At 47.4% G+C, this 71,189-nt stretch overlaps 2 protein-coding genes across 8 annotated transcripts; one reads left to right on the top strand and one right to left on the bottom strand.

Annotated features, from left to right (window-relative positions):
- Positions 1–14,192: 14,192 nt before the first annotated feature.
- Positions 14,193–33,578, bottom strand: WNT1 (Wnt family member 1). Of its 2 annotated transcripts, XM_083599675.1 has the most exons (4): positions 32,769–33,578; positions 26,630–26,883; positions 22,309–22,574; positions 14,193–16,616 (listed from the first exon to the last, which is right to left on the bottom strand). In XM_083599675.1, exons 1-4 carry the CDS (start codon positions 32,867–32,869, stop codon positions 16,128–16,130), a joined length of 1,110 nt encoding a protein of 369 aa, XP_083455801.1. In that variant the 5' UTR covers positions 32,870–33,578; the 3' UTR covers positions 14,193–16,127. The 2 variants fall into 2 exon arrangements, with proteins under 2 accessions (XP_083455801.1, XP_083455800.1); XM_083599674.1 differs by lacking the exon at positions 32,769–33,578 and having other exon boundaries at positions 26,630–27,068.
- Positions 33,579–45,242: 11,664 nt separating this feature from the next.
- WNT10B (Wnt family member 10B) lies at positions 45,243–68,120 on the top strand. 6 transcript variants are annotated; one of them, XM_083599668.1, is made up of 5 exons: positions 45,243–49,717; positions 51,124–51,277; positions 56,338–56,600; positions 62,933–63,267; positions 65,451–68,120. In XM_083599668.1, exons 2-5 carry the CDS (start codon positions 51,213–51,215, stop codon positions 65,907–65,909), a joined length of 1,122 nt encoding a protein of 373 aa, XP_083455794.1. In that variant the 5' UTR covers positions 45,243–49,717; positions 51,124–51,212; the 3' UTR covers positions 65,910–68,120. The 6 variants fall into 6 exon arrangements, with proteins under 6 accessions (XP_083455794.1, XP_083455798.1, XP_083455799.1 ...); XM_083599672.1 differs by having other exon boundaries at positions 48,683–48,878; XM_083599673.1 differs by lacking the exon at positions 45,243–49,717 and adding an exon at positions 49,957–49,992.
- Positions 68,121–71,189: the final 3,069 nt, after the last annotated feature.

Genomic DNA, 71,189 nt, shown 5'->3' with positions numbered 1-71,189 from the left:
AGAATTTATTATTTATTTATTTATTTATTTTATTAGTGATAATTGTGTACTCTGCTTCATTCAGAAGTACATTCAATGTAGTTTACAGAGGCCTTGAACATTAACCTCTAAATTAAAACAGCATCAGCTACAGTTAAGTCAAAGTGGCAGCATGAAATCAGCATAAAACCACTAAATTGTTTTCCAGCAATTAAGTAGCCAACTGTCTAAAAATGCCAAATAAACTATGGACTACTTTCCTGAATGAATGCATATATAGGAGCCAGTTTGTTCTCTTTTTGTAGACGATTCTCCTAAACAGTGTGTGCTTGCACATGTGTACATGGCCCAAGGGAAACTGTTTTCTCAGCTACATTTGGTCCAGAGCATTTTAGGGCTTTATAAGTTATATAAAGTTACTCATGGCTGGTAATACACCGTCAGCCAATGCAGACGGGCAAAAAGGTGTTATGCATTCACCACATCAAACCTCTGAAAATAAACATGCAAGTCCATTCTGCGCCACCTGAAGCTTCCCTACAGTCTTCCAAAAGAGCCTAATGCACGTTCTTGTGTTGGGTGAAATACTTCCTTAATCATGTGATGAGGGAGCAGAATTCTTACCTGTGAGGGAATGTAAAATACAGGTAGGCTGCCCATTCGCGAATGAAGGATTACTGTTTCCCTGTCTGCATCTGTAAATTGAAATTTTGTGTTGGCTGATGTTTGACGAAGCAGCTTAATCTGTGGAGCTTCTTGATTTGATGGGTGGGGATCCCCTACCATTCCTGTTGCATCACCCCTCCCCTCCCCTCCCCTCCTCTCCCCTTCCTCCCAAACCCAGTCTCAATTATTTGTTTTTTAAATGAATAAATTTTGTCACAATTTGTTCTGATAACATAATTTCCACTTCTTCTAGGATTTGGAACTCTTTTCTTCTTCTTTACTGTAGGGAACATAACACCCCACAACAAATGATTGCTTATTGGGGGGGGGCAGTGCAACCTAATTATGAGTAGTAGCCTGGCATCAGCCCTCCATAGCATGTGTGAAACTTTGAAGGGACAGGGTGCCATTTGAGCTGATATGGAGCACAGGTTACATGCTGAAAAGGTTCCAGTTTGGATGTTCCTTCCACGGATGCTCCCACATCACTTGACTGTTATGGTGCCTTCTAGTCAAACTCAAGAATTTGTGAACAGAACACACCCGATAGAAGCAGGCAAATACCAGCATACTTTGAAGGAATGGTTATCTTTATGCCAGCACTTACTCAGACATCAGTCCATTCCACCATCACAGTTGAAAATGTCTACATCTAGGGCAGTTAAAAAAGAGAATTGGCATCCTATCTATCAATCTATCTATCCATGCATTCATCCAGTTATGAATACCATTGCACATTGGTTTCCTTTTTGGACGGACACACAGGTTTGTGGGAAGCTGACCGCTCTCCCATGATGCCATGGGATCTGTCTCCTCTTGCGGGGTTGAGGAAGCTGAGCTCTCCCGGCATGGCAGCTTTGGTGGAGTGAATGCCGCATTGTCACGCCGGGCTGGAGTCACAGATAATTACCTCAATTAGTTACAATGGAAGAGTAATAAATACAGGCTTAGTGTCTTCTACCCCACTGGGTCTTCTCAGATTAATCCAGCCCGGCCGAGCAGCACTGAAAGACATGATGGACAATTCATTAAACTCCCCAAATGCCACACAACCTACCCATGAAGGTTTGTGTTAGACCCCTGGGGCTCAGGGCTTTGTCCCTAATTGTCTCTCCCAGGCATGGGCCACCTAACAGCCAGTAGGTGACGGGCTGAAGCGCCCGGGGATTAGGGGGGATGCCTGCCACGTTGCCTTGGTGAGCTGGCCAGTGGGGAGAGGAATGCCCCCGAGGAGGGTGGGGGGAAGCAGAGGGGCGTTCCGACAAGGTGGGGTACTTGCCAAACACAAAACCAGAGGCGCAAGGAGTTAATTAGAAGCCAGGCAAGGGGCCGCAGGCGGCGGCGGCGAAATCACTTCCGAGGATTAATACGGGACAGGCTCAGCTAAAGCTGACGGTGAATAATCTAGGAAGAGGAGCCCAATTCTTTCCCACACATGCCCCCCTCACCAGCTTGTCCTCGGGAGCATGATCCTAAACACTTTTCTCCCACTAGTCCAAAAAAGATAAACGATCACTTAAGCAATTGGTGCCAGTAAGGATGGCCCTGTTCCTTTGGCCTCCATACCAAATTGACACTTATTAAAATGTGCATTCCACCTGAGGAACAGTTCTGTGAGGCTTGAAAGCTTGAATGCTCCTCAAGCAAACAAGTTGGCCCAGTTATACATATTACTTCATCTGCTTCGCATCTCATACACTCTGGGATGGCAGCCACCACCTTCCAAACTGCTGTGCAGCTGGGCATATGTAGCACAGACCCACCACATCCTTCCCAGGCCCAGGCATTGGGTTCATTCGCTTCCCGATCTCCACCACAGGTGAAGCCCAACTCAGTTTCATGGCACCAAAGTGTCTTCCACCGCAGAGTGCCTGGAAACACCTATAACTTGGCCAAACCACAGCAGAGGCACCTCAAAAGCTGGATTCCCATTACAGTACTATCATCTCCATATTTGATATGCTTCCTTCATTTAAATGAGTAACTGTTTCTTTTCGCAGGCGTTTGTGTTTGGTTCATCTTGAAAACGGTTGAATATAGAAATCATATTGAATACAGAAATCTTGTCTGTATTCAAAAATACACGGTGGTGCGCGATTTGTGTCTGCGAAGCAGCTGTTTCTGAGGAGGTTCTGTTGCTTATCAGGCTCACGTCATGACAAAAAGTGACATCCTCCCGAGGCAATAGTTGGCCTAAGGTCTACTGGCTATTAAAAGCAGATCAAGTGCCAACGATACATTTCATCGGGAAGAATGGGCACCAGGCTTTGGTTGTGAACATCACAACCACAAGACTGGGATTAATCCTTTGGCTCTCTTCCACTCAATTGTACCTCCCCTCCCAGTGGAGTACAATGACTTTACCAGAGTCCGTTCAGACTCCCCGAGCCCAGGAGATAAGTAACTATTCAACCTTTAGAAGACATCTGAAGGCAGCCCTGTATAGGGAAACTTTTAATGTTGAATGTTTTATTAAGTTTTTATATGTGTTGGAAGTTGCCTGAAGTGGCTGGGGCAACCCAGTCACATGGGTAGGGTATAAAAATGAAGATGGTGAGGGAAGAGGACATTCCTATTTTCACTGGGGAAATATGGGAGGATATGCTTTGTGTAATAAATATTTACTGTATTTACATGGGAGAGCAGACTAGCTTCCATGCTAAGTCTTTAGGACAACACCTAAACAAACAGCACTGCATTAAGAGCTTCCTGTACTTGCCAGCTCTGCCCCATTCAAGGCTGCTTCTGGCAAAACTCAAGACTTGAGTGTGAGTTTTTCTAAATCTATTCAAACTGATGGTCTCTCTTTCTCCTGGCTTCATCCTTAGCATGAGGTGCTCTAATTAGTAGCTGGCAGCTATCAAAACCAATGAGAACACGCCAGACACAAAACAACAGCATTCTCGTTATACTATACCATGTAACAAAGACTCCAAAGTGCAAAGCACAAGCTCATCATATGTGCCAGAACCCGAAAATAAATTTCTCCATATAAAAATACTTCATATAAGTCACACATTACATTTCATCATGTAAGATACATCAGTCCATAAAGGAAGGAGGATATATGGGTGAAATCATCATCATCATCATCCGCATCATACCATCTATCTGTGTTGTGTCATCAAATTCATTATATTATATCCAGTCATTCCCAATGAATTCTTTCAGACAGGGGCTTAATTTGCAGATAGGTTATATGGCCAGTGGGATGTTGGCACCAAGTTTTGGGAGATTTTTTACGTACAGAATTCTCCCTGGGTGGGGAAAACCAGGTTAAATGGGGGAGAAGCACAGGCTGGCATTTTGATGCCAATGACATTAGGAACATGGGGACCTGCCTTATACTGACCCTTGGTTCACCTAGCTCCGTAATGTCTGTCCTCACTGGCAGTGGCATCCAGGGTTTCAGGAATCCAGGGTTTCTCCCAGCCCAGAGGCTGCAAAAACCTGGCATGCTAGAGGAGTGCCCGTTCCACAATAAGCCCCCGTCTGGAAGATCTCCTATTCCAGTGGTGCTCATGCTGGGTTCAGGCTTGGACAACCCCATGTGTGCTATCATTCTCCATTCCCACATTCAGAAAATTCTACCAGCTTCTCTGACACTAAGTCCTTGGTTTAAGTCCTTGGTTTTTATTGTTATTTATTTTATTTTAAAAATATTTATAGGCCAACTTTCTGAGTTACACTTTCTCAAGGAAGCAGCATACATAATAAAAGCTAAAACTACAGCTTCATCTCTCTCTCTCTCAATGCAGTTTCTACAAAACATGCACATTATTTTACATGACCTTCCCTTCTAAGGTTTAAGGGCAGATTAGGTTTCTTCAAAGTTGGCTTGTTTTACTTCTAAAGGAAATTATGAAATTCTAGTCTAATTGTTATAAAGATTGAAAATTTGTGAGATCTGCTGAAGAGCACTAAGACTTGAGCAGGACTATTAGTAGGTCAGAGTTTCTCTGCTGTGACCTAATCTATATCTATGTCAGGAACCTGAGAAATATTACAGGATTACGAAAACAAGTTAAAGTGTGTGCATGCTGTTTAATGTTTTCTAAGGATATTATCTGGGTTCCAAAATGTTACGTGGTGTGAAGTACACTAAGCCTGGTCTTTCGCTTCCAGTTGCTGCTTCACTGAAATAGCAATGAAAAGTTAAATTCATGAACACAGACTGAATAAACTGAAAATGGGGAACTTTCTTCTTCTTCTTCTTCCGGAATCATCTTTCTTTCTCCACCTCCCCCCCAGCCCCTCCTCCCCTTAACCAATCTCCTCAACCAGAAAAGTGCAGTTTGTGGCTAAAGAATCCAGATGTTGCTCAGCTTCCCAGATGTGATGGGTCTTTCCATTCCAGGCGGGGCCAACTGTGCCTCTTATAATGAAGCAAAGGGGGTGGGGAACGAACAGGACTATTTTTAAAAGCCCTCTCGGCTTATTTATAATTTGCACCCACCGTGTCTGAGTCTCCCAGCGGGGTGACTGTGAAGAAGGAGGAAGAAGGGCCCATTTGCCAAAGATCTGAGATGATTTCAACCACCCCGCTGGAAAAGCTGCGTAGCAGAGTGACTGAGGAGAAAGTCATTATCTATATTCTTAACTCCCCACCACCACAGGAAAAAAAAGCTATTTATTTTCCCGTCCGGGATTTCGTGATAGCTCCTGGCAGACAAAGGTGATACACTGGTTATTTTCGAGCGTTTGTGATGCTTCTCTATTTCCAGGTTCTATTTTTCTTTGGCTTCTCTGGTTCTTATTTTACCTCACGGTGACTCGTTTGCACCTTGGCCTGGAGGGGCCAGGGAGGCTCAGTTTTTCCACGGTGATATTTCTGGAAGCACGTAGCAAGTGTTTGATACCCAAATACCACAAACACCCTAGATAAGGTCCATTGGCTTTTTCAACCTCTGAGTCACCAGAAAAGCAGAAACCTTTTGCATTTCCTACTTTCCATATCCCAGGATCACTATTATTATCTGGATTCCAGTTACCTGGTGGTTCTCTCCCAGCTCACCATCTTTACTATATTTATCCCCCACAACGGAGTGTCTGGACAGGTTTATTGAGCCTCTTGGACACAGACATATACACTTCATAGGTGAGAAGTTAGCTTCCCAGTTGACCAGAAAGGAAAGTGAGATGGCAAAAGAACTGCATGAGCTGTGCCTGTGGCTTTAACTGATGTTCAGAAATCAGCAGGTGAAGCTTTTCCTGGTGTGGAGAGAAGCATCACTATCACCTGCTAATGGAAGGGTAGGGAACCTGTGGCCTTCCAGAGGTTGTAGGACTCCAATCCCCAGCCAGCATGGTCCAAGGATCAGGGATGATAGGAGCCATAGTCCAACAACATTTGGAAGGCCAAAGGTTCCCAGCTCTGGGCACATGTCTGGAAAATGAGCAGTTGTTAAAAGCATGGAAACATCGTTTGGCAAAAAGAAAAAAAAGGTTAGCATGGGAAATATAACATGAACTGGAGTCCAGACAGTAGCTTAAAATAGATGCATGTTATTAATATGATTTGCTTTGTGATTATTGAAAATATGGCAGGAGAAGAGCATAACTGATAGTCATGTTTTTCCTGTCATTTTCTTATTCAGAAACAGCATGCTCCCAAGCAGTTCATAAATGAAATTAGGGGCATTCTTGTGTATCTATAACAGTCCTATTCCCACACCAAAGGCAATTGCCTCCCCCTCCCCCATTATTACACTTTGCTGAAACATCTCCTTTGCCTGCTACATTCTGTATTATGCAGTTGCCCTCCTTCATTGATTCACTGTTTACAGAGAATCCAGAGAAATATTATTGCTGATCTGTTGCACTCTTGTGTTTTCAATTTTCCTATCTTTTTCCACACTGGATGGTTACTTCCACAGTGTGATGGTTTGACTTTTAATTAGTCACTTTCTGTTTCAGGGGGAAAGGAGTGTTAGTTATAGTTCCATCTCATTTCTCTCCTTTCTGCTTGTTATTGCAAAATAGTGCTATTTCACTTTTTTTTTAATGCAGAAAAGAAAAAGCTGAATGGATGCCAGCAAGTAGGCTCTCTCCATCTATTATTATTATTATTATTATTATTATTATTATTATTATTATTATATTATACCCCACCCATCTGGCTGGGTTTCCCCAGCCACTCATGGGGAACAAGAGCTGACTAATTAAGGAACAATTTGGTTCTAATGCAACACTACAGTGGTACCTCTAGTTACGAACTTAATTCGTTCCAGAGGTCCGTTTTTAATCTGAAACTGTTCTTAACTAGAGGCGTGCTTTCGCTAATGGGGCCTCTTGCTGCCGCTGCGCCGCCAGCACATGATTTCCGTTCTCATCCTGGGGCAAAGTTCTCAACCCGAGGTAACTCTTCCAGGTTAGCGGAGTTTGTAACCTGAAACATTTGTAACCTGAGGCGTTTGTAACTCGAGATACCACTGTATATGGCATAGGAAGCAATTAGATGCTACAAAGAGGAACCTTCTAGTGAAAGAGACAGTAGCCCTGAAAAGCATCAGCTAGTGCTTTGCCTAAGTATTGCCAATACTTTGGCCACCTCATGAGAAGAGAAGACTCCCTGGAAAAGACCCTGATGTTGGGAAAGATGGAGGGCACAAGGAGAAGGGGATGACAGAGGACAAGATGGTTGGACAGTGTTCTCAAAGCTACCAACATGAGTTTGACCAGACTGCGGGAGGCAGTGGAAGACAGGAGTGCTTGGCGTGCTCTGGTCCAGGGGGTCACGAAGAGTCGGACACGACTAAACAACTGAACAACAACAACAGTGCTTTGCCTGCCCACTCTGGACAATTGCACTGCATTATAAGTGAAGACAATGGTCACAGTTTTTTGGGGGGAAATATGTGCAAACACCACAGAAAACACTGAATGCAACAGGGTGGCAATGACATTGTCTGGGCTCTCTGCTAAAAATGAACCCCCCCCCCCCAGATTGCTATTTCAGACTAAATAACCAATATAGATGAAACTGAGTTGAGATGCTATTTTTTCCACGTAAAATTCAGTTTTTAGGAAAGGGAGATTTTCCATTGCACCATGATATCATGGTTGAAGGAAGTTCCCCCTTAGCCCTGAAGACTTAATCAAAAGCACTATTTGTGAATTTAGATACTATTATTGAGGACACAGAATCAGGGCTCAAAAGTTGGCAACTCTGACTGGAAAATATAGCATGAGCTGGAGCTGGAGGCACAGCTAATTTGCATGTCTTGATGCTTATCATGAACATCATCTGGTAACTCCCACTTTCAAATCTTTCCCTCTCTTAACATGGCAGTGAGACATCACACTGTTGGTGCTGAATCAGGGCTAGCTTAATACTAGCAGCAAAGCTTGTGGTAGGTCTCCCCTAGGGATAGGAGATCATGTAGCTTCAGTTCACACTCAAAGGTGAACCTACCTAATTTGCACTTTCTGAAATAATACACAAATAAAATTTTGCAATTCACCTCTCCAGCCAAGTCATGTAAACAAAAGTGCATCAAGTGGGGTTAAGTGTCCAGAGAAATGCATATATTAGTAACAAAAAATGAACTACAGTGGTACCTCTGGTTACATACTTAATTCATCCTGGAGGTCCGTTCTTAACCTGAAACTGTTCTTAACCTGAAGCACCACTTTAGCTAATGGGGCCTCCTGCTGCCACCGCAGCGCGATTTCTGTTCTCATCCTGAAGCAAAGTTCTTAACCTGAGGTACTATTTCTGGGTTAGCGGAGTCTGTAGCCTGAAGCGTATGTAACCATAGGTACCACTGTATATGACTGAAGTTGTTTTGCAAAAATGTGTATATTAAGCAAATCAGATAAAATTATGTGTATATTTTGAAAAATTCACATTAAAATGCTGATGAATTTTCATGAAGGATTTTTAAAGGGGGAAAAACAAACGGATATAGAAATCTGTAGAACTGAACTTGAACATGGAAGAATGAGAAGCTGGGGGAAAACAAAAGTGACAGACTTGCCCATCCCTGGTCTCTCCCCCAACTCCACGTTGTCTAGAAAGGTCCCCAGATTGAATAGGACTTCTCATGTTTGAATTTTTGATCTGGCAACTTTATCTCTCATTGAGCTTGAATGTGGACAAAAGCTGGAAATCTGTGACCAGTTCTCTTGTCTATTTCAATTTGTTTTAAAGCTGGGATTGCTAATCAAAGGCCCACGGGTCATATTCAGCTGAGTTGGTGACCAGGGGAGGGGGTAATGTTCCTCTCCATCATAGTGCTGGGTTGCGCAGAGAGATTTCAGCTTCTCCATCTGATGACACCTGCTTCCCACTATCCAGACTGATCACCTGAAGGAAGAATCTTCATCCTCTGCACATGTATGTATATTGGGGAGGGGTGTCTGTGTCCCCTCAGGTGTTGCTGGACTACAACTCCCATCATTCCTGATCATTGACCATGCTGGCTAGGGTTGAGGGTAGTCCAACAACATCTGAAGGGCCATAGGTTCCTCACTCCGATGTATATCACTTGCTTTTGCAGCACATGATGATGCGTGGTAGCTGACTGAATGAAACGGTTCCATGGAAAAAGCACCTTTTGTTCAAGGTCATGTGAAGTGACATGAAAGTTCTGCCTGTGGTGTTAGGTCTTTGAAGGCCCATTCACATATGGGAGCCTCTGCTTAATGTTGCAGTTGCTGAATGAAGATGAGGCATGTGTGAACCAGTCAGTATGAAATGCCAGATGTGACTGGGGAATCTCTCCAGTCCTCCTCTGAGTAACCCTGCTTTGACACTTCCAAAAAATACTAGCTTTGTGAGGAAAGCAGAGAGGTCAAGTTGCCTGGGTTGAAGGCCAGCTCAAAACAGGAGTGAACCACCTGCATGAGTCCACCCGCTTGAATTCAAAGCCGCCTCTCCCATCCCATAATGAAACACTTGGAGATTTTTTAGCTCCCCGCTATTTTGGGGTTTGAGCTCTTGATGCACCTCAAAAACCACAGCTCATTTGGCTCAAGAAGGAACCAGCCCTGCAGGCATCCCTCTGTGCTTTGCTTAGGCTGTGTGGGGATTAGCAAGGCAAATAGCCTGATTGAAAGCAGGAAGGAAACAGCCGAACCAGAGAGCTTTGATTTTTGGGCGCAGCACCCTGGCTTTTGAGCGCCTACTGCTGAGGTTTATATAACAAGGCTGTGGCGCATGCAAAGCTCTTGAGCTCCTGCCCACAAAGGCAGTGGCAGTTGATAGCTGTGATGACCCATCTGCAGCAGAGACCACAAGGCCATGGGGCACGGTGGAAAGCTACAAGGGAGCAACTTCCCCCAGAGAAGGCTGGAGGTGGACTGAGGCCTGGTGAGTCCTCCCATCCAGTCTACCCATGTTACGCTCCACCACGTACCAACTCTACCATTAGGTAGCATGAGCAGCTGATTTTTGAGTGTCATAGAAGGGCAGCAAACTGCCTCATGCCAGTCCTGGCTCCATGCTTCAGCCTGCCTGAAGAATGTGAATCTTTAAAGAGCCAGCCCCCTGGCCTAAAGGCAAGCCGCTTCTCTTTCTGTAGTCTTCTAGCTCCCTGCAATGGTGCTGCAGGTATAGTGGTGCAGGCAGGTGAACTGAGCTCAGGGGGAAGCTGCCTGCAAGTGTTCAGGCTTGGGTTTTGCAGGCTCCTGACCCAACCACCATTCCCAATCCCAGCATCAGGAACCTGGTCTAGCCCCTCAGCTGGAGGTACAGCAGAGCCAGACTCAGGTTGACTACAGGTGACCTTTTTAACATTCATCCTGATTCATCTGCACAAAGTTTGCATGGAACTAAACGGCCTCGGTCCAGTATATCTGAAGGAGCATCTCCACCCCTATTGTCCTGCCCGGACACTGAGGTCCAGCACCGAGGGCCTTCTGGCGGTTCCCTCATTGCGAGTAGCAAAGCTACAGGGAACCAGGCAGAAGGCCTTCTCGGTAGTGGCGCCCGCCCTGTGGAACGCCCTCCCATCAGATGTCAAAGCGATAAACAACTACCTGACATTCAGAAGACATCTTAAGGCAGCCCTGTTCAGGGAAGTTTTTAATGTGTGACATTTTAGTGCATTTTTGGTCTTTGTGGAAGCCGCCCAGAGTGGCTGGGGAAACCCAGCCAGATGGGCGGGGTACAAATAAATAACAACAACAACAACAACAACAATAATAATAATAATAATAATAATAATAATAATAATAATAATTAGAAACCTGCTCTTTATGGAGCATTCATTCCAATTTATTTGCAGAGAGGTTATGCAACACTGCATCAAGCAACAGTCACCCCACACTTTCCAGGACTTTTCCTTACTACAAAAAGTTCATTTGTGTGTGCGGAAATGGGTCTGCTGTACAACAGTGCCAAATCCACTTTAATTATGCAATTTGGATTTGCCAGCTTGTGACGGAATCCCGCCCACAGAATAGCAAGTCTGGAAGTGGCTTGAGTTCCATGCCTGGACCATGGCAACAGTCTCCATCAATTACAGGGGGTGCTTTGAAGTTGGAGAACAATCCAGGTTCCATCTGAAAACAATGGACACCTACCTCCTTGTTTTTACAAACGATTTGGCTACTCCAGAAACTATAGGAGTAGATGAAAGTGTCCCAGTAAGCCCCCTTAGCTATCCTGTGCCCAAAGCATTTTGCTTTCAGCACCATTGACAAGTGGACAGGTCCCTGCCTCAAGACTCCACCTGCTAAGGTGCATAAGTCCACCAGCCTTAAAGGTGTATTTCTGCCCCATATGTTTTTCTCTGAGATATATTCCAGAATGCATCTGAATCAGCAGTTGCAGGCTAAACCTAGCCCCAGATGTTGCTTCAGATTAGAACTTCTGTTTTGGGTTTCGTCCCAAGGAAGCCAGTAACTTTATCAAAAGGCTACTGACTTCCTTGGACTGTTCTTGGAACATGTGTATATCAAAGACACAAAGATCAGCTCATGAAGCCAGAAAAACAAGCGGGAAAGGGAGAAAGAAACAGTAGCAACAACAAAACCCCATCAAATAATAAAATGAAACAGAAAGTGACAAGAGGGCAAGGGAAATATCTTTCCTCTAGGTGGGAAACTATCACAAAAATAATGAACAGGACCTCAAGAAGAACTGTAAAAGGGGAGAGCATATGAGGTCCTTGTTCGCTTGGGGGGGGGAATACTATTGAAACTTTTAATCAATGATTTGTATGGACATGGAAGTGTTGACATTTTGCAGCTCATTACTCAATGACAGCTGATGTGGTGCCAATCACATGTGGCTGAACTCTAGCTCCCATCAGCCCAGCAAAAATGGACAATGGTCAGTTGCAGTCCAGTAGGGAGGGCACTACAAACCCCCACACCATGAGGTCAAGTGGGCAACTTTATATTGGATAGATTTGCATGCCTAATTTTGGAACAGAGAAGCTCACTATGTAGCCAACAGTGTAGTAGTGTAAACTGATGCAAATGTGGTCTATTATAAACTGCACAACACATTATTCAGTGCTGATGATTCTCTACATATATCTGCTGGATACTTTGAGCAACACAGATTAAAATCTTGCTCCTGCTGCTTAGCTTAATGGTGTTGTTAAGCATGGGAATAAGGCCATAGATAATTGGTTCGGCACATGCTTTCAATGCAAAGGTGGCATATTCAGTGGAAAAGATCTCAGAAAGCAGGGATGGGAATCTGTGGCTCTCTAGATGTTACTGGACTCCCACTCCCGCCATTATTGACCATTAGTCATGCTGGTTAGGACTGGGGAACCTGTGGCTCTCTTGATGTTGCTGGACTCCAATTCTCTTCAGATCCAGCCAGTCCTACTTCCAGAGGGCGATGCTTAGGCTCTGTGGAGCCTTCCATGTGAGGTTCCTCAAGGTTCAATCTTATCCCCTATGCTGGTTAACATCTACATGAAACTGCTGAGTGGGGTTATCTGGAGTTTTAGAGTACACTGTCAGCAATATGCCTATGACACACAGCTCTGCTTCACCTTTACATCTGCAGGTGAGGCAGTGGATGTGCCAGACCATAGTCTTGCTTCAGTAATGGACCGGATGAGAGCCAACAAACTGAAACTCAATCCAGATAAGACTGAGGCACTGTTACAGGGTGGTTCCCTAGACCGGATGGATGGGAGGTTGCCTGCTCTTGATGGGGTTATATCTCTGAAAGAGCGGACCCACAGCTTGGGGCTTCTTCTGGACCCAGTGCTGTCGCTTGAGGCTCAGGGGCCCTTGGTGGCACAGAGTGCCTTCCATCAGTTTCTGCTGGTGGCCCAGCTGCACCTCTGTCTGAACAGGGATAGCCAAACTCCTGTCTTCTGTGCTCTGGTAACCTCTAGGTTAGATTACTGCAACATGTTATACGTGGGGCTACTTCTGAAGATGATTTGGAAACTTCAGCTTGTGCAGAATTCAGTGTCCAGGTCACCAGGCAAGATGGTGTGATCATGTAACGCCAATCCTGGCTTGACTGCACTGGCTGCCAATTAGTTTCTGAGCCAAATTCAAAGTGCTGGTTTTGACCTATAAAGCTTTAAATGGCTCAGGACTGCAATACCTCAAAGACTGCTTCTCTCCATATGAACCAACCCAGACACTACAGGCAACAGCCAAGGACCTTCTTCGTGTGCCTTCCCTGTGAGAGGTCTGGAGGTCTTTTCTGCTGTGGCCCCCCACTTGTTCAATGCTCTCCCCAAGGAGGTTCGCCTGGCACCTTCGTTGCATATCTTTTGGCACCAGGCAAAAATATTCCTCTTCTCCCAGGCCTTTGTCTAATTAAACAATTTATATCTTTTAAAACTATTGGTTTTTTTGCTACTGTGGTATGTATTTTGTGTTTTTATATTGTAAACTGCCCTGTTATCTTTGGATGAAGGGCGGTTTATTTAATAAATAAATTTAATGAATAATCAAAAATTATTATATGCAGTCAATAAATAAAAAGGCAAAGGCTTTGAACTCTGGACAAATGAATGGCTTGCAGGAAGGTCCATTAGCCTAGTCATCTATCCATCTCTCCATCCATAAATTGCAGATTTTCTTACCCCTTTAATTCAATATAAGTTGTGTGGAAGCTTTATCATAGATTATGCTCCCCCTAGTAACATGTCTTCGTTTTCTGCTTTCATATAACCCTGCAATGAGATGGCTTTTTAACCTAGCAGACCAAAGCCCAACAAATTCCAGCGTCTGGAAGCTTGCAGTTAGATGAATTCAATCTGGAAGTGAGATGCGGCTTCTTAATAGGGCGGGTAACATTGGAACAGATTAGCAAAGGATGTGGTAAATTATCCAACACTTGGAGACATTAAGTGACGATTGGCTGAGTTCCCAAAAGATACGTTGTCACTCAGCTGCAAATAATTCGGTTTAGTGTGAGGATTGCCAGGCAAGACGCCATGACCTGTGTGGAGAGGAGGTCAAGTCAGAAGTGAAGGTGATCTGCATCCATCTCCACAAGGATGCCAAGTAAGCTTGTGCTGCACAACTGAGCCCCAATGCAGAGGGTAGCTCAGATTCAGGCACTTCCATTCTTGGCCTTTCAGCAGAATGTAGCAAACCCATTAAACTCAGTTGAATTGATAAAAATATATACTTTATTCTTTTCTAGAGTGCCAGAAACAGGATTCAGGACACATAAATCTAGGAGCAGGAACCTTGGTCCAGGCCTACAAGAATATGAAACAGGCAACAATAAATATTTTATTTACACACATATGTAAAATTCTCGGCAATCCCAACCACTTCTTCAGTGCATATTACTTACAGGTTTATCCGGTGAGTGGGTGAGAGCAGAGTGAAACGAAGAGGAGAAAAAACACAACTTTTTTTAATAAAAAAAAGCCAGTACTTTCTCCAAACACATTTTCTTGGCAAAGTGATCAAAGGCCAGAAGGCACATGAATGTGTGTGCATGCATGTGTGTGTGTGTGTGTGCATGTGTGTGTGTGCGTGCATGCACACTGCATTTGGGAATAGTTGTAAACACATGTAACAACATGTAATTTGGGGAAACTGCCTGCCTGCCTGCCTTTGAACTTGACAAGCACTTGGCAAGTCAACACCAGGGGCCTTTGACAGATCAAGCCACTGTATCGCCACTTTGTTGTGCACAGATGTGACACTCGGAGATAGAACCAAGGGACTGGCGTGCGAAGCCCGTGATGTTCTCTTTTGCATGTCCCATCTAAAGAAATGAAAACTGCCCAGAGTAGGGCTCTTGCTCACTTCCCATTCATTTTGATGGGGCTTATATAGGCACACCAAATCTATATGCCCCCATAGGTTATAAAATTGTGGCTCCACAGATTGCTTAGAACAGACTTCCCCCAGCGGTGGAGCATATGCCCGAGCTGCCCAAGGGGCGTGGAGGGTGCCCTCCCAGAGGGCTGCTCTCTGCCACTGGGTCAGAAGAGCTGCTGCTGCTGGGCATAAGGTGTGCTGCCCGCTCGCCTGCCATTTTGTCACCCCCCTCAGTCATGACACTGGGGCGGCCCACACCTACTGCACCCCCCTTCCTACGCCTCTGACTTCCCCAGCCTGGTGCTCTCCAGCTGGTGGGGGACTACAATTCCCAGCATGCCTTCCCACTGACCATGCTGGGAGAAGCTGTAATCCAAAACATCTGGAAAGCACCCAGCTGGGGAAGGCTGGCCTGGGATTGGTGCTCCAGCGATGCTTCATGGAACTGGCACATTGGGTTGCATCCCTCATGGGACGGGGGATACGAAAAGGCAAAGTATTAAATAAAAGACATTCACTCCAACACCTAGTAATCTTATACAGTGTCTCATCAATGAGAAGGAAAGTCCACTGAGGCAATGCTTAATCTGTGAAATGAAAGATGCCAGGTTGCGTGTTGGTCAAACATGCCTGGAAGATGCTCCCTGTAGTCTGGACACTCCTAAACCTTTCTTCACAAGCTCAGAGGTATTTTTTTCCTATTCTGACCACTCTGCAAGAATAGGAACAACAGCAATGACAGCAACGACAGCAACAACAGCAACAGTTCCAGCAGCTAATGGGAATACAGCTAATACACTGGGAGATACAAGGCCAAGTGTTGAAGTCTTCCAGGATTCTGCCCTGATGAAGAGATCTGGTTCAAATTAAAGCCTGTGATGAGAATCTTGACAAGCACGCAGGACCTGAGGGGCTGCCTAACAAGCAGAGAGACACAATCTGAACTCGTGGGGACCTGGGTCTGGCAAGCATATATACACACAAATGTCCCCTTTCCTCCCAGGCTTCTTTCATCCATCCAGCTTGTGCTGAGTCTCTCTCTCCATGTAGTCTGTGGACAGCAGAACCTTGTTTGGGGCAGGGGTGGCTGGGTGCGGGTAACAGCTACCTGCTGGCTAGACCAATAAAGGGTGCGGAGACAGATGGGGAGGGGAGGTGGCGGCGGCAGGCAGGGCTGTTTTCCTTGGTGGGGTGTGCATTTTTTGGATCCCCTCTATTAAGAAGTGTTTTGTTTCCTGGATGCGGAATGTTCTTCGCTTTCCTTTCTTTGCTCACAAGCACTCATGCAACACTTGCATGTTGGTGCAGTTCAAGCAGCTGACATGGCAGCACCAGTGGAACGTGCAGTTGCAGCGCTCCGTCACCCGCTGCGTCCGGGTCCGGTACCCCCTCCCACAGCACAGCAGCTCGCAGCCGTCCAGGGCAGGGGAGGAGCTGTTGCAGGAGCGGCCTGCTGTCCCCGCTGTCCCTGTCTTGCCACTGTAGGTGCAGAAGTTGGGTGACTTCTCAAAGTAGACCAGGTCGTGGGGCGAAGGGGGCTTGTGGGCAGGGTTCTCGGGCTCCAGGTGGTGCAGCTCCACCCGGGAGGCCCGGTTGCTGCCTTTGTTGCCGTAGATGACCCGTGAGGCACCATCAAAGCGGTCCTTGAGAAAGTCCCCCACGGTCCGGAAAGTGGGCAGCCGCATCCAGCAGGTCTTGACCGTGCAGGAGCCAGACATCCCATGGCACTTGCACTCCTGGCGCATCTCGGTGAAGACCGTCTGAATGGTAACAAAGGAAGGAAATGCCTGTTAGAAGACACCAGAGCAGCAGGGTTCTGAGCCAGCCACAGTATGGCCCACACCATAGAACAGGCATAGGCAAACTCTGGCCCTCCAGATGTTTTGAGACTACAATTCCCATCATCCCTGACCACTGGTCCTGTTAGCTAGGGATGATGGGAATTGTAGTTCCAAAACATCTGGAAGGCCAGAGTTGGCCTATGCCTGCCATAGAATCATAGAATTGTGTGGTTGGAAGGAACCCCAAGGGCCATCGAGTCCAATGCCGTGCAAAGCAGTAATCTCAACTAAAACATCCCTGACAGATGCCCCCCAACCTCTGCTTAACAACCTCCAGGAAAAGAGGGTCCACCTCCTTCCAAGGGAGTCCATTCCACTGTTGAACAGCTCTTAATGGCCAGAGTTCTTTTCTGTTTAGTCAGAATCTCCTTTCTTGTAACTTGAAGCCACTGGCTCAAGTCCTAGCTTGCAGAACAGGAGAAAACAAGCTTGTTCTCTCTTCCATGTGACAGCCCTTGAGATATTTGAAGATGGCTCTCATATCTCCTCTCCATCTCCTCTTTTCCAGGCTAAACATACCCAGCTCCCTCAACCGTTCCTCATAAGGCTTGGTTTGCAAGACCCTTGGTCATCTTGGTTGCCCTCCTCTGCACACGTACCAGCTTGTCCAGATCTAAATTCATGCCTAAACGCTTGGCTCCTAGGGCTGCATACTTTTCATAGCATAGTGGAACAGCTAAGTCATAGTGAAACAGTAGTCAGGAAGTTTATGGTTCAAATATTGCCCTGGCCACAAACTCACTTCGTGACAATATCTCTTACCCTCAGTCTTCCCCCACCTCATCTGCAATAGGGGGATAACAGTTTTGAGTAGCAATGGCCACAACCTTAAGTGACTTAAAAGAGGATTAAACAAATTCATGGAGGATAAACTATCAACAGCTTCTAGCTACGAGGGCTATGTCCAACATCCACCACCAGAGTATGCCTCTGGATGCCTCTGAAAGCCAGCTGCTGGGAATCACAAGGGACGGGGAGCACTGACGTTCTCAGGACCTGCTTTTGAGCTTCCCATAAGGATCTGGTGAGATGCTGGACTACCTGGGCCTTTGGCCTCATCAAGCAGGACTTGTCTTATAACCTACCTTATAGGCAATTGTGGGGATTATGTGGACCATGTACTGTACATAAAGTGCTATGAAGTGCCACCTTATTATTATTATTATTATTATTATTATTATTATTATTATTAATCAAGATCATTATTGTTGTTCTTAATTCCAACAGAGGAGCTTGCCCAAGTTTTCTCAGTGCCCGCGAGGTGAGGGCTGCTTGGGTCTGTGCTTCTCACTTGCTCTGCTATGCTGGGAACCCCTCCTCCCACCAGACCCATCTCTCCCCCCCCCCTTTGCCTGCAAGAGGGAGCTGCTCCCTTGGCGCACTGTGGGCCCCCCTCCCACCCACGGAATGTGGATGCGTCTTTCCAAGCCCAGAGCTTTCCCTTCCAAACGGGTTTTACTGCAATTAGAAGAATTGGAACCATTTCCTTCCAGATGTGTAGGAGCCCACATGGCAGCCGGGCTTGTGGTTCTGGGCTTGGCTAGCATGCAGAAGGTTTGCCTGCTTAAGGGCTGCCTTCTCCCCCTGCTCCCCCCTCCTTTTTTGGCCATCACACCACCACAGCCCACCCCTCCCATGCTGCCTGCTGCCACCCTCGTCGCCCATCCTATAACCTACTTCTGAGAAGTCAGCAGGGACACACACGTCCCAATGCACATGTTCACACACATACATGGATGCAGAGAGCACAGAGATACACAAATAGCTCTTGCACAATTCTGTTCATGAGTGTAGAGGCCCCGCCATGAGGTCAGGGAGCAGATTTTATGATACCATAAGTGGCAGACAGGCAGATTTGATGCACTGGGCACATAATCCACCAGGAAGTTCTCCTGTGCAAGCCCTACTGTGCAGAGTAGCTGCTGCAGAAGAGCAATTTGGTGGCTGTGTACACACCATACATTAAGAGCACATTGCTTCCCTAAATAATACCAGGAACAGTCCTTTATGGCTTACAAAACTGCAGTTCTCAGCACCCTTAATAAGCTACAGTTCCCAAGGTCCTTTCAGGGAAGCAATGTGCTTTAAACGTATGGTGTGCACATACAGCCTAAGACCTTGCACAGCTCATGTTCAATTAGGGTCATGCAGGGGGAATTGTGCCCTGTGATAAATTGTGGAAGGCAAAATGAGACCCATTTCGGTCTCCTGCCAAGCAGAACTTTAAAAAGTTAACAGAGCAGCTTTTACTCTGATTTCTGGGACTTTTTAGGATGATCAATTTCTTAGAGTTGATGGTGTAAATATTTCAGGTCCTCAAACTGGGGATTGGGTAGAACTTGACAATGAGCACCCAGACGGCCGTTCGAAAGAGAAAAAAATTATTATGGGAATAAAAACTGCAAACAAAACAGAGGCCCTTTGGAGAAGGAACAATGCCTAGATGTGTACAGGCTAATAACTGAAGCCTCAAAGCCAAGACGGGAGAGCTGGAATGCCATATATAGTGGCCATATCAGAAACCTGGTGGAACAGTGAAAGCCAGTAGAATATGGTTATAGTTGGATATAAAACCTCTAGAAAGGGCAGGGAAGGCTGTGTTGGAGAACCAGAATAGTGGACCAGGACTTGCACTGTCCAAGGCCCACTGCCCAGCTCAGCCAGCGGACTGAGGGGCTTGGCCCTTCGGAGAAAGGAGTGGGCAGGAAACAGAGGAGCATGGGAAGCTGCCCTACACTGAGTCACACTCATTGGTCCATCTTTTCTACACTGACTCCTGGGATCCCTCCCAGCCCTACCTGGAGATGCTGGGAATTGCATGAACAGCAGATGCTCTGCCCATGAGCTACGAGCCTGCCAATTATCTTAGAGGTGAAAGGTGGAGGAGGGTTCATTTTCTTTAATAAATAAACAAAATTAAGAAGGGGCTCATGTCACTTGCAGCACTCTGTCCCCCTAGACTTCCTAGAAGGGCTTCAGAGTGTTGCAACGCAATGGGATGCCATTGCTCTGGAGCCACTCCAAGTTCTGAGTGGCAAGAGGGAGGCAGCCGACCCACGCTTCCTGGAGTGGTGCAACATCATATAGGCGGAGGGATCTGGCAAAGAGGGGACTGTGCTACTGGGAGTAGCAGGAGCCCCATCTCTTAAGAGTTTAAAAACCTCCTGCATCTAAAGCAAGAGTGGAGAGGCCAGAGCTGGCGGTGGCAGAAGGTACCTGATCTCTCCCACCCCTGACAATCCTAGCAGTGCCTCTGGCAGCAGGGGGCGTTCCTCTATGTCCAAAAGGGTGCAGGGCAGAGCGGGGAAACTTGTGGCCTTGCAGATGTTGTTGGACTCCAAGTCCCATCAGCTCCGGACAGACTGGCCCAATGGCCAGGGAGCATGGGAGCTGGGGCTCCAGCTATAGAGAGCCACAGAGCGTGAAGGCTATTAAACCAGGCAGCTAAAGAGAAAGAAACTTCTTCATAGAATTGCTGGGGGTGGAAATAATGATTGCACAGCCAAAGATCTTTGCTTCATTTTTCTGGGACTGTTTGTCACACATCAAGCGGGGTGGGATTCTCTGCTTCCAGGGATGTAGGGGGAATGAATTTCTATGAAATGTTCAAGGTGGGAGTTAACCTTAGTTAACTATGAGGAGGCTAAACCCCACCCCCTTTTTCTGTTTGTTTGGGTTTTTTTAAGAAAAAGGAAGAAAGCATACTTGAGACCAATAATGATAGCAGGCAGCCTCTCCTGGCGATATTTCAGAATGCCCATGGGATTGACACTAGATGGTGACATACCGTCACTCCCAGGGGCGTGGGAACCATGGCTGGCAGGCTGCTGAAGGCTGTGCTGCTGCTCAGAGTGGCTGGGAGGCCTTTTCTCCTTCCAATTGCAGAAAGAGAGAAATGCAGCTAAAGCCAGTATCATATTGCCTTTATTAAAGTCCATGGGGAGGATGGATTAGGAATACTAGATATGGTTTTGGGTGGGATCTGGTCCCTTGGGACACGGGAAAGGGCTTTCTTGGTGACTGCTCCCGGACTCCGGAACTCCCTCTTTGGAGAATCCAGACTGGCTCCCTCCTCGTTGTCCTTTGGCTGGCAGGTAAAGACCTTCTTCTCTCAACAGGCTTTTGGAAACTGACTGCTTTTAATGAAAGGGCAGGTGCCCTGCTGTTTACAGTACAATTATTTGTATGTTTTAAACAGATCTTATGTGTGTACAGTGGGCGCTCAGGTTGCGAACATGATCCGTGCGGGATGCACGTTTGCAACCCGCAGCATTTGCAATCAGCACGCGCGGGTTGCGACTCGGTGCTTCTGCACATGCGCAAAGTGCAATTTAGCACTTCTGCACATGCGTGACCCCCAAAACCCAGAAGTAACCTGTTCCGGTACTTCCGGGTTTTGGCAAATCTGTAACCCGAAAAAATGCAACCTGAAGGGTCTGTAACCCGAGGTATGACTTTATATAGTTTTCATTCTATTATTATTTTTTATTATATATTTTTAGCAATTTAGCTGCCTTGAGTTCCACTGAGGAAAATAGGAAGAAGAAGAATGCAAGGAGGACCCCGCTGGGTGAGGCCAAAGGCACATCTAGTTCAGCATCCAGCCAACCAGATTCTGCCTCTGGGAAGCCCACAAGCAAGTCATGAGTGCAACAGTGCTCTGCCAACTTGTGATTCCCCATTCAGAGCACATACCCCACCCCGAAGAATCCTGGGAATTGTAGTTTTAAGTGTGCTGGGAAGTGCAGCTATATGGTGGATAAACTACAGTTCCCAGGATTCTTTGGGGCAAAAATCTGCTTTAAATGTATGATGTGTACGCAGCCAGAGTTAACTGTTTTGGTGGAGTTTAGTATAGTGAGCCAATCTTGTGAGTACTTGGACACTATTCAAATCATTACACATCCGCTCTTGATTGAAAGCCATTTTTCCACGTTTTTTTGGTCGGGTCAGGACAGAGTGAATTATGGTCTAGAGTCTAGACACATGTTGAAACACTCACAAGAACAGTTTGATAGTTCAGATAACAGCAAAAGTCAGCTGTTGCTGACTTCACCATGTGAAAAATGGTTGTGTGAATGGCATCCCCTAGTCTACACACAATAGGTTGTCATTCTCTCTAACTGTGGTCTTATTCGTATTTTTGTTTGCTTTTCAACATGTTTTTAAAAATCCTGCCAATGTCACTGTCATCCATTATCCCCATTGTGGAAAGAAAATAGCTTACAACAGCCCAGCCCAGTGTTAATATTGCAGCTGAGATGTGGGTTTCTGCACGTGCTGTAGTGCAGATGAGGCTCACCCACCTGGGAAGGTAGCCCATCTAGAAGAAGGAAAACTCTGATCCTAAACCTCTGCTGCCTTGCAGGATATCTTTGGGGAAGAAAAGGCTAAGGAGTGGAGTCCCTAAGACGGTTGGATGGCACCTTGTACACCTCCTTCTGGCAACTCAGGACCTCCATACACACCACCCAGGCTTGCACCCTGCGGTAGTTGGTTTGGTGCTGCAAACACAGCAATCTACACACACACACACACACACACACACACCTGCAAGCACATATACAGCTTTGTCTACACTTCCTCGCCCACACGCTCTCTCACTTCCTACCAGACGTCCTGCTTCATTGTTGTGCAAATTCATCAGGAAACGCAGGTCCCGCCCCTTCTCATTGGAGTCCACGAACTCTCGTCCAAAGACCCTGCCAAAGTCCACATTGTCGCTACAGCCACCCCAGTGCCAGTCAGGACCCCCTGGGCCCCGCCGGCGGTAGTCGCAGGTGCAGGATTCGATGGAGCCCTCGGAGCAGGAGCGGGCCACAGAGTGGGTGACGCCAGCGCTGGTGATGGCGAAGATGAAAGCTGTTTCGCGGCAACCTGGAGGTGGGAGATGGGAGGGGGAGATATGGCATGTCAGCATGCGGCATCAGAGTCCACAGTTCATTTCTCCCCGTTCAGAATAAAGGCCACCCCAGCACACGCCTGGAGATCAACATCACTGCTGGCACAAATAACAGCTGCTGCCTCATTCATCAAGTATCCCCTGGGATAGCTCAGTTGGTAGAGAATGAGGCTGTTCATCTCAGGGTTGTGGGTTCAAGACCCAGGTTGGGCAAAAGATTCCTGCATTGCAGGGGGTTGGACTAGATGACCCTCGTGGCCCCTTCCAACTCTACAATTCTTTGAGTCTAAGTATTTTCTCTCCCTCTTCACATTTAGGAAGATGGAGGCACCTTGCAAAGTGAACTTTTATTGAGGCAGCCAGAAGAATACCCATAAAAATCAGAAAACCAAAAAGAAACGGTTCGTAGAATCATAGAATCGCAACATCCTGCCGTCCATCCCTGTCCCACAAACCGGAAGGATCCCAAGACGCTGTTTTTGCCCTGCCCTGTTCACAAGACAATTACCGGCAGGGACCAAACAGCCATGAGAGTCTCCTTGCCATCACCATACTTGGGAGGTAGTAATATCCAACTGCCAAACTCCATCCACCGTTCACCTTGCATAATCCAACCAAAACTGTTATAATAAACTGATAGTGGGTAGCCTGCACAACTACGTTGAGATAGGTTATTCATACAAGCAAACTAAGCCAGATGTTGCAAGGAGCATGGGGAAAGCTCGGGGTTACAATCCAGTGTGCCTACAGCAGGGGTGGGGAATGTGTGGTATTCCAGATGTTGTTGGACTCCAGCACCTGTCAGTCCAGCCAGCATGGCCCAGTGGTCAGGGATGATGGGAGTTGTAGTTTAGCAACATCTGGAGTGCATCAGGTCCCCCAATTCTTGCTGTACAATCTCGATTTTGTGCTTACAAGATGTGTGTGATGGTACTATCTTAGAGAAGTCTCCCCTCTTTCTTATACAAAAGGAGGACAGTCACTTTTAAAAACCTGCTTCCTGATGAATTGGGAGCATCTTTTCGAATCAAAGAATTGAAAAGATTGATTGGCTAAATACTGCAAACCATTAAAAAAATTCTTTAGCTGGGAAAGAAGAGCAAGAAGAGGCATGCTAAAGAGTCTGAGAGTTTGTGGGAAAGGAATGTCTTTCCTCTTCATATGGAGAGGAAAATAATAACAATTACTGACTATTAAAAACCAAAATAATACATGATGCCTGGTGTACAAATCCCAGCTGTGTGCTGTGTTTATGCGCTGATAATAGAAGGAAACTTTTTGCACACAGGAGCTGTGCACTTAAACTGCCTCCTCTGGGCAACACAAGCACATTTTGCCTTTTCCAAGGGGTCTCTCTCTCTCTCTCTCTCTCTCTCTCACCAGCATAGAGCACCACTGTGGCACCACAAGCCATCCTAACCAGGATGAGGCAGAGATGATAGCCAAGGTGAAATAATGGTTAGTGTGTCAGATTAGGATGGGGAAAACTCAGGTTCAAATCCCCAGCTGGGAAGGAAGTTCACAAAGGCCAGCTGCCCTCTCTTAGAGCAACCTACCACAAGGGTTGTTGCAAAGACAAAATAAGGGGTCTTGCATGCTACCCTATGCTCCTTGAAGAAATGGTGGGGCAACTGCTATATATTTTGGAAAGTAGTGTAGTTTCTCTGTTCACTATGCATTTGGACTCCTCTTAAGAAACTGAACCTTTCAAAAGTGTACTGATTTTAATTCCAAAACTGATTTTTGGTTTCTTAGAATTCCCAAGCAACTGTGAGTACAAGGCTGTTGGTTAATAATAATGACAGGTAACCAGAAGACATTTTCAATACATGAATTGGGAACCCATGGTAGGTTTCCAGTGCTTCATGGCACTTCCCCGCACACTGAATAAATTCAAGGCGACTGTGGTGCCTTCGGACAGGTTGTAGTGCTTCATTTGTGTGCAAATTCTCCCAGTTTCCCAAGGACCAGGAAGTTCTGGGGCAGCTGTTCAAGTTCCTCCTTATGAGGGGAGAGAACTAGAGACTACTGGAATATTTTTCAGTTTACAATATCTATTTAAATCATGATAGCTAATCTGACTCTGGCCCTCCAGATGTTGCTGTACTACAGCTGCCATCATCCTTGGCCTTTGAGATCTGGAGCCCAGCTCCAGATGTTATCAATCTGGAGAGCCATCAGTTAGTCATGAGGCAGCTGCCTTGGGTGGCAGAATCCCAAGGGGCGGCGTCACCATGGGTGCCCCATCTGCCCCTGCCGCCACAGCTGGAGAAGCAAGGAAAAGCAGTGGCAGCAGCTTCTGGCGAGATCTTGTGGTCGTGGTGGACGCCCTGCCCACTCCCTGCTGCTAGAGATGCAAGAAGAAGCAACTGCAGCTTCCAGGTGCCTTAAAAATCTTGTGAACCCCTTCCTGAAACCTGCAAGCTCTGCATGCCTGGGAAGTGAGGCCTCAGAGTGGGTGGGTGGGGTGGGGGTGGCCTGAGGCAAGATGGGACAGGCCTTCCCCGTGTTAATCACCCCCTGATATACATGGAGCATGGGGGAGCAGGCAAGCTCCAAGACAGACAACGTTAAGTTTATAAAATGGCACCAATTCAACCTAAAGCAAACAGCACTTATCTGGACCCCCTTCAAACAAACACCTATCCCGCCACAGGCTGCTTCTTCCATGCTTGAACTGGTGTCTCTGGGTGGTCACACTGCAATGCTTATGGAAGAGACATATTCTAGCCACCAAAACCCACGGAGCAAGCCAGCTTACAGAACGTCAGCCGAACTGACCATCAAGACCTATAAGCAAACAGGTGTTCAACAAAAGATGCTAATCCTTCCACTGGATATTTTGACAACATGCGTAATGTTTGTAATGCATCATAGAATCACAGAACTCTAGAGCTGGAAGGGACTCCAAGGGTCATCTAGTGCAACTCAGGAATTTCAACACATGGTTCCTCATTCAATCTGAAACCAAAGCAGACTCTACTTAGCTATGCAAATGTGCTAGCAGTTTTGTTGCTGCACCACTATGAACATAATATCCTCATGACACATATTTTAACACTGTCAATAACAATGCTTCTATTCTCATGCCTATTTTGCATTCCAAATAAGGATGCACCTGGGGCAGGTGAGGCTATCTTGCTCTTCTAGTTAACACTAGACAGCAATAGCCCAGGCTTGACTTGGGTAACTTTATGACTTGTTCCACCTAATTCCTGCTTTTGATTACACATTTCCCACTCTCATTTCAGGAAGTTTAGGTAAAGTAAAGGTAAAGGTTAGAGTGGCCTGTCTTGGTCTCAGGCAGTCTGGGAAACTGGTGTGCATGCTAAGACTTGCATCGCGCGCCCTTGGAGTACTTCTTGTGATCATCACTAACTGGGCCAGGGGTCTATGGCAAATGCAAATATCTGTGCTGCCGTGTGGATTTATAATGTTTTTAAGCAAAAATGAAAAGAAGCTCTGATTGTGAAAGAGGAGGGAAGAACAGACAATAGGGCAGCAGTGGTGCAAAAGCTTATCCATTGTTAATGAGTCACACAAGCTTGCATCACACATACAAAACACTGGGAAGCAGAACACAAATATCATGAAATGCAAAGTAGTCTGTACACTTCCTTGCATTACTTCCTGTAGCAGATTCATAAGAAATCCGCTCATTTGGTTGTAACAGACTTCCATTTATACCAGGGGTAGGGAATCCGTGGCCCCCCAGGTCTCCTTAATCCCAGTCACTATGGCCAACGGTCAGAGATTATGGGAGTTAGGAGTCCAGCATCTGGACAGCCCTGGTCTAGACTGGGGAAGACAGATGTGAAAGAGCACATGGTTATTGATTCAACCAAGCAGAAGAAGAGAAATAGAGCTTTTCAGATTGTGGTGAACCAATCATCTGGGATTCTTTATTCTCTTGTTCCAATGGGTAGGCAAGAACACAATCTCGGCTGCACCAGGCTCATTCTATATAAGTGAATGGATCCCCACCCCAGGACTCCTATGGCCCAGTCTCCGTCTCCTGTCACCTCCTTACCTCTGTTGACAATCTTGCCAAAAATGTTTGGCCCTGGTGTGGTGGGGCAATTCCAGCGGCGGTTGCGGAACTGCCACTTGCACTCCTTGATGGCGCTCTGCAGGCCGCTGCTGATGCTGTGCAGGATGCCTGGGTTCTGGCGGATGAGCTTGCGCTGCTTGCGGCTCAGCAGCTGCAGAGAAGGGTCCAGCACCAGCTGCACGTTCTTGGAGTCCGTCAGCAGGTTGGTAGATGAGGCCACATTGATGATTCCCCTGCAGTCACAGAACGGCAAGGGTTTAAGCAGAAAGTTCAAATTCTGACACACAAATTTTGGTGTGTGAAACGGCACATTCAAATTTCTTGCAGCATTGAACATGGATATTTACATCAGCTGAGGGACTTATTGGCATCTTCTGACTGTTTTCATAGGCATCAAATGTAAAATCTCATTCACTGCCACCTGTCAAATGCTAAATATCATTGCTTGTGAACTGCTGAATGCTGTGAAATGCTACAAACCACTGCATGCTTATTTAGAACCATTGGGGGGTTGAGGTATCTGACAATGATTAAAACCAATAATAATAATAATAATAATAATAATAATAATAATAATAATAACAACAACAACAAACAGCAACATGAAAGGAGCACCAGTAATATTCACTATCAAGCAGCATAAAAGTGGTGGTACAAAATAATTTTTAAAATTTGGAATTAAAACTTCCTACAGATTAACCTCACTGCCGAAAGTATCAGGACAATCAACCATAACATACCAGAGGGAGACCATAACCAGCTTCCTATCCGTCAGATGCTTTTCTTAAAAGAACCAACTTTGCAATTTGGCGGAAGGTCATCAAAGAGGAAGTCAGATGGAGTTGCCTGCACAGGGAGTTCCAGAGCCTGCGCACACCTACAAAGAAGCCTCTTACCGTAGTCCCAACTAAATACGCTTCAGACGCTGGCAAGTCCCATAAGGCGGCCTCTGTTGATGACCTTAATGAGCAACCGCCTTGAGTCCCGTCAGGGCAGTGGTGGACTTAGGGGAGTGCAACCGGTTCAGTCGCACTGGGCGCAGAGCCTCAGGGGAACTGCAGGGGATGCGCAACTATGATTTAGAACAGAGCATGAGAGGCAGGGGTGCCAAATTCTGGTGTTGCACAGGGGGCCACTGAAATTTGAGACCCCAAGGTCTGCCACTTGGCAGGGGAAAAGATGAGGTATGTATAAATGAATGAATGAATGAATGAATGAATGAATGAAATATTAAAAATGGAAACAGCTCCTGAAGTCTACAGATGATTTATTTATTTTTTTAAGAAAGAATTGGATGTGGTACAGAGCCATTGATACTGAGTCATGTAGTTGGGAACTTAGTCTAGCTCTCCATCAGCCTCAGACAAAGTGTTCAATAGTGTCAGGGATTCTGTAAGTCGGGGTCTCAAGACCACAGGGCCACAGGTTCCCCAGTCCTGGTCTAGTTATTAAACACAAGGGAGGCAGAGTGTTCCCATTTCTAGCCAGGGACGCCCTATACATCTAAAGAGCAACCAAAAGGAAATGCCATACATGTTTGCCATTAGGGGCACTTTACATGCTGGAAATGTGATAAATATTGAGCAAGAATTTCCTTCCTTTCTATTTCATTCAAGGAGAAAGAAGACTACAGAATTACCTAGCAAATCCCACAAAAAACACATTAGCAACATATAACTCACTAGCCCAAGTGGCAGTCAAGGGTCTACATAGCAGAATCAGTGCAGAGTTGTCCAAAGTCTCTGCACCTTTCTTGCAAGTACTCTACCTCCTCCTTCAGCCCCAAGCAGTGGATTAGTTCTACAACTATTAGTGATTCCATTTTGCTGCCATGGCTAATACACACTGATATAACAATCCTCCATTAACTTGCTCTCACACTTTAAAATAAAATTTAAAGCCAAATAATCTAGTTGCTATAGGGACACAGGTGGCGCTGTGGTCTAAGCCACAGAGTCTAGGGCTTGCTGATCAGAAGGTCAGCAGTTCGAATCCCCGCGACGGGGTGAGCTCCCATTGCTCAGTCCCTGCTCCTGCCAACCTAGCAGTTCGAAAGCACGACAAAGTGCAAGTAGATAAATAGGTACCACTCCGGCGGGAAGGTAAATAGCATTTCCGTGCGCTGCTCTGGTTCACCAGAAGAGGCTTAGTCATGCTGGCCACCTGACCCAGAAGCTGTATGCCGGCTCCCTCGGCCAGTAAAGCGAGATGAGAGCCACAACCCCAGAGTCGTCCGCAACTGGACCTAATGGCCAGGGCATAGCTGTCAACTTTTCCCTTTTCTTGTGAGGAATCCTATTTGGAATAAGGGAATTTCCCTTAAAAAGGGGGAAAGTTGACAGCAACCTTTAATCTAGTTGCTATCACTACGTCTGTTGGTGGTGAGTTCCCTCACAGTAGTGATACACTGTGTGAAGCAATTCCTTTTCATAGAGTTGGAAGGGACCCTAAGGATCATCTAGTCCAACCCGCAGCAATGCAGGAATATGCAGCCTTGTTGGCTGTGAACCTCCCACTGCCAATTAACTTTCCTGGGTAACGCCAAGAATCAATCAATTTCTCTCTCTCTCTCCTCCCTCCATACCATTCATGATTTCATAATTCTTTATCATGCAACACTAATATGTGAAGCTGAATAGAATATATGTTTGTTTGTTTGTTGTTAATCAGAAATAACAATAGCAACATAATTACAGATCTATGCTGCATATTCTAAGGGTCAAGCTGTACCTCATGCCCCATCCAGTGGAGGAGACTGCAAACAGCACCTGTGTGGTGACTTCTCCCCACAGTGGCCGCAATTTGTAGTGCTACTGGGCACCTGGATCTTGTGCCTCATGCGCAGAGCACCACATACCACACATTCCTGGCAGCAGCTTGGACTGGCGCTGCTACTGACCACAGGATGAAGAGCATCTACATGGTAAGAAGCACCACACACATTGTACACATGCCATGTGCAGCAGCCTCCTCTCAGTGTGTTGAGTCTGAAAAGAAGGGAAGCTGTAATAGGTCACGGCAGCTGCTCTGTGGATTAAGCTTCCACAAGAGGCGATGTTCTGTGAGACCTTATGCAGGTTTCTTCAAGGACCGTCCAATTACAGAAAGCATTTGGCTGAATGGCTGATCTGGTGCAAATTGTTGGTGTGTATTGCTGCTACTGATTGTACTTTTTCTTGTTTAAGCTATTTTATATTATTTTAAAATGCTGAGGGGGTTGCTTTTGTATCTGAAATGCAGGATAAAAACAAAACAAAATTAATGGAGCTGGCTGTGAACATTCCTAAGTATTGCGTAAAAGTAAACAGCAAGCAGTCCTATGTGCCTCCTGCTTTCAGTCTATAGATTATTCCTGATATCCATAAACATTAAATCAGATTTGTTGCTCTGTTGATTCTGCTTTGCGGTTTATTACTAATGAGTGTCTCACACAGATAGATAGACGGATTCAGTGAATGACTCACAGATGTATTAAAACTGTTAGGATACTTCCTGATGAGTTACAGTCCTAAAAATTTGATACACCTGGTGAAAGAGACCTTGATTGCCAGAAAAATTCCCAAAGTAGAACATTTATACAACTCTATCACAAAACGGTGTCTCAAATAGACCCATACAATAATGAAGATTCTTCCAGGAAACCTAAATTTGGCATTCACACAGCCCAAGACATTGGAATTACTAGAAAAGCATCTGAGGAACATATATTTTAAAAATATTTTCCAAGATATGTGAGGTGGGGGGGGGGGGAGAAGGGAGACTTTTTTTGCACCTTCTGGTCAAAGCTTGGAGCACAGAGTTTCCTTTTCAGAAAAGACCAGAATTCTAACTTAGATCAAGCCAAGTCACATGCTCTATAAGACAGCCTATTGGTCTGTAGGACTTCCATGGCATCCTCAGATTTGGATGTGGGGCTTGCAGAGGACTTATTAACAAGGGACATATAGCTATGCTTGGAGAATGCAGGCTTCATTTACTAGTAGTATTAAAGACATTTGGGCCTCACTGACTCACACACTGCGAGTTGGAGCAGCAGATTCTTAAGGTACTTTCCGATGAGTTAGAACTCTGAAATTGGGTACACATGTCATCCAAGACACTCCAGTTCCAGAAATAATTTGAAACGTGGGACATTGTACTTCTCTCCTTCAAAACAGGGAGCTGATGGTGCATCCCCAAATAATTACGGTGCTTCAAATCGACCGAGAAAATGAATCTGTCAACACACACAACCCATCATATGCTGATTACTGTGAAAGTTGTAAGGGCATTTATACGTCTTTCCCTAATGATGGGAGGCATGAAATCTGTGCCCACAGTTTTAGGTACCAGTAAGCAACCCAGAAATTTGAAAGTTGGTACTTGTGCAGCCCAAGACACACAGATTGCTAGGGAAATCTGAAAACTGGGCATTTCCCAACTGCATCATCAACTTCTGATGCTTACCTCCTAGTAGGGATCAGTATTTCAGGACACAGCAAGCTATGTGTGTGGAGTATTGGGAGCTGGGCATTCTGTTAACTGTTCAGGTTTGCATTTAGAAGAGGCGGCAGGCAGAGACCTAGAGCTATCCCAGCAGAATACACACTTTATTTTCATATCCTTAGCTATAGATACGCACCAAGCAGCTGCCCTTGTAACCTAATCTAATTCTGTGTACATGTTACAAACTTAAAATCAGGATAGATATGGATTGTGACTAAAGCTGTGTGTCTACTGCTTCGCAAACCAGTGGTGGGAGTGCACTGGATGCCAAGTAAATGGGCATGTGCGCTCAGCCTCAGATTCCATGCACCTGATACCTGCAACATGCCAAAGATCCTAGAGTGCTCCATGGTCTGAGACCATGCAATGCTTTTTAATGCCTCTGAAAATGCTGGTGCTCCAAGCAACTAGCTTGGCAAGCTGTACAACAGAGTGAGCCAGTGATAATTAATACACTGAACAAATTATACAGATTAGAGCTAGACTGCGGGATTCACACATAAGTCTTAACACAACAGAGTTTTTAAGATGAGTGTAAAGGCCAGAATGCCCATTCACATTGCAAATGCCTATACTCACATGTAAAATGGTCAGAAGCACATGTGGACCATGCTAAAGAAGTGCAGGCTTGTTATTTAATTCTGATTTAATTGGGAATTCATTTAATTCTTGCAGATTTGAGATTTAATTCTCAAGGACACCCTTATGCAGCCCCCCTGAGAATGGTAGAGGTAATGGGAATGATCTTTCTCCCAGGGCTACGATTAAGGATTAATGGGTTGCAGTACCTGCCCCTAAATATTGTTAGGGGAGACTAAGCATCTAAAAGTAAAAATGAAAGTGGTAGTATAGGAAGAAATATTAATATAACTCATAGCAATTATGCAACAATAAAGGAATAAATAAATGAATAAACAATAAATGAAATATAGCTGTGCCACAGCAGCAGTGCAAACTGTACAGTAGATTATTATTAATATATATGTATTTGATACCCCACCTTTTGCCCCTCACTCAAGGCAGCTTGCAAATGATAAGACACACTTTCCTGCCCTTAATTAACCATCACTGTAGCTGTAACAGCAGCAGCAGCAATAGCATCATCATCATCATCACCACCGTCGTCACTTTTCTAAAAGAAACTACTACAGCACACCTGTACGCTATCACACTTCCAAATTAGACCCACCGGCTGACCTCAGTTGCCAAAGGCGCCTTGGAGTGTCAGTGAAGGCTAGTTTAAGCCCTATGTCTTTTTTCTGCCCTATATGTCTTGTACCACGAGGATGCCTCTCTCAGGCGTATGCAGATGCCCTGGTCCTTAGCTAGATCAGGATTCCACAGCAAAGGGCCAGGCGATACAACGTGCCTGCGGTCGGGAATCTTACAGGGCAAACCGGGTCCGGGCGGCTCGCCGAGCGTGCGCCCCCTTTGAGCGCGCCTTGGGTTCTTGCTCTGCTCTTCCACCTGGGCACTTGGCGCAGCTTCCCGAAGCTCTGCCAGCAACACTAGGAGTGGGGAGGCGCAGGTCACCTCCGTGGAAGCCGGGCCGAGGCGGATTTGATTCCCCTCCCCAGGCTCTTCGAATTTGGAAAGGCTCCCCAAAGGCGCACAGCGCGTAAAGCGCACTTACCACCATCGGCCGCTGTTATTCACCGCCAGCGTGTTGGAAAGAGAGGAAAAAGCCAAAACCCACAAGGTCTTCAAGCCTAGCATTAATGCCACGGGGCTCATCGCTTCGCCTGCCCTGCTTGCCTGCTCGGCTGAACCGCCAAAAAAAAAAAAAAAAAAAGCAGCGGAGAAGAGATGGGTGGGTGGAGAGGTGGGGTAGAGAATCCGTCTCCAAAGACCTTGCTGGAGAGGCGTGCACTGTGCGCCCGGGGAAAGGTCCTCACTTGTGGAGAGTAGTTTGAGCCCAAATCGAAGTTTTTTTGGTTTTTTAAAATAGTAGTAGTAGTAGTAGTAGTAGTAATAATAATAATAATAATAATAATAATAATAATAATAATAATAATAGAAAGAGAGGAGCAGCCGGCGAAAAGTCCCGCGAGGAGCTGCTCTCCGCTACCGGCCCTCCTGGATGGCGACGCTTCTCTCTGGAGAGCAACTAAGGCGCAAGAGGGGGAGACTTCGCGCGTCCTGCTAGCTGGGGGCCCCTCGAAGCACGTCTGACATCCCCTCGCCAGGGCCGGCTTCTTATAGAGGCTGTGAGGAGGGTCGCCCTGGAGTGAGCCATCGAGCCAGAAGGACCCGGCGCGGTGCGCTACCGCGAACAATGCGCCTTTGCGCAAAGGAGACGCATCACAGCCCGACGGGGAGGGAAGGGAGGGGGGAAGCCAAGCGCCTTTCGACGGGCCGCTCCCCTTCCCGTCACATTAAATTCCAGGAGACCCGAGATACAGAAAACCCTCTTTCTGCAGGAGGGGAGGCTGCTTCTTGCTTGTCACTCAACTCCCCCAGCCCTTCACCCCACCCCAGCCCAGGACGGGGCCGCGGCCAGTCATTCCCTCCGAGGGACCTCTAGCCAGGCGCTGGTCTCCGACGTTCATGATCCAAGTGAAGAAGGAGCAGGAGCCAGAGGGGACGCGAAGGCACTTAAAGAAGGCCCGCTCGGTCACAGGAGTGGGAAGGCTTGCAGTGAGGACGCGGCCGAAGATCGCCTGGTCCTGCTCAGTAGCAGGAGCAGGAGCCCCATCCCGCAGGATCGCCTCTCTCCGCGGGACTCCAGTCGCCACATTTGGCCGCCGAGGCTTTGCGGTGGCCTCGTTCCTCCTCTCCGGAGTCTTTTGGCTGCCGCTGGCCAGACGTCATCCCCCCGCTTGGGCTTGGCCTGGAGAGTCCTCAGCGCCTCCTTTCATCCCGCGGTGGCGGAGAGAGAGAGAGAGACAGCAGCAGATGGAGCGAATTAAGCTGCTGCCACTCGCGCGCTCGGCTCCGCTGGTTCCAGCTTGGGACGCAGCCGCTGGGAAGCTGCAGAGAAGGGGAAGCATTGGGAGGGCAAGGCTGGCGCATGGGGGGCAGAAGTCCCCACGCAACTGAAGGTGGTCCTCAGGAGCTACGCATACAAGACGATCCCGGTCCTGTAGAGAATTGATACTTTCAATCGTCCCAAATGGCTGATTATGGAGCGGGCGCGCGCGCACAACTTTCGTATAGGATAGTGCAGCGAACTTTTCTACATTGACCAAAACTCTGCTCTGCCTGCCTGGGATTATACGTTAACAATCGGGGTCCAAAATCACATTAGTTTATTCCTGCCTGAAAAGTTCTTTGTCCCTGGAAAGGTTGCAGCCATTGGCAAGCCCCACCAAGAGCATTCCTCCCTTAAGATCTGTCTTTATACAATCCATCTTGTCTTTATGCAATATATTCATAAAAAGAAGTTTTACATTACATAGCCATCTTGGCCATCCTCTGCATCCATCCAGGCATTATGCATATACACTGTTGCTCATCTTTCCCTGTATGTGGACTGTTCATCACTTGATTGCTGCTGTGATGTATGAACGACACATCACAGATCAAAGACCGCAAATCAAGCACATATTATTGCTTTACATTTCCCAGACATGATGTTTCAAAGGAGTCAGTGAATGCAGTCAGCTATCCCTCATCAGGCCTCCATAATTCAAGTGTGGAAAAAGGAAATGATGTCCTGAGTGGCAGTTGAATGCTATAAACTCCAGTGTTCTAGATTGTATTTGAAAACCTGTAGTGTTACCTTGTTGATAGCCCTTTCACACATACAAATCATCCATCGATTTTACAACCATCAAATGACTGCATGTGTGAACAAGACCCGTACCATGCAAGTACACAGCTCACGACTCATTCCTGCCTGTCTGTTCCACCCTTCCCCCTTCCCCACATGCACACCTCTTCTAAGCTTTAATCTATAAATCTAGTCAGCCAGTCTTATAAATGTACTACTGCAGTATTCTCCAGATCAAACAAATTAAAAACAAACAAGTAAACAACAAACCATTTTTCAAATAAGAAAAAAAATTACAATAATTTGGCTGTTCAAAAAAAACAGCACATAGAAATCCTAAGCCTAAGCCTAGGGCTTGCCGATCAGAAGGTCTGCAGTTTGAATCCCCGCAAAAGGGTGAGCTCCTATTGCTCAGTCCCAGCTCCTGCCAACCTAGCAGTTCGAAAGCATGAAGTGCAAGTACATGAATAGGTACCACTCCGGCGGGAAGGCGTTTCTGTGCTGCTCTGGTTTGCCAGAAGCAGCTTCGTCATGCTGGCCACATGACCTGGAAGCTGTACGCTGGCTCCCTTGGCCAATAAAGCGAGATGAGCGCCACAACCCCAGAGTCGGTCACAACTGGACTGGGGGTCCCTTTACCTTTAAGCCTAATCACAGGAAAAACTCAAATATCAACTTACCTATATAAACATTTAACATAGTCCCAATAACATTTAAATGCAGCTGATGGGTCCTCCCTCCAGTCCACATGTGCCAGTTTAGCATGTGCTAAGCTTAGCTGCATGCATACAGATTAGCAGTCATGATGAACACATTGATACGTGACAAGGACTGCTTACACAAGCCTTTTTCCTATGATCTGCATCATATTTGAATCCAGCCATGGACTGTCATGCATCCTAAACACTGTGACCATTTACCATTTGGACCAGAAATAGGCCAGGTGTTGTACAGTTCAGCTGTTTAAAACCTTCGAAGTCAATTAAAGTTAAACAGTGTAACTTATCACCTACAGTCGTTGGAGAAGCCAGGGAGGGATAGAGAAGTCAGGGACTGCGCATGAGAAAGGAGGTCTCAGAGTAATAGGTGGAGTAAAGCATGGAGGGAGCAAGCTTTTTTTTAATCCTTTGGTGGAAGAATATACACGAGGTCTGTATCCCCCCCCCCCACACTTCCCCAGTCTATAGGCCTACTCCAGACTGCAATACAAAGAAAATCTACAAGTCTGTGTTGAATGGATTGACTTATCTCCTTCTTAGAGCCCAACCCATCCCAAGGGCTCAGAAATAGGCTTCAGAAGCATTTATATCAGGATGACCCTCAGAGTCCCTTCCAGCTCTACAATTCTATGATTCTATGACTCTTTGCATGACTGTGATTTATTCCACAAAGCTCTACACCCTACCACAGCTGGTCCTATGATGAGACAGAGTGAGGCAGCTGCCTCAGGTGGCAGACGCTGAGGTGCGGGGAGTGGACAGAGCTGTGTCATGTGGCCTGCCCTGTTCCCACTGTGCTCGCCTGCTGCCCTCAAGTGCAGTTGAAGAGCCTGTCCTTTCACCCTTATTGGAGTAGGATCTACCTGCCAATTCAATTGGCTTCTGTATGGGCCTGTCAGTCCCAGAGAATGGACTGAAAGCCCATGGGACAGTTCCACTGTGAAACGCTTGGACGAGAGATCAGCTGTGAATTACAGTGGTACCTCTGGTTATGAACTTAATTCATTCTGGAGGTCCGTTCTTAACCTGAAACTGTTCTTAACCTGAGGTACCACTTTAGCTAATGGGGCCTCCTGTGGCTGCCATGCCACCGGTGCGCAATTTCTGTTATCATCCTGAGGTACTACTTCTGGGTTAGCGGAGTCTGTAACCTGAAGTGTTTGTAACCCAAGGTGTTTGTAACCCGAGGTATATGTAGGGTTGCCATATTTTGAAGAGCAAAAAAGAGGACACATTTGCCAACTTCTAACTATGGATCTCTATGGCTATTCTCATCATGAATAATAATAATAATAATAATAATAATAATAATAATAATAATAATATCTTTATTGTCATTGCCCCCTCTCAGGGACAACGAAATTACTTGACTGCTCCATAAAAACACTAATTAAAACAATACAGTATAGTACAGCAAGGAAGATTAGATGACTTTCAAAGTCCAGGCTTCCCATTCAGGGCCGAGATCGCTCTGGAGAAGAAGCTGTTCTTAAGACGGCTCGTTCTTGTCTTCATTGTCCTGTATCTCCGTCCCGACGGCAGGAGCTCGAAGAGACAGTGACCAGGATGCGATGGATCTTTTACTATGTCCAGTGCCTTCCTATGGCACCTTGTGGCATAAATCTGCTCTAAGGTGGAGAGTGGGCAGCCAACAATGCTCTCTGCTGCCTTAACAACTCTGCACAACCCCATCCTGTCCTGGGTAGTACAGCTTCCGTACCACACACATAAGCCATAAGTGAGCACGCTCTCAATGGCACAGTGATAGAAGGCAAGCAGGACATGTCCTGGAAAAAGAGGACATATGGCAATGCTGCTCTAAGCTCCTCATAGGCAGTCAAAGTAATAATAAGCAGGAAACTTTATGAAGATCAAGAACAGGGGTCAGCAAACTTTTTCAGCAGGGGGCCGGTCCACTGTCCCTCAGACCTTGTGGGGGGCTGTACTATATTTTGGGGGGGGGAATGAACGAATTCCTATGCCCCACAAATAACCAAGAGATGCATTTTAAATAAAAGCACACATTCTACTCATGTAAAAACACGCCGATTCCTGGACCGTCTGCAGGCCGGATTTAGAAGGTGATTGGGCTGGATCCGGCCCCTACCCATGATCAAGAATAATGGCACTGAGGTGTCCTCCATTTGGGCCATCTTCTAAAGCAGCATGGCCAACAGCATCTGTGTTACCCATTCCTGCTTGAAATGTCAACTGGTTCAAGCATGACTCCATCGTGTCTTTCTTGCCAGTCCCATCTATGTGTGAATCTCCCTTTCTGTAAATCGAGGGTGGCAAATAAGACCCTTCAGTCTCCTCTATATGATCCTTGGGGCTCTCTGCAAGTGATGTCCTCGTTGAGTGCTTTTACTTGGCAGGAATGTGTCTGTAGCTAAACTTAAGGATGTATAATTCTACTCCCACCTGTCCTTTGCTACCCTTGTCTCTCCTTTCCCCTCCTGTTGTTTATTAAGCTTCTTGGGAGCAAGCACCAATATTTTTCTTGTGTAAATGCAATACACAATTGATGCTAATGGTACTGTATAAACAAAAGTAAATGAAATTATTACTGCTAAAGGTAAAGGTAAAGGTACCCCTGCCCGTACGGGCCAGTCATGTCCGACACTAGGGTTGTGCGCTCATCTCACTTAAGAGGCCGGGAGCCAGCGCTGTCCGGAGACACTTCCGGGTCACGTGGCCAGCGTGACGAAGCTGCTCTGGTGAGCCAGCACCAGCGCAGCACACAGAAACGCCGTTTACCTTCCCACTATAAAGCAGTATCTATTTATCTACTTGCACTTAGGGGTGCTTTCGAACTGCTAGGTGGGCAGGAGCTGGGACTGAAAGACGGGAGCTCACCCCGCCGCAGGGATTCGAACCGCCGACCATGCGATCGGCAAGTCCTAGGCACTGAGGTTTTACCCACAGCGTTCCAGGTGGAGAGGTCAAAATTAGAAACAGAGCTCTTGGAACCCAATACTAAGAATTTGTCAAGAATGTATAACTTGCTGTTGAAATGGAATACACAGGATGAGATGGTTAAATCAGCTATGATTAAATGGGCACAAGACATTGGTTATGACATTATGTTTGCTGACTGGGAACAGTTATGGACTACCGGTATAAAGTTTACGGCATGTAATGCCTTAAGAGAGAACATTATGAAAATGATTTATAGGTGGTACATGACCCCAGTCAAGCTTGCAAAAATCTATCACACACCCAATAATAAATGCTGGAAATGTAAGGAAACTGAAGGTACTTTCTACCACCTTTGGTGGACGTGCCCAAGGATCAAGGCCTTTTGGGAAATGATCTATAATGAAATTAAGAAGGTGCTTAAGTGTACTTTTCATAAGAAACCAGAGGCCTTCCTCCTGGGCATGGTAGGCCAATTGGTGTCAAGGAAAGATAGGACGTTCTTTATGTATGCTACAACAGCAGCAAGAGTTCTTTTAGCAAAGTATTGGAAGACACAAGAACTACCCACGCTGGAAGAGTGGCAGACGAAGGTGATTGACTATATGGGACTGGCTGAGATGACTGGCAGAATCCGCGACCAAGGAAAAGAGACGGTGGAAGAAGATTGGAAGAAATTTAAAGTTTATCTTATGAACTGTTGTAAAATTATTGAGTGCTAAAATGTTATGGGTAATGTAAAATAGAATTGCAGTGATAAGTAATTGGATAAGAGAAAAAAGATCAGAAATTGTACTACAAGTATTGAAATTAGGGGTTGCTGGGAAAATTTAAAACAGGGATGCAGAAAAGGGAGGTATGGGGAAGTCGTTGAAACAGGGTTTAAGAAAGAGAGGTTAAGAAATTATATGTGTTTATATGTTTGTTTGTTAATGTGTTATGTTGTGAATTGTTAGTTGTCTTGTGTGTTAATATACGTTGTAAAACCAATAAAAATTTATTATAAAAAAAAAGGGTTTACCCACAGCGCCACCCGCAATCCCATATTATTACTGCTACCACCATGCAAATTAAAAGATCACTTGGAATGCACTATTTTTAATTTTTCTATTAAATCTCTAAGACTAAAGTGAATCCTTAGTCCTGAGGTTGTAATAAGCCACCAGACTTTTCCTTCTTTCTTTTTTGGAGAGGAGGGATGGAAAGGGCTAAAGCACTGGGTGGTGGAACCCTGGGCCTTTCTGTCCCTGGGGAACTCTCCTAAGCCACACCTGCTCCTCAAGCACACCCCTCACCCGACCTACTTCATGTTCCCCTGAGTGCTTTTTGCCAGGCTGAAATGTGCCCTTGGACCTTGGTGATGCACCTTGGCATGTAAGAAGTTCTTCACCTCCGAACTGAAGTTCCCCAGACACTGAAATTGGTTTCGTAGTTCAGTGCCAGGCCTGGCCAGCAGGGGCTGTTGCAGGATCGACTATTATGACATATGTCTATGATATAGAGGTGTTTGCATGTGTACACACACACCCCTCTGGCCTGAGAAATGTGCACAGTGCTCCTTACGAAGTATAAAAACCAGTTGCATAAATAAACCTTAAAATATAAACAGTCACCCACAATTAAAATATACCATAAAACACTACAATGAAAATACAATAGGGTGCAAGGCTTTAAATGGCAATACAAAAGACTGAGCGACATACAAAAGATTTTTGAAAACTTACGACTGCTGCCTTATACCCACTTACCTGGCTATACGGTAAGTGCCATTCAAATGAGCAGGGCTTGCTTCTGAGTAGACATGTATAAGACTGCTTTGTAAGAGTCCATATGGAAGATACTGTGGCAATTGCAACCATTGTTTCACAGGTGTTTTCTTTAACCGCTGACACAAACTCCCTAGAATTAGTGTAGTCAATTCATGTGCACAGCAGTACTACTGCTTGTTTCAAAGTTGTCGTAGAATATGAAATAGATCTGGAGATGCAATATAACCAGCACATCATATCACCTAGTCACCAGGTAGGTAGGTCCATAGCAGCATCTATGTGCATGGTACTTTACAAATAACAGGCTTGATGGGGACCTACATGTGGGGCGAGTGGGTGGCTGCAAATTTGTTGCCTTTGTAGTTATGAATGTGTTTTTACTGAAATCAAATGTGAGCCAGTATACTATGGAAAAATCAGGTGCTTCCTCTGATGCCACCTTCTTATGCTCAGAAAAAAGGGATTACTTTGCCTGACCATAATGCTAAATGCAGCAAACACCACCTCAGTATGCAATTTGAAGCCACGTAAAACAGGAGCACAGAACAGCAGTGGCAGAGGAGCAAGGACATCAGCTCAGCCAAAGGTAGAAAGGTGCATTGTATATTTTTTGACGGTTGGTCAAGAAGGCATACCTTTTTGCCCTGAACTTTGGATGAGTTGTTTATACCTCCCCTCCTCCTGCATCGCTCTTCTGTTCCATTAATTTTGTCATTGGTCTTGTGCTTTTATTCTATGACTTAAATATAATTGATGCTTGTTCTATTTGTGATACTTTAGTAACCTGCTGTGGGATAATCCAGGGAAAGGCAGCCTGGAAGTACAAATAATATATAAATCTGTTGTTGTTGTTCAGTCGTTTAGTCGTGTCCGACTCTTCGTGACCCCCTAGACCAGAGCACGCCAGGCACTCCTGTCTTTCACTGCCTCCCGCAGTTTGGTCAAACTCATGCTGGTAGCTTCGAGAACACTGTCCAGCCATCTCGTCCTCTGCCGTCTCCTTCTCCTTGTGCCCTCCATCTTTCCCAGCATCAGGGTCTTTTCCAGGGAGTCTTCTCTTCTCATGAGGTGGCCAAAGTCTTGGAGCCTCAGCTTCATGATCTGTCCTTCCAGTGAGCACTCAGGGCTGATTTCCTTCAGAATGGATAGGTTTGATCTTCTTGCAGTCCATGGGACTCTCAAGAGTCTCCTCCAGCACCATAATTCAAAAGCATCAATTCTTCGGCAATCAGCCTTCTTTATGGTTCAGCTCTCACTTCCATACATCACTACTGGGAAAACCATAGCTTTAACTATACGGTAAATCTAAGCAGAAGTAAAACACACGGCTCCACTTTTCAGAACAGCAAAAGTGGGATGTTTCTAACTTCTCGTGGGATTTTCTTTTCTATAATGTGCACGCAGGTACTTCAAAGTAGTGGCTGTGAACACACCGTGCATCCAATGTGCATTTAAAGAACACATCCCCCCGCCCAAAAAAAAATCCTGGGACTTGTAGCTTACCTCACAGAGAGCTACAATTCCCAGCACCCTTAACAAACTAGAGTTCCCAGGACTCTTATGTGTGTGTGCATGAAATGTATGGTTTGCATGCAGCCAGTGAGCACTTCCCGATATTGCAGAATTTGCAATCAAAGCACTGGCAACCGGTTTATTTATTAGATTTCCCTTGGAAAGGATAGATCAGGATTAAATGGGGGTGGGAATACAGGCTGGCATTTTGACACCAACAATATAATGTGGATGTGGGGGGGGGGGCGGGCCTTGCTTGCATGCAAAGTGTGTATCCTATAAAAAACACCATTCTGAACCTTTGAGAGTATTTGACACCGTGACCTTGAGATACTCGCTGGAGGTGGGCTTCTGACTGCCTGCTTCCCTGCTGTCCCCCATTTAGTCTTTATTTATTCAAACATATCTTTGCAAACTTGAGGGGACAAGGTTTTTCAGAATTCTAATAAGCCCCAGGGTGAACCATATTTTATCCCCCCGACATGTTTTATTGCATGAATAACTTAATGTGACGAGGAGAATGTGTCTGTTAATGTGCACTGGAGGACAACCGACAGGTAGCTTAGGCAGACTGCACCTGCCTGGAGCAGCATGTCCAGGTTGATTTTCTTACATGTATATCCTACTGTTTTTCCACCCTGGACTCCAATGTGGCATACATGCATTTTCCAAGAGGTCTTCCACTCACCCACTCACCAGACCCAGGCTTGAAAGGTGCTGGTCTCATATACTTTCAGGCCACAACCCTGGACCACCAGAGAACATCTGGTGAATGAATGAATGAATAAGTTTATTACGGTCATAGACCAGAAGGAAAAAACATAAAGACAACAGTAGTTTACGAGGGAATGATGGTGTCAGTTAAAAGTTGTAAAATTATACATAAAAACAATACACATATGCATATACTTTCAGGCCACAACCCTGGACCACCAGAGAACATCTGGTGTACTCACAGTGAAAACCTCTGCCATATGAGTGATTAGAGGGTCCCAAAGTTCAGTTTCCTGAACCTCCTTGCTTCAGATACTGCAAAAATATGTAAAACGCAACACATTTAAAAATACAAAAGCAGCAGCTATAAAAGTGTAATAGCAGCTCGGCACAAGAGAATGCCACCTCAGCACAAACAAACTATATTATTATTATTATTATTATTATTATTATTATTATTATTACTGTAGCTGGCTGTAGCGTGTCTCCTTATAGAATCATTATTGCACAGCAAGGATAGACTTGCCTGGGTAAAAACTGCCTTTTGATTTTGGGATGCACAAGGGCAAAGTGAGCCAAAAAGTGTGTTTTGATTCTAGCCAATGCCCATAAATGGGTCCTTTTACCTGGGAGGGATGTCAGGGGGGTTAGGCAGTCATTACCACCACTTTCCCTTCAAAGGCAAAGCGATCACGGCTTGACTCATAGCCGTTCCATGGCTCTAATGGTTTTAATGATATCAAGAGGCTTGCATGAAACATTCAGGAATCCTAACGCCCACTCAGGTTGCAGAGCACCTCCTACAGCCTGGGGTGGCAAATATTCTGATTCAGTACCAGAGGCAATTGTCTTTTGCCTCCTGAAACGTGAAGATCCCCCATCTTCTCTCTGCCCCCTCCAGCTCCAGCAGCTGCTCTCAGAAGAGGCTGCCTCCTTCCAAGGTGAGTAAATATTAACTCCTCCCGAGGGGAGTTCTGCACCTTTGCAGCATGTCTTGGCACATCTGTTCTAGCTGCGGAGCCACATGGAATTTAGGAGAGAGGGGGGCAGGGTGCCTTACTCAACCCATCACCTGGGAGGGTGTCTGAATGTATCCAACCTGCCATCTGGCCGTTTAAGGAGCATGTTGTTGGACAAGCCCTATTAAGGGCATCTTGGTAGCAACAGCCCTTTCCAGAAGTAGCTCTATTACGATGTAAGGAGAGGCGCCTGCCTCAAGTGGTGGCTTTTGGTTCAGATGTGATTAGGGCAATGGAGTGGGCGACAGACAGATCCATGGGGCAAAATGCATCATGCAGGTCCTGCGTCAAGTCCTGAAGAGAGCTGCACAGGAGGTTTCAAATGCATTGTGCCATTGGCCCTGTGCAATTAGAATCCGTACAAAGACTGCACACAAGCTATAACTTTAAAGTACATTGGAAGCATCTATTGCCTCAAAGAATTCTGGGCGCAGCAGTTTACCTCTCTGAGTTGCAGTCCTCAGCAGCCCTTAACAAACTACAGTGCCCAGAATTCTTTGAGGGGGGAAATGTGCTTTCAAATGTGCTTGAAACACAGAGTGTGCACAGAACCAGAGCTAATGTACTCAGCTCAGAGCAAACATAAATACCTCTGCAATTGAGCCTCAGGTGTCATAAATAGGTATAGCCCATCTTAAAACTTGCTTCATTGCATTATAACAGGAATTGTCATCAGCTAATGGTCCATTTCGCTTGGGCTAACCCTTCTTTACAATGTCTGGGTAGGGGTTAGGCTTCAAAGAAAAGTGGTTTCTGCAATGCCAGAGCTCCACAGAGATCCTGAGCAGCCTGTGAGAAAAGCCAAAATGGTTTGTTTGTGCTGAGGTGGCATTCTCTTGTGCCGAGCTGCTATTATACTTTTATAGCTGCTGCTATTGTATTTTTAGATGTGTTGTGTTTTACATGATGATTTTCAGCTTGTAGTGTTTTGAGTTTTTTAATCTGTTGTGAGCTGGCATGAAAGGCAGCCAATAAACAAACAAACAAATAAATAAATAAATAGGTGGTGGGATTTCAGCAGAAGAGTTCTATTTTTGGCATAGAAGCGCACAACATTTGCCCTTCGAGGCATCTGTTGTGTGTGCCTCTGCACACGCACATTCTTTTCTGAAGAACAATTAACGTCCCAGGTTCCAGGTGACCAGCATGGTGGGGGTCCCTGCATAGCCTATTTGCCATTAAGCCTCATTCCTGCCCCCGCGGTATGGCGCTTGGTTCCCAATGCATGTTTAGCCACAGCAGTAGCAGTGATGCCACTGGGCCACAGGCAACAACATCCCTCCAGCCTCTCTCCTCAGCACTTCTCCCCACTTATCCTTTGCTCTGGGAACCGCAAGTCAACTCAAGTCATCCCTTCTCTAAGAACCTAAGAAGAGCCTTCCTGGATCAGGCCAACGTCTCATCTAGTCCAGTGGCCAACCAGATACTTATGAGACGCAGGCAGGCAGGATGTGAACGCAACTGCCCTCTCCCTGTGGGAATGTTCAGGGAGGCAGGAGAGGATATATTGTTCAATTATATCCTTCCCAATTTGTGTTAACAAGTTCTACAATTTAGCAGAGTAACATTCCCCTTTTAAACTTACACAGCGGATAGGTTTGCCAGGCTTGTTTAAGCCTCTAAAATAAGTTTCCTGGTAATTCCCCTTTTATTTCCTCCTAAAAAGAAATAGACAAAACTCAATCTTGTATAAAAGTGTAACATAGTTTACTTACTCATTCTGTTCACAGATGGATCACAGAAGGCAGACTTAAGTTACAGAATATATACTGTACACCTGGAATCTATCCCATAGGGAGATAGTTCCTTTACAAGAGAGCATCTCAGGCTCGACAAAAGCAAAACGGAAACGAGAGAGATGTGGTGGCCACTCCTGTGCTTTTGTTACCTGCACAGGTGAGGTCATGCCCACCTCTGGTCACATGTAGAGAAAGTTTGTCCTAGCACAGGAGGAAAAAGGAAGTTTATCTACTGGCTGGACAAACATCCCTCTTCATGTCTAAACATGTCCACTCTAGGAATGTTGTATTTGACTGCTCTGTGTTTCACACCCCACACTTGTGATTCCCAACAAGTGGCACTCATCATGCCGCCTTCCAACCGTGGAGGTAGAACACCACCATTGTGGCCGGTTGCTAAGTCTGTCCAATGGGAGGAAGGGAGAGCAGCTCCTGGATGCCGGAGCCTCTTATCTATCCACCAAGAGTAACAACAGAGCTCTAATGCAGGCTGAACACTGCACAGATCTATTCAAACCACAACATGCGGACAAATTCCAGAGGGGTAACCATGTTAATCTGAAGCAGCAGAGGAGTCGGATGGCGCCTTAAAGAGCAACAAATGTTTCTCAGCCTAAGCTTGCATGACGAAGTGGACTCTGCCCCATGAAAGCACCCAATAAAAAACAAAACACTTTTGCTGTTTTTGCTGCAGCCTGGTAGTCATTTCAGATTCATTGGCACAGAATGCAACCAAGATGTGCCTATGAAGCAGAAATCTTCTGCTCTCTCTCTTCCCAGAACCCAGTACATCTGTCTCAAGGTCGGTAGTTGATGTTCCAGCACCCTCAACAGTGTTTTAAACTGCAAAAACGAGATGGCCAGGCTACGTTTCTCTGGAAAGTACACACCCTTATCCCAAACATCAGATAAGTGATGGCTGTTAAGATTGCCACACTTGTTTTTTGCCGTTTCTGGCAGAAGAAAGAGACACTTTTCCAGAACAGGAGAAACTGAATGAAATTTGGATGAATTTCTCTGTGAGGGTACATTGCATTAAAATGTCATGTGTATTGATGGTGCTACAGAAATAATCAAACATTATATATACACTGTGGGATCAGATCAACCTCTGGCGCTTCCAGACTGTATTTTGCAGGAAGGATTCTAGGACCTACTGCATGGCTAGGCAAACTAAGGCCCGGGGGCCGGATCTGGCCCAATCGCCTTCTAAATCCGGCCCGCGGATGATCCGGGAATCCATGCGTTTTTACTTGAGTAGAATGTGTACTTTTATTTAAAATGCATCTCTGGGTTATTTGTGGGGCATAGGAATTCGTTCATTTCCCCCCCTCCAAAATATAGTCCGGCCTCCCACAAGGTCTGAGGGACAGTGGACCGGCCCCCTGCTGAAAAAGTTTGCTGACCCCTGACCTACTGGGAAAGTTAGCTTTGTGCCATTAAAATAGATTAAAAGGCTCTGTCGCCTTTTGTTTTTCTAAAATAAAAAATAAAACAATTTGAGAGGTTAGGAAAGTGAATGGGAAATGCACTGAATAATGTTGAATGAATGATATATAAACAGTGCACATGGAAATCAGGATGAAAGCAGGACAAATGCTCCTTGCCATATAACCGTCCCACAAACAAACCAGAACAAACGTTCAGTAAAGACAGGATCTAATCAAACCTCCATAATAAGTATTGTGCAAGCAACTCAGGGTGAAAGCTTAATAATAGGTCATATGGACAAGCCCTAGTCCAGCATCCTTTCCCACAATGGCCAGCTGGGTGTCTCTGAGAAGCCCCACGGGTAGCACATCAAGGTAGCGGCTGTTATTCAGTGGTATACTCCCTCTGAACATGGATGCTCCATATAATGTCATTATTGGGAGCCCCTGATAGACCTATCTGGCTCCAATGTCCACCCATCAAACCATTTAATGGCCATTACAACATCGCGTGACAACCTGCCAAGTTCGGGGGTGGGGGCAGTGGACTCGCAAATGGCTTTTTGTTGTGGCAAATCCTTGGTGGTGAGAGAATGCACTCTGCACATTCTCAACAGCACTCTTCTCATGTCCCAGGCCCTTCCACCCCCCAGCTTCCAAAACAGGTTCTCTGGGGGAGTCCTGGCCAGGATTCAGAGCCAGCCTTCCTTTCTGAACCCCAGTGCATCTCTCCCAGAGCAAAGGCAAGAGCCGAGAACGTGTTGGCTCGTTCCCAGCCTCATGTTCAACTTCTAACCCTCCAGACCTCAGTCCTCTTCCTCCCAGAGACGGAAATAGAACCCGAGACTAGGCCTGGCGCCCAAAGCCTGGTGGTCACCCACCCCCGGAGAGAGGGATAGCCCGTCCGCCGCTCCATCCCACCCTCAGCGCCTCACCTTCCCCTCCGACTGACTCATACATAATCGTCCCCTGCAGCCAAGATAAACGGGCGGGGAGAAAGCAGGGCGGACGCGAGGAAGGAACCGCTGCGAGCTGTGCAATTGCACCCGAGCGCCTCGCGCGCCGCGCCTGCTGCAGTCGGGGAAGGTCCCGGCTCCCGGGGAACGGGCACAGGCAAAGCCCACCGAGCCTGCGGATCAGGCGACCCCACCCTGGAAAGTCCCTCTCTTGCACGCGAGTCGGGCTCGCGGGGCGGCTTCCCTGGCAGTATCGCGGAGCCGCGCGCGAGGGCGGGAAGGAAGCGGCGGGCACCCAGCGGACTGGAAACTTGGGAGTGTCCTGTGATGGATGGAAGCAAGCAGCAACCCCGCCAGGCTGCAGGGCTCGGAGAACAGGAGTCCAGCTGGTGGGGGGGGGCTCTGTAGCCTCGTACACACACCCCAAACCCCGCTGTGCATAATGCTCCTCTTACTTAGGGCGCCTGCTGGCTTGCGCAGCCAGCCCGGTTTGCTCGCTCTGTAGGCCCCATAACATAACACTGCAACGCGGGGGCTGGATTGTGTGCGAAGTCCTATAGGTGGGAGTTGCTCTGTGCAGGGCTGATTTATGCCTGGAGGGAAGGGTGGGAGAGGAGATCGCCGCCTTTTCCTCCCCATTAGCGATTGCCTGCGCCCCTTCCAGCTTTGCGAGCGGCCTGCCCGTGCCATAATTCGAAGGGAGCCTAAGCGAGCCAAGGAAAGTCGTGCAACACAGGCATCCTCTCCAAGTGCGCCTTGCAATTGAAGCGCAAGCCGTGCATGCTTGCTCTCCGCAAGGCAGCGCACCCGACGTGCAGCCCGATCTTATTTAGAGTTAGGTTCGCAATTTCTGCATCGCATCGGGCTGCTATTATCCGACATGGCCTCGGAACCAACCCGCCTTTGGGGCGCTCGCTCGCTGCGTGGCGGACCGTCTAACTTGCGCTACCGACTGGCTCAGCAGCACTTCGGTCTGCTCCGAGTCCACGCGCCACCCGGCACAACGCGCTAAAGAGGGGCTCCCCCCCCCATGCCGCCCCGCACACGTCTCAGTTCTTCGTGCATCAGTGCAATTGAATCTGAGAAGGAGCGCCCGGGTTGATGAACGACCTTGCAACAACTCCATACCAGGAACTCAGTACAGTATTGGAGGAGCGAAGATAAAGGTTTAAATGCTTGGCCAACAATCAAATTAAATTTCTCCAGGCCAATCGATGCTGCCTCTCCTCCCATGGGGCTAGTTGGGAAGAACCATAGGTAACATTCTCCCAAGAATATAACGGGGTTGCAGTTAAGTGTCATGCGTGCAGCATTTATGAAAGGGATACCCATTCAGTTGTGGGGCATTAGGCTCTCGAGACGGAGCCCCCGGCTTCACAGCGTTGGGACTCCAATTCCCATCAGCCCCAGCAAACATTGGCAATGGTGAGGGATGGTGGGGTTGCAGTCCGGCAATTTCTGAAGGGCCTCCCTGTGTTTGGGAAAGGGGAATTGCAGAATCCTAAACCACAAAATTACAGAATTGTAGCGTTGGAAGGGATCCCTAGGGTCATCTAGTCCAACCAACCACCTGTAATGCAGGAATATCAACGCACGGTGTCCCATCCAATTTGAAACCATACCGGACCCTGCTTAGCTTTGCACAGAGGCTAGCAGTTTTATTGCTGCAATGCTGCAACCCTTCCGGGGCTTATCTTTGAAGACTGGCTAGAGTCCCGAACGCGCCCGGTTCCTGTTTTTGGGGAGGTGCACCTGCTCTCTCCTCTCCGTAACACCTGGGGGCTAGTTGGGAGGGGCGGGTGCGTCGTTCTGCCTTAGGGCTGTGCGCGCTCCCCGCGTGCGGTGTGTGTGCGCTGGACTAGATGGCCTTTGGATCTCTCTTTCCTCCCGCGCGATTTCCCACCCGCCCCCAGGAAAAGGAGGGGGGAAGCGAGGCCGACCCACGCGAGCGTGTGGGGCTGGGACGCCCGAGGCAGGAGGGACGGCAGCGGAGCCTGCTAGGAAAAGGGGAGTGGAGACATGAACCCTGGCAGCAGGCTGCAGAAGCGCCGGAGCAGATCGTCCGGACGGAGGGAGAAAAAAGGCCGGCGCGCGAGGTTAGAGGAGGAACGAGACGGAAGGGCGGGCGGGGGGCGAAGGAAGGAGAGGGAATCAAAAGAACCGAACAGAAACTTTGCTCTAATCCTCTCTATCAATCTGCGGGAAGGCAACCTGTAGAGGCTTGAAAGCAGGGAGAGGCTGGGATCCAGTGGTTGGGATCCAATCGCTCAGGGGAGACGGGATCGGGGTTTGGGGCGCCAGGACGCCTGGGTTCTCTCCGGTGGAAGGCGGGCGGGTCGTCTCCTGGTCAGCTGAGGAGCTGCGGGAGAAGGTGGGGTTCGCGCTTTGCGCCCGGGGAGAAGAGAGGCGCCGCGCGCGGCCCGTGGGACCCACGGCGGGCTGGCGTTCACGCCCGTGGGTGTGGGCACTGGAACCGCACCCGAACTGAACAGCTGCTTCCCGGCTCCAGCTGCCCCCGGATGGGGAGGGGAAAACCTCGCCCAGGCGAGGCTCTAGCGGCCGCGGAGAGAGGGAGAGGGAGAGGGAGCAGGGGCAGGTAGATGAGCGAGAGAAGGGGGCCGAGAGGGGATGGGATTCCTGGCTGCCACGGTAAGCTTGGGGCAGGCGGAGAAGGAAGGGCGCGCGCTCTCCTCGGTTGCGTGAAGGCAGGTCTGCTTGCGGGGGGGGGACTGTGAGCTGTTCCCGCATAAGCTGGGGATCTGGGGTCACAGTGTTTGAAGCCATGCCGCTAGGTTCAACGTAGCCTTACCATCTTTGCCCTCACCTGTATCTTTAATTACGGCCAGACAGGCAGAAATTCAACTGATAATGCTCTATCTCCATAATGGAGCATTGGATTTCTGCCGCTCTTTCACGCTGGAGGGGGCAAGGGGGCTTTTGGCAATCCTAGGTCAGCGCCCCGTTGCAAATGTGTGTGTGTTGAACTGGGCTGCCTTTCCAGCTGCAGGAAGGAATTTGTGGGAGGAAAGTAAATGCTGAAGCTTGAGCTTCTCTGTCTTTTCTGACCTGTGCTGCTATTATTATTATTATTATTATTATTACTATTACTAATTGAATTTATATACCGCCCTATACCCGCAGGTTGCTCTTCTCACAAGTTTATACCCAGTGTAGCCCTTGAAGCTTGATTGCAGTAGGTGGGATGGAGATGACAGAGCTTGAGTCGAACAAATTGAGGGAGCTTCTGTCAGGAGCTGTGCTCACATGGCAGCCTCTTTTTGTATTGATCCCTTTAGCTGCTGCCATTTAAAAAATGCTTTAAACTACAGGGAGGCCATGATTCGGCTCATATTTTGGAGTAGGCAAAGGAGTCAGGGGCTGGGGAAATGACCCCTTATTCCTCCAAGGGAATCAGGAGTCAGGAGGATGTTGGGAAAGGGTTATCGGCTCGCTTCCCCCATGCCCACTTCCCACCCCACTTACTTACTGTCTCTTATTCCAGAACCTTCCTCCTTCTGCCCCGCTTGGGAGGGCCATGAGGGAGAGGGTGACCTCCAGCCAAACTAGAGAGCAGCCCGGTCAGAGCTTGGCATGGCTCCAATGAGCCCCTGTGTGGCCACTTGTCTCTTTGCTGCCTGCCTCTGCCTTTGGAGAGGGTAAGTGATTCACTGAGGTGCGGTGCTGTGGTGGTGGGAATGGAGCTGTCCCAGAAATTGCTGCCCCTGTCCTGCTGGGGATACTGAACAGCCAGGAGAATGGCACTGGTGTGATTATGTGGGGCTAATGAGGGTCCCTGGTGTGGAAGGGCATTTATCTGCCCAGTTGGCATCGTGCTTGCTTCTTCATTACTACATCAGTGCGCAGCAAGCAATATGCCAAGGACAAACTGTACAGCTGTAGCCTCTCCCCAGTCAGCTTCCTCTGTCCCTGCTTTCCCACTGGATTTTTAAAATGTGATGCCTGGATTTTCCACGAAAGCAGTGAGTTTAGAGGGTTAAAGCTGAGGGAATATGTAGGCGGAATTCCTGGAACACATTTCTGATGATCGCTGAGGACATGTCTCTTCACTCTTTTTGGATCCAGGGCCGACTTTTAACCCGAACATGCATTTGGGGACCCATTTCTTATATGCCATCTACTTGTGTGAGGATAGTGCTCCTGTTGTGCCCCGGCTTGGATCATGGCACAGCCCACCAGCTGAAGACCAGTAGCTCAGGATGAGTTAATCATCTGCGTGGATTGTTTGTGATTATGAGCTGGTTCCGCACTTAATGCTAAGCCAAACTACAAACAGAGCTTGCATGCCTGCATATTCACACTAAGACATAGTTTGGCTCAGTATTACATGCAGACTAGCTCTGTGTATGGGACCAAGAGTGGTAGTTACTCCAGATTAATCCACAGCAAGAATTGTGTGCCATGTGTTTTTATATGCAAGTCAATGCTAGCTTTCACTAGATTTAAGACCAACTTAGGTATTAAGTTGGTTAAAATAGATGCCATAACAGCATTGCCCAAGCTAGACCAGAGGTGAGGAATGTGAGGCCCTATTGATGTTTTTGGACTTCCAACTCCCTTCAGCTCCAGCCAGCATGGCCTTTGATCAGGGATGATAGGAGTTGTAGTCAAGCAACATGGGGAGGGCCACACGTTGCCCATACCTGAGGTTGAGCTAAGGGAGGCAACATACTTCAGTTATGAGACACATGACATTGCAGGCGCAGGGTCCCTTCCAGGCTCAGACCCTAGCATCTCCAGGAGTTTGAGACAGCAGAATTCACAAAGACCCCTTTCACGAAACCTTTGGACAGAGATGGGGACACTGTGGTTCTCCAGATGCTTTTGGATGCCAACTCACCTCAGCTCCAGCCAGCACAGCTGGTGGTCAGGGAATGAGGGGAGGTGTAATTCAATAGCATATGGAGGGTCACCTCTTCCTCATCCCTGCCCTAGAGAGCTGCTGCCCATCAGAGTAAACAGAACTGGGTTATGTAGGCCAATGATATGGTTAGATGTGAGGCAGCTTCATCTGTTCAAAGCACAGGATCGGTTCATTTTCTCTTGCAGATTGAGGGCTTACAACTCAGGAACTAGAAGAGAGACAAGGAGTGTTACGCGGTGCAGCCTGTGCGTCAGAGGTGGCATGGGTCTCTTCTAAACCTCCAAGAGTCAAACATTCTCTATGACTAGGTGGGGAGTGAGAGAGTAATTACCTGCAGGCATTTTTCTACTCATTGTAGATGACCAAGCAAGGGGCTAAGTACAGGCTTATGCTAATATGTGCTGAAGGGTATCAGCTGGACAGTAGCTGAACGAGTGGACACCTGTGCATGGAATGAGAGTTTCTTCCTGTGTGGGGGTAGTGCTAATGGGCTATCCCCATCTTGACCACATGAGGTAGTGATGACCACCAATTTGGATGGAAATAATAATAATAACAATATTTCTATATTGTTTATATTTTTAAGAGGGGGGAATCTCAAAGTGGTTTGCAACTTTGAAAGAGGATTAGAGAAATTCATGGAGGATAAGGCTCTTAATGCCTCTGCGTCCTGATGGCTCTGTTACCTCTGGGCTCAGAGGCATGCTGGGGAACCGAAGCGGGAGAGGACCATTGCAGCCATGTTCTGCTTGTAGCCTTCTCAGAGGTGTCTGGTTGAACTGCGTGGGAACAGAGTAGCTGGACTAGAGAGGCCTTTGGCCTGCATCCAGCGGGGCTGCTGTTATGTTCTTATGCTCAGATGCTTTGAGGACGCTTCACGTTCACGAAAGGAGATGGTATCGCAGCCCTTTGGAAACTGATTCATCGCGGTTTGCATTTTTGTAGCCTTGCTTTATCAGATGTGTATGCGGACTGAGGGCTGTGCTCGCCCTGACACAGCAGCATACAGACATAAAGTGTACGTTGACATAACATGCCAGCAACGCCTGCCTTTTTGGGTGGTGTGTCATTGGCATGTTGTGTAACATGGGTGGAAGCTTTATGCATTCCCAGAGTGGCTTGGGAACAGCCACAGCAGAGGCAGCTACCATGCCACTACAGGCAATATGTAAAACCAGGGCGGGGAAGCTGTGTCCTTTCAGCTGTTGCCGGACTCCAGCTCCCATCACCCCCAACCATTGGCCATGCTGGCTGAGGCTGATGGGAGCTGGAGTCCACCAGCATCTGGAAGGCCACAGCTTCCTCATTCCTGATGCAAAGTGACCCTGAGAGATGTTTTGGAGATGTAGGCTCTTACCTGTGAATCAGTGAAGATCGCCCCAGGCCACAATCAGCCAGGCACAGTACAATTCTCAGCATGTTTACTCGGATGTAAATCCCACCAAATTTAACAAGGCTTATTCCCAAGTACCTATGCACATTATTGCAGCAGCCCAGCACAATCCTATCCACATTTACTCTTAAGTAAATTCTGCTGTTTTTTAATGGGCCTTTCCTTCAGGTTGCGGTCCCTTGCCCACTTCGCTTAGAATACTGTCAAGTGGGACTTACCTCTGAGTAAACATGCACAGGATTGCCGAGTTGGTATCTAAACCGCAGCAGTGGTTCTTGTTGGTATAAAGGAAGGAAGGAAGGATTCACAGGTTCAGAAGAATGTCCCTCTGAGCATCATAAACTGGATGCATGTGACAGCCACAAGGGCATAGTGTGGCAACAACCCTGCACGCATGGATGACGAAATCAGTTGGCCCCAATTCTGTATTGGGAGAACGTTCTATAATGTTTGACTCCCATATTTCTGTTTAGAGTATGATTAGATAGATCTATCATGTGCCCTTAGGGGTTGATTTGGTCCTCTTGTGATGAGAGGCCCTAAGACAAGTGCCCCACTTACGGAAAACTCCTTCCCCATGGGGCTTGTTGTGAAAAATGCTTGATGTTTGTCTGGGGTAATTTTCCGGGAGAGGGTGTGTGATAGGAGGGACTGCCACTGATCTCTCTGTGTCAGCTGGGAGCAGGAGCTGGAGCTGCACGTGAAAATGACCTGAGGATGTCCCTCTCCACTGGGTGGTTGCTATGGTGGCCCCTTCTGATCAGGAAACTTGGCTCCATTTCCCTTTCCCACATCGAACATGTCTGTGTCTGCCACTGCCGGGGTTATTCCTGCTCCTCCTTCTGTTGCCACGGAGACACCCTGTGTTAGATCTGGGAGGGGCTCCTCTGTTCCTGTCAGGGGAACATCTCCCTCCCTCCCCTCCACCCCCACCCCCTCTTTGGGTGCTGAGCCGCAGGGTGATGCTTTTGATCTTCAACCTGGCTTTCATCTGGTGCCAGTGAGGGGGGTGGGGGGGCAGGCAGGGAATTTCCCCCTGGATACTCGCCCACCCAGGTGCGCTGATCTCTCCCTCAGGCAGTAGAGCTGGGCTGGACTGCCACAAGGGTTTTGCACGACCCTCCACACATGTATGATGAAATGCACTGGCCCCGATTCTGCTTGAGGAGTGGGACCCGTCAGGTTTAGCAGAAACGTAGGAGCTTCCTAGTCATTCCCTCTCTCCCTCCCACGTCACCTGAGAATGGAATGAAATGGAGAGGTTGTAGCGCAAAGATTGAAGTCCTAGGGGCTAAGGTGGGTTCTTCTGCATCTGGCTGAGAAGAAAGAGGTGTTCAATGGGTCAGAGAGCGGGCAGGGAGGGGGAATAGCATACATAATTCAATGAAGGAGGGAAAAGAACAATTTAGCTTCATCCCCAGCTCTAAATTGGAAGCTATATATATTTGAATGTGGTGGAAAGGGAATGGATCTGTATGATTCAGGGGATATATACAGATATGGTGGCACCCCCAAATTTCTGGCGGTGTCCACAGAATTTTGCACAGAAGCCCCTCCTCTTTCAGAGGTCTCCCCTACCCTGCATTCCTGCAGAGACGCATGGAACTGAGATCCTGGCTGATCCAGACCCTGGAGAGACCTCCTTGGAGGAAGAGGCATGATGGGGCTCCCACACGGCACCCCGTTCCCACTGAAGACATAGAGAAACCAATCCAAAGACAGCCTGTAGAGCCCCATCTCTGAGATGCCTCACCTGGACACATCCTGCTCCCCCACATCCCCACTCCATGACCCCATCCTGAGCCTGGCCTTTCTCTGCAGTTCTCTCCTGCCCTCCTTTAAGCCTTGGGTACAAAGGGAGGCTGCGAAGCTGATGGGAAAGCCAAAGCCACAGGAGCCTGTTTGGCTTCCAGACGACTCTGACCCTTCTACTCAGAAGGAAGGATCTACCCAAGAGGAAGTAGAATGACCCTGCAGAGGACCTGGTAGAGACAATGGCTGTATAAGTCCTTCAGTCTCCTCTGGACTTTGCTGGTTCAGAGCTCCTTAATGCTCCGGTCTCTTTGCTCCAGATCCATTGTTGACTCCAGCTAAAGCTTCCACATCTGGTGCTAGTGATGGACACAGGCCCAGAGAATTTGTAGATACCTTGTGCTATTGCCCAGTTTTTTTAGGCCATTGTAGCTGATTTTGTCTAGCCAAGGACTTGTGTAGCTTACTCCATGCCCAGATGGATGGGTGTACTTTTATCTAAGGGGCATCCAATCTCAATTATGGAGCCTCCATCGTTTAGCCTTCTGTTTTGCCCACTGTGTTCGCTCCTGTCAGTTATGATCTGTGGGTGAAGCAGTAAGTAGCCTCTGCCTGTCTCTCTCTCTCTCCCCTCCTCCTCTTTTGTCCCCAAAGCCAAGTTCCTGCTTAATTCCTCTGTTCTCCTACAGGATCGGGGGCCATGACTTCCTAGGTCCAAGGGTGCTGGATGAACCTGTTCTTACTCCCAACACCATCTGCATGACCCTCCCCTGGCTGAGCCGGCGCCAACTTGGGCTCTGCACCCGCAGCCCAGAAGCCATGGCTTCAGCTCTGCAAGGCGTCCACCTTGCCATCCATGAATGCCGGCATCAGCTGCAAGAGAGGCGGTGGGATTGCTCGGACTTGAGCAGCAGTGGCACCGTGCTTCTCAACAGCGCTGTTCTGAAGAGAGGTGAGGAGCTTGAGAGGATACTTGCCGTGTGATGTGATTTGACACTTTCCTCTTCTATTGGAGTCTGTAAGCAATAAAACCAGAACTTGATTCATGCCTTGCTATCACTGCTGCACCCTCCTTCACCTCCCCACTGGCCTTCCCTCTAGGAGCTGACTGAGTGCCCCCTTTCCCCTCTTGTGACAACAGAAATGGAGCCAAACAGGGTCACCACAAATGGAGGGAAAGCCAAAGAAGGTCTTGCTGTCACTTGACAAGTCACAGGAGCAAGGAGGGCCAAAGAAGGCCCAGCAAGTTAGAGTGGCGATTCCAAAACAGTGTGCCATGAAATCCTTGCTAGCATGCCACAAGAAATAAATGAACTGGATGCAAAAGGCTGGTTGAGCCAGAAGAGCCCAGTCACAGAAGAGGCTGCCTGCCGCATCCCTGTATGAGTCATCAGCCAGCCTCTGCTGTGAATGGTGATTCTGCTCTGTGCTCTTTTTCTGGGGTTACTCAGGGGTACGCGGTACCAGCACCTTTTTTTCTAGAAGAAAAACACTGGCTGAAAAGGTGGCACTTAGTGTAACAACCTCATGGGGAGTGGCCTTCTCGGTAGTGGCTCCCGCCCTGTGGAACGCCCTCCCATCAGATGTCAAGGAAAGAAACAACTATCTGACTTTCAGGACACATCTGAAGGCAGCCCTGTTTAGGGAAATTTTAATGTTTGATGTTCTATTGTGCTTTTAATTCTGTTGGGAGCCGCCCAGAGTGGCTGGGGAAATCCAGCCAGATGGGTGGGGTATAAATAATAAATTATTATTATGAAGAAAATTATTATACCAGTACCATTTTTTTCTAGAATAAAAGCACTGATCCTGCTACTTCTCTGCACTGAGTACAGTTGGATCGTTTAATTACGCGCGATGCAGGATTCACAGCCGAATTTATCGCTCATCAAGGAGGCTGCACCCAGCAGCTCTGCATGTCACCTCTGGGCTTTCCTCCTTCAAATCGGGAGGGATTGCGCCAGATCACTGACACATGAAAGGCACTACATCTCGCTCCTCTGGCGATGCACCAGCAGTTCTGTCCTGGTGCGCAAGTGCACCCTGGCTATAAAAGTGACATGTACTTCCAGTTTTAATTTGTGGGGTGAAGGGAGTACTCCAGCTGTGTCAAGTTGGGGAAACACTGAGCTACACCCATCATGTCAGGAGAACAGGATATCATCATCATCATCATCCATTGTTCTCCAGTAGTCAGGGATTCCTGGTGCTTAGACCTGATTTGCTTGACATTGTTATTCCTAGTACAGTGGTACTTCGGTTTTCGAACGTCTCGGAAGTCAAACGTTTCGGTTTCCGAACACCAAAAACTTGGAAGTGACTGCTTCGGTTTTCAAATGCACCTTGGAAGTCAAACAGGAAACACGACTTCCACTGAGTGCAAGGCCCTGAAGCTTAGCTGTCGGTTGTTGAGTTGTGGTTTTTGAACATTTTGGAAGTCAAACAGTCTTCTGGAACAGATTATGTTTGAAAACCAAGGTACCACTGTACCAAATTAAGGCAGGGAGTGCCTGGCGTGCTATGGTCCATGGGGTCACGAAGAGTTGGATATGACTAAATGACTAAACACCAACAAATCAGTAGTGGAGGGAGGTCCCATACCCTAAACTGTCTGTGGTTGAAGTCTCTGTCCCTCAAGAGAATTCTTGGGCCAGGAGTAACAATAAATGTACCTTAAGGATAAGAACGAGGGACGCGGGTGGTGCTGTGGGTTAAACCACAGAGTCTAGGGCTTGCCGATCAGAAGGTTGGCGATTCGATGCCTGCTCCTGCCAACCTAGCAGTTCAAAAGCACGTCAAAGTGCAAGTAGATAAATAGGTACTGCTCTGGCGGGAAGGTAAACGGCGTTTCCGTGTGCTGCTCTGGTTCACCAGAAGCAGCTTAGTTATGCTGGCCACATAACCCGGAAGCTGTACGCCGGCTCCCTCAGCCAATAAAGCAAGATGAGCGCCGCAACCCCAGAGTCATCCGCGACTGGACCTAACGGTCAAGGGTCCCTTTACCCTTTACTTTAAGAACAGACTGGGTGGTGGTGAGAGGGCTGGCCCCAAACTTGTTACTGCCTGAAGCAAAGAACAAAATGTCACCCCCTGCCCCCAGTCCACACAGAGAAGCTGACTGGGCTTGCATTTGAATCTTACTTGAACCCTAGTGACTGTCAGGCTTCGGGGAATCTGATCCCTCCCACGGTGGCAGCCACGAAGCAGATAAGCAAGAACAATTCTTACCAAGTATTTATTCAATACTCACAGAGAGCATAGAAATGCCATCTATCTCAGATAATGGCATTGCTCCGAGTAAAGTCCCACTCCCTCCATCTCTCCTATTATACATCATCCCTACATTGCCTGATCAGTGCTTTCTGCCTCTGAGCTTTCTGTTCTCCTGCTCTCAATGCACGCTGGGTCCTGGGAGAGGGGGGTCAGGAATGCTTTCCAAAGACACTGAGTCTGTCAGCTGTCTCTCCTCTGGTGCTGCTGCTTCTTCCTGCTGCTCTCCCAATATTTCCCAGTCTCTCCCCTCTGCAGCCTCTGAACTATGACCTTCTGCAAACCGCTGCTGTAAATCTATACTGTCCTCCTCCGGAAGGTGCAGGAAGTGGGGGGGGGCAGTCCCCACCATTCCTCCTCACTCCAAGCCCTGACAGTGACTGGATGGTGTCCTCTCCCACACCTGAGGACAACAGGCTAGTTCAAGGGGAGGGGGCTGGAGCATAGCAGGCTGTGCTGCCACTGCAGTTCTGTCCTCCCTTACCTTGCTGTCCATCTCCACACCTGCCGCCTGAGAAGAGCCAGTTCCCAGGGTCTGCCTCAGGGCTGGTGTGAGGAGCTAGCATCTTTGGACAGCTGCTAAGGCTTCAGAGCCTGAATATGGCTTCTCCTGAAGCCTGCTTCCACTATGGAGGAGAAGGACAAGCAACCATCTTTTTAGTCAAGTTTTAAAAATAGAATTGGGCTTGTACTCCACTTGCATGTTCAGAGAAGTTGTTAGTGGGTGTTGTTGTTGACTGTTTTTTGTTGGGAGCCGCCCAGAGTGGCTGGCGCAAGCCATTCATATGGGTGGCATCATCACTGAATAACTTTTTCTGAACAAGAGGTTTATAAATTTTCCAAGTAAATGAACATCTGCGTGCTCTCTTATCTTGATGGGGACTGGGCATCCCTCGGGCAGTTGGGCCTGCTTCACTCGGCCGATTCTCCTGAGCACTGCCCTGCCACTGTGCCCATTCCTGCTCCTTTCTGCCACTGGCTGCTCACTTTTCTTCCTGCCTTTTAACTCTAAGGCACATTTATTGTTACGACTTAATAGTCGGGTGCCAATCCTGAGTGAAGGGGTGATTTGTAGCAGATGGCTTAGCCAAAAATAAGAAAAGGGGACTCCTCCTGGTTTTCTGACTGATGCTCCTAGCCACTTGCCCACTAGGGTGGGCAGACAATTGTTAACAGTAAACAGCAGATGATACTGATGCCTGCCCTCTCTGCCTGTGCAACTGATATGGAGGAGGAGGCAGTGACCTGGTTGGCGGGGCAGGGTGGTGGGAAGCATCTGAGTGCATTTTCCCAAGCACATACCCCGCCCCCGCCAATACACTTAGATCCTGTCTGCTCTGCCCTGCCTGCCTGTCTTCATGAACACCACCCCTGGCTCTTTCCCCTTGAACCTGCTGCAGGCACCTTTTCTTGGTTGCACCTTTCCCTGGTTGCAGATGTAGTGGCCAACACCTGACCCTAGAGGCAAGTTGGCCGGGAGCTCCTTACTTTGGTCCTCTGGATCTCTTTGATTAATTCAGCTTTGAAGGAGCCATTTCCAAATTTAAATCCAAGATCAAAGTGAGCCCCTGGGCAGCAGGCAAGAGCTTCATCAAGCTGCAACCCATGCACCTGGGCTCTGAGCCTTTGCCTGATGTGTCATGGAGGGTGGCGGTGGGAGTTTGGCCCAGCTCATCAGGATCTCAGGCAGCATCAGATGGGAAGACGGTAGGAAAGTGAGGATCAATAACAGAAAGGCTTTGGCTGATCAAGAAACAAACCGGAAAGGTAAATCAGGATTAGTGGAGACGAAGGGCTGGATGATGAGGAAGAGGCTTAATTTACTTGAGGAAAGAGGGCTAATCTCCACTACAAAAGAAACCTGCATTGATTTTAAGAAAATACCAATACTGCTAAGCCTGAACAGATCAGGATCTAAGATTGCTTCCAGACGACCAGTTTAATGAGCCCTCAGCCTGATTTGTTTGTGGGGAGATTGTGTCACGTGAGTGTTAATCCCACCCTTTCCAGTGCATCCTCCAGTGCCCCCACAGTCATTTTTCTTGTTGGAAAAAGTCTGATATTTTGGGGAAGCAGATATGTTTTACACAAGCTCCAAATGAGCTTTAATTGTGCTGCCTTAATTTGCTGGGGTATGACTGAATCCAGCCTGAGAATCATGACTGCCTATAAGCACCCTAGGACTGCAACCCACATTTACCATTGAACTCCACTGGTGCTTGCTTCTGCGTGCTTGCTTCTGCATTGCACTGTAGAAGATCAAACCTATACTATGGATTGGCTTATTTATAATAACCCCAGGGAACCTTGGGACTTGTAGTTCTGTGAGGGGACAGCTAGGCATCTTTCAACTCCAGGACAAACTGCCGTCCTTGCAGGGTTCTTTGGGAAAGCCCTGACAGTGACATAAACATGCCACTTCTAGGATCATGCACAACCCTATTTAATTTAAAATTACTAGATATTTTAAGGTGCGCCTGCCCAGCCTGAAAGATTGTGAGTGGTCACAGTAGTTAGTTGCTAAAATCACGGTCATACACAACCCCAACCACTTTAATCCCAGCCCAGCCCACGTAAAAAAACCCTTTGTGGTGGTCTGAAAATACTGGGAGATTTTGGCATCCTGCCCAGGGAAGGGCACTCTCTCGATTTGGGTAGCTGCTGACATTCTAACTTGGCATACAAATGACATTACTAAGATGATGTTCTCAGCTGATCTAAGCATGGCTGTATATACACTGTGACCTCACCGCACAAGCACAGAATTTAATCCTGAAAAGCTCTGCTTTCTGTTTTCGGACTCCTCCAGATGATCTGTTTATTGAGCATTAGTTTGCTGACAACAATGGCTGTTTAATGAGCATTTATTCTGATTTGTTTGCAGGGAGGTTAGATGATGTTGCATCAAAGCAGCCGTTATCCCACATTTTCCGGTGCTTTCCCCCATCACTTTCCATGTCCCAAAAAGTCCAGCCTTCTAGAGCAGATATTCTGCCGCTCAAGACCTCCCAATCAACTATAACTGCACAACTTGAATTTGCTGGTGTGACTAAATCTCACCCGAAAAGAATGACAGTCCAGAAGCACCCTTTGCTTTTTTTAAAAAAAAGTAAAGTTCCTAGCCCTCAGGACTGTGAAAGGGTTAAAACTGGGTGGATAATACCTGAGGAAATCACAGAAACCAGACCATGAGGGATTGAGCAGGAATTCTAGTGGCTAAAGAAGGAGTGTCCTGCATAGCTGTTTCTGTTATTTTCCTGCCCATGAATAGAATAAGGAAAAGAAATGATGAGAAATTAGCAATTATGTGCAGAATGCTTGACTAGATTTGTACCAGATGCAGAATTTGTCTATCTTGGTCCAAGTTCTGGATTAGCTTAGTCCTGGATCTGTGTGTGTGTCAGGGATGACAGTAGTGGTAGTGCAGCATACAGGCAGCCCGGATTTCAGAGGTCACACAATGAGACGAGAGATGAGTCAGTCCCTTTGCTGGAAAAGCTTTCCAGTGCTGTAGCCTGGGGTGTGGAATGCTGTCTCCAAAGAGGCTCACCTGACAACTATGTCAGGATCTTTTTTTCGGTGCCAGATAAAGACCTTCTCTTTCTCCCAGGCCTCCTATACCAAACACTAGGTATTTAAAAACTATTTCCCCTTGTTGGGTTTTAGTGCTTTAAAAAAAAAAACACGCTTCCATGTGGGTTTATGCTGGTTTTACGCTAATTTTGTGCCGGGTGCAGCTTTTGCATCAATTGTGTTTTCCATCTGCATGCAACTGATTTTAAATTTGTGAACCTCTCAGAGGACATGGTTGGTCAGCGGTATATAAATGTCAAAAACAAATCAGTCAACATGACTGTTGGACATACACATGCCCAAAATGTGCAAGTCTAGATATATAGCCAGGCATCCTTTCTCTCCACCAGTCTCCTTGCAAATGCTTCCTCGCTTGGTTATTTGAGCTGCCCTCCAGCTGCATCTCCAACTCACCCTCTTCCTTCCTCTGTGTCCCCACAGGCTTCCGGGAAAGTGCCTTTGCCTTCTCCCTGCTGGCAGCTGGGGTGACCCATGCAGTAGCCACAGCCTGTAGCCTTGGGGAGCTGCAGAGCTGTGGTTGCGCCGGGCAAGGCACCGAGAACCAGAAGCTGAAACTCAGCCAGCTGCAGACCCTGAGCCGCGGCAAGGCCTCCTTGTGGGGGGAACCTGGCCCCCAGGACACCTGGGAGTGGGGGGGCTGCAGTGCAGACTTTGACTATGCCCAGAAATTTGCCCGGCATTTGTTGGACCCTCGAGGGAAACCGCGCGATGCTCACGCACGGATGCAGCTCCACAGTCACCGCGTAGGCAGAAAGGTAGGAGGCATCCCTGGGGCAGGGCTTTGTGAGACAGAGTATTTGGTGTAACTAAAGGGCCGGGCTGGAGTTAGCAGGGAGAAAGGGTCCCCCACGGGGCTGGATTCCTGAAGGTCTACGCACACTTTTGTGTTGGCAGCAGTAAACAGGCAAGTACATAATCCGGTATGCAGTGCGCTATGTGGCATCCTCAGGATTCATGTTGCAAGTCTGCAGCGCTCGTGATGATGGATCAATCAGCTGATGGTCCGTGCAGGCAAAAATGGCTCACTCAATGTCATTGTGGCAGGTGGGATCTCCTAGGAATCCCGCTGTTTTCCTGTGTGTGTTGTATTTAAATAACCAAATTTGAGTTGGAAGGATTAGCATGCCGTATTGTTCCCAGATTTGTTCCTGTTCTCTTCTCGAAGACTCTTTGTGGGCACTAGGGGGCTGTAGTGTGCAGGATCCTGGCACAGGCATGAAGTAAAGGTCCGGGTGACTCACCGCCTGAGCTTCCAGTATAGAACTTGAAGGGCAGGGCACCACTGGAACCCAGACTTCTTGTGGATGCAGATGAGGGGCATTCCTCTATTCCTATGTTTCTATGGCAAATGCAACAGATGTTTGGTCCACTACCTCCCGAGGGAGTCCGTAACACACACACACACACACACACAGTTGTATAATGTTTTGCATAATGTTTCAGCGCTGAGGTTGTACATAAAGACTGAAAAGTTTTATTTTTAACAAAACTAAATTGGTAAGACTAACAGCAGAATAAAGTTTACCCTATCCTGAAGGTAGGGATTCCCGCCCCGTAGGAAAAGATGCATTTTCTGAGATGGAAAACATCGTGAGCTTTGTGTACCCCGAAGATGCAATCTTCCCACAACATTCAGAAGGACATCCTGAAAGGGTGTTGTGTGATTGTGTGATTCACGAGAGAAACAAATGCATAAGAACATGAGAAGAGCCTGCTGGATCAGGCCACTGACCCATGTTCTCACTGTGCTCAGCCAGCAAGTTGCCTGTGGGAAACCAGCAAGCAGGATTCAAGCCCAAAGGCCCTCTCCCCTCCTGCTGTTTCCAGCAACTGGTTCTGCAGCCTCCGTCTCCCCATGCAGCTGGGAGAGCTAGGTATTCAGAAGCATTGATGGAGGTAAAGCATAGCGATCATGGCTTGTAGTCATCGATAACCCTCTCCTCCATGAATTGGTCTAATCCTGTTTTATAGCCATTCAAGTTGCACACACACAGCGGCCCTCTATGCACTGGATGCCCAAAAAAAAGAATAGCAAAGAAAAAATGAGTTATATGAAATAGTTCTAGAGTGTTGTGGTGATTTAGAGATTTAATCGGAAATCAAACTGGATTTGAGTTGGTTGGTGTCTCTGGTAACTTCTCTTTCCCTGCAGCAGGAAGGGCCTCCATTTTTCTGTTGTGATTAGATGCTGGAGAAGATTTTTTAATAGATTATTAACCTTCCTCCCTCATGTTTGTGAGTTCAGCAGAGTGCTTTCCCTTTGCAGCTTAAAGGGAAGCTTTAAGCTTTTAAGGCAGACTGTATTTTCCTGGTATTGACCCCTTTCCCCCCCCTAACCATCACATAAACCCTTGTAAAATGTAAAAATAACATTTATTCACTCAGTATGCTTCTTGAAGAATAACAGATACAGTACAGCAACTTTGTTCAAGTAGGCTTAAAATGGTAATTCGTAAGTTGTATTTAAGTCTCACTTAAAAACGGAGGCTGAGCTTAGCAGACGTAGGAGCCAACTACTAGGGGCCAAGGGGTTTTCACCCCCCCATAAAATATTTGAGGGGGCTACCCCAAGTTGATGGGCATTGCCATTCAAATGATGTGCGTGCACCACATCATGTGATCAATTATGCAGAGCAGGGCTTAACTGCCCCCCAATTCAAGTTGGCACCCCTGTTGGCAGATGTTCTCACATTCCTGGCATGCTGGAGAAGAGGCAGGGAGGAGGTTGTATAACTACACACACTTCCTGTCAGGGCACAAGGGAAATGATCTCAGAGAGTTCTCTCTAGGAAATTTACAGGAAAGCTCTGTGAGCCTCAGCCCCTTGGTGCCCCTGTCTGGCAAAACATGAATTGTTGGTGGGACTGCAATTAAATACCCCACGTTTTCCTGCAGCTAATGCTTCGTTCTTGTCCCTTTCCCACCCCGTCCTTGGCAGGTTGTGTCAGAGCTGAGTCAGCGGAGATGTAAATGCCACGGCCCCTCAGGAAGCTGCCAGTTCCGGACGTGCTGGCTGGCAGCACCCGATTTCCGCCGTGTGGGCTCTCACCTGAGGGAGCGAATGGACCACGCCATACTCTTGCGGCCGCACAACAGCAACTCGGGGGCCTTCCGGCCCCGCCTCCAGCGCTCGCGCCTGGCCAAGCACCTCATCTTCTACGAACCCTCGCCTGACTTTTGCGAGCCTGACCCCAGCCTGGGCTCGCCGGGCACCCATGGCCGCCCTTGCACCAAGGGCAGCGGCCGGCCCGACGGCTGCAGCAGCCTGTGCTGCGGCCGGGGCCACAATGTGCTGCAGGAGGTGCATGCCCAGCGTTGCCACTGCCGCTTCCACTGGTGCTGCCACGTGGAGTGCGAGGAGTGCCCGGCCACAGAGTGGGTAAACGTCTGCAAGTGACGTGAAGCGAGGCACTGTCCTCCCAGAGACCTTGCTACGTGGGGAATGGCCGAATGGTGCGGGCCTGGCGCCATGTGCCAATGAGCTGCTTTTGAAGGGCACCTCGTTTCAAGGGGCCCAGCACCCCACGAGACCTTCCGCGGAACATGCTTACTGTGGTTCTTCTGCCACATCCCAAACATGCCATGCTTGGGCCTCTCCTAACACCATGACAGGAAGGATTTGCTGCAGTGTGGAAACACACGTACAAATGGATGGATCGCAGATGGATTTCTAAGCCCAGCATGGAAGCTGTAGCCTTCCGTCGGCCTGTTTCCCCATGGTGGTGCCAGACTCTCTGTGCATAGTGCCTTGTTTTATGATGAACTGCCACCCAAGGATTATTTGGGGGTTGGTGGCGGCGAGGAAGCAGGCATGACATGTTGAAGGCTTTGTGTCCCAGTGTGTTGCTCTTCAAATACCTGTTGTGGGGGAGACACCTAACATTATTGGCATAAATCCTGCATCAGGGCTGATGCAGGCGAGTGCAAAGGATGAGTTGTGGGACCCCAGCTGGGCTGCTAGTTGTTTCAGAGCCCCAGTGCAGCCAATGGAAGGGGCTGGGACACTGAAAGCCTGTGTGTGCATTGCCAGCTTAACACACAGCTAGGTCTCTCAGTTCGGATTGAAGATAGTTTGTGGGGGAATGCATCAAAACACAGTAGTATCCCATGAGTAACAGTGGGATACATAGGATTGTGGGTCATGTTGCGTTGTGTCCACTGCTTCCCAAACCAGAGATGGGAGTGCACTGGATGTAAACGGGAGTGTGTGCACAGCCTAAACATTTGTTTAGGGTGGCGTGCGCATGTGCATGTGCATGTGTGTGGCAGCCATAAGAAGCTCAGACTGTCCTTTTAGGAGACAAAATTTATAGACAGGTTTGCAACACTTGCAGTCGTTTGGAATAGCAGCGGCAACCAACCCAGCAAAAGCAAGACGAGCAAAATGACAGTGGGGTGTCATACTGCAGGGTTAATTTATTCTTTTGCTTTGTTACTGAAGTGTGTTTGTGAAGCCATTTCATATGGCTAATGGAGATATAACATTATCCTGGGGAGCTGCATCTTTCCACTGGCCCAACGTCCGTTTGTTTTGTAGACCTCTGTGGGTTTTTGTGTGTGGTACATGTCAGCAGTAGCTGGCTCAATCTATTTTGCTGCCCTGGGTGAAAGTTATGTTTGCCCCTCCACGCTTGCCCCTCTTGTAGTATGAAGGGGAGGCTTCGGTGTAAAACAACACCTTTTGACCACCTTCCAACCTTGTCCCCACAGCTGGTTCTCTGGTAGAATGAGGGCCAGTAGGGGCTGTATACAAAACCTAAACATCTGTTTATCCATAACACACCAATGCCTTTAAGAACACAGGTAGGCACAGAAATTCAAATCCACAGACACATTAATGCAATTTTTAAAAAAAACCACAAATAATAATTTTACGAAAGCAGTTCGATTGGCATTCGAAACCTAAAAGATATGTATTTTATTTATTTATTTATTTATTTTAATGAGAGATTCTTACCCTACAGGGAATCAGGAAGTCCATTTTCCAAAGTCAGGCTCTGAAGTCTGGGAGCAACCTGCATGAGGCCAGTACACACCTTTTCCTGAGAACAAGGAAGCAGGAACATACGGCCCATTGCAACACAGACTCCAAAAAGAAAGCTCTGAATTTTAGACTGGATCTGAATTTTGAATAGTAGTTACCCCCATGGTATACATTCATTTATACATGAGTGTGTGTGTGTGTGGCATGGAAGACATTCACATTTGTATGTGCCCTTGGCTATGCAGCTTTTGTGTATTGAACGAGATAAACACCTGTTGCTGTGTATCCCATAGGTGTGATGTGCAATGTGGCAGAGTATGTACCTGCCTGTGTTAGAAACAAGGTGAGGTGCCAGCTTTAATCCTATCCTGCAACATGAGACTCACTTTTTTCAAAAAAAGAGAGACCATTATATATTAATCTTTGTCTTGTTCTTTAAAAACATGTTTTACGAAATGGCGGTTCTTCTGCTGGCGTTACCTTAGGCTGCGGCATGACTCAGTTTTGTTTGTCAACCCCCAGACAATATTCTATGTCACATAATCTATGTTTGTAGATTAATGTACACAATGGATTTCTGCCATGTTTAAAATCTAAATACCATACCTAAAATCCCATCCATAATAAGTGTCTGGAGATAAGTAATACACAGGACTAAAGTTAGTTCCCAAAATGGAAGGTGCTGAAACCCAGACTTTCATGCAAGTTGCTTCCTCTAACTCAGATCTCATTCCCTAATCCCACATGTAGTCACCCAGTGGCAAGAGAAAAGACACTCTGTTTAGGCTCAAAGTCTTCCCTCCCTGTTGTTGTTTCTTCTGACTGAGGGCTCAACCATACAGTTGCTTAATGTGGATTATAATTCTTCATTGTCCATATGACCTTCTCCTCCAAATCACTGCCTTCTCACATTTTCTCCTCCCTGGATTTTCTTACTCCACGGATACACTGAAAAGGAGATGGTATAAGAAAATGCAGATTAAGGGAGGTGAAAGGGTGGAAAGGCACCGACTGGAGAAAGTCGTGTGGACAGCCGAGAATTAGTGAACAGGAAGCTTACCGTCCAGGTTAAACGATAGTATGAATGAGCTCTGAGCATTAGTCTTGAAGGTGAAGGTGCCTCTCCCCATCCCAAGTGCAGAGGCCAACTGGACTGGCAGACAACAAGCTTGTGTCCCCCATTGCACCCAAGGCAGCAAGGAACCACTAGGGGGTTGCTGCCCCCAGCATCAGCTGTTTGCGATGGTGGCCTTGCTGTGCCTAAATGTCAGGGCTGGCCCTGGAGCCATGACTTAAATCATTGCTTTTCAGACTGTTCCTGGGCACCTTGGAAGCTCAACAAGTTCCTGGGTGGGATCAGCAAGCTTCATTGGAAGACAGCTTGCCCACCATCACCAGTCTTCCACTGCAGCCCTGGGAGAGGATTAGCCATGCTCCCAGTTTGTGTGAGTTCCAACGGGCCTGTGGCTTGAAGCGGGATGCACCTAGGACTGCTCACAACACACAGGCGTTCCTCAGCAATTGCTTCAGTGTGGTTCCTTGAGCTTGCAAAAGGACTGACTTAAATCCTGAAAAGGAGCAAGCAAATATGGGGTGCTGGCAGGGAGAGAGACTGCAGTCTGTCCCTGGTGTAACATGAAGACAGATAGCAACTTGCTACTACAGGTAAATGTCACAAAATGTTAATGTCCAGCCCAGGGCATATAGGAAGCCTGACTGTCAACACAAGTGTGTGTCATAAGCAGACCATATATTATTTCAATAGTGCAACCAGATGTGGAGCCTCAGGAATTACTGGCACATCCCAGTGACTGTCCAGTAAGCGTGGGAAGCGCATGTGATAATAGTGTATGTGATCAGTATGGAGTGTGTGTGTGCGTGTGTGTTTGCAATTAGCTTGATGTGTATATGTCAGTGTTTCGGTGCCAGAACATCTCCTCCTTCCAACCCAAACCACAACCTCTCAAAATTCCTCTCGACTTCTGTCAGGCCCTGGCTCTGGTCTTGGGGAAAGGCGCTTGCTGCAGCCAGCTCCATGGGGTGATTTACTACGCGGCCACTGCAGGGTTGCAGCTCACATCAGCCCCAGGGTGATGCTTCTTTCCAGATGGAACTGATGCTCAGAGATTCTTCCAATAAACCTAAATTAAAACAAAGCATTGCTTTCTTGCACAAGGATTTGTTTGGAATTAGAAGATTATGGGGTGGGGGCTTCGCTACATTTAGCTGTCACCCACTAAGGCAATGAGGGAAGAAAAGGCTACTTGCAAATGGGGGCGGAAGGGTTAACAGCAACAATGCATACCCTCCCTTGTATCCTTTACGTGCGCAAGGCTGGGAAAGAAGAGGATGGACAAGGGGGCTCTAGGCTGCGTACAGATCATACATTTAAAGCACAATGCTTTCTGGGAACTGTAGTTCCCCTCACACCACAATTCCCAGCACCCCTAACAAGCTACAGTTCCCAGGATTCTTGGGTGGGGGGATGCCTTAAACTTTTGATGTGTGTGCAGCCTAAGACATTTTGAGGTGGAAAAGCCAAATGGCATTTTACCCCCTACCCCAAAATAGCAACGTTTATATACCACTCAAGTATATTGAAATCTCAACGCAGTTTGCAAGGAAAGATCCTTGGTGTCTGGCACACCTTCTGGGGACAAATGCAAGAGTTTCTCTGCAGTCTCTGAAAATGAAGTGTGGTTTGGGATAGGTTCCATTCATTCCATTCGTTTAATGGGGATTTGTGTCCTGTGGGTCAGAAGAACTTTCTGTCTTTCCCCATCGCTGCCCTTTATGACACTTTTTTCGCCTTGCCTGATGATACGGACACCACGGAGATTTTCCAGCAGATCCTTCCAAGTCGGGCTTCCTTAACACAGTGGGCTTCTACAAAGTTGTAGCTGCCTCCGAGCTCAGAGTGCTTTCCTTCTTGTTTCCTTTCCAGTAGTTAATTACTAAGGAGAGATTCCAGACCTCAAGGCCTTTCTGGAAGCTTTGCCCCTTGTTTGCAGTCGTGTATGTCACTGCTGAGATTGTGGCTAAGGGAAAGGCACTTTTCACATGCTCAGAGGAACTCAAGATTCGTTTTTTACTGATGTTTCAGGGTTAAAAACAGCATCTGTAAATGTTCCGGGACTCGGATTATAAGAACCATTTTACTCTATTTCTCCTTCGACATGTTCTGACACTCTTTACAGAAGCATGCAACCGTTAGATTGCCAGAAAAGATCCACTGTGAAACACAGCTTTTAAATATGCGAGTGAATGATTGGAAGTTGCAGTGGAGCAAATTACTCTTTAAAACAATCAGACAATGAGGAAGGAAAAGTGGGGAAATGTCTATGAAACGGAACAGTTTTTTTTTTTTTAAAAAAAGTGGTGCAACTGGTGTCAGTGGCAACAGATTTTGCTGGGAATTATGGGGTGGGAATTGAAGCACTTCTCCACTTTTCCCCATTTGCTTCTCATAGTAGCAGACCAGAAAATCTAGTTGCTGACTAGTGCTTTCAATTACGGGATATCCTGCCCCACATATTGTCTTCTCCAGTGCACCTGAAAGATCACAGAGGCTGAGTTTAAGCTTTTTGTGATCTGAAGGCAGAGATCCCCAGCCATTTGCCAGTGTCCTCATCCTGGTCCCAGCCCAAGAGGGACCCACAAGCTGTGAGTCAGGCTGGACCAGGTCTGCTTGCT

The sequence above is a fragment of the Podarcis filfolensis genome (genome assembly GCF_964270895.1).
Source record: "Podarcis filfolensis genome assembly, chromosome: 2".
NCBI classification, from domain to species: domain Eukaryota; kingdom Metazoa; phylum Chordata; class Lepidosauria; order Squamata; family Lacertidae; genus Podarcis; species Podarcis filfolensis.
The sequence above is the reverse complement of the archived record's forward strand: the minus strand, read 5'-3'. Positions and strand labels throughout refer to the sequence as shown.

Bases quoted from the DNA above. Each gene is read 5' to 3' on its own strand.
- WNT10B (XM_083599668.1), top strand. From the start codon at position 51,213: ATGGCTCCAATGAGCCCCTGTGTGGCCACTTGTCTCTTTGCTGCCTGC. The intron at 56,601-62,932 runs GTGAGGAGCTTG...GTGTCCCCACAG, and splicing joins CAGCGCTGTTCTGAAGAGAG to GCTTCCGGGAAAGTGCCTTT. The intron at 63,268-65,450 runs GTAGGAGGCATC...CGTCCTTGGCAG, and splicing joins GTCACCGCGTAGGCAGAAAG to GTTGTGTCAGAGCTGAGTCA.
- WNT1 (XM_083599674.1), bottom strand. From the start codon at position 26,987: ATGTTCAATGCTGCAAGAAATTTGAATGTGCCGTTTCACACACCAAAA. The intron at 22,575-26,629 runs GTAAGGAGGTGA...TCCCACCTCCAG, and splicing joins TGGCAAGATTGTCAACAGAG to GTTGCCGCGAAACAGCTTTC. The intron at 16,617-22,308 runs GTAGGAAGTGAG...GTTACCATTCAG, and splicing joins ACAATGAAGCAGGACGTCTG to ACGGTCTTCACCGAGATGCG.